Source organism: Abramis brama, assembly GCF_963993115.1.
Source record: "Abramis brama genome assembly, chromosome: 2".
NCBI lineage: Eukaryota > Metazoa > Chordata > Actinopteri > Cypriniformes > Leuciscidae > Abramis > Abramis brama.
Window position 1 is genome coordinate 8587847 of NC_139964.1, and position 60948 is coordinate 8648794.

The 60948-nt window shown below is 36.7% G+C and overlaps 1 protein-coding gene across 16 annotated transcripts; it reads right to left on the reverse strand.

Moving 5' to 3' along the window:
• Window positions 1-1455: 1455 nt before the first annotated feature.
• Window positions 1456-54135, reverse strand: LOC311077590 (protein NLRC3-like). Of its 16 annotated transcripts, XM_084106134.1 has the most exons (16): window positions 53979-54135; window positions 52245-52384; window positions 49305-49452; window positions 41018-41863; window positions 33622-33839; window positions 33261-33274; window positions 32750-32851; window positions 24284-24400; window positions 23344-23460; window positions 16688-16804; window positions 13625-13747; window positions 11494-13383; window positions 11168-11341; window positions 10904-11071; window positions 4884-4930; window positions 1456-2533 (listed from the first exon to the last, which is right to left on the reverse strand). In XM_084106134.1, the coding sequence occupies exons 7-16, from the start codon at window positions 32797-32799 to the stop codon at window positions 2004-2006; spliced, it is 3333 nt and encodes a 1110-aa protein (XP_083962260.1). In that variant the 5' UTR covers window positions 32800-32851; window positions 33261-33274; window positions 33622-33839; window positions 41018-41863; window positions 49305-49452; window positions 52245-52384; window positions 53979-54135; the 3' UTR covers window positions 1456-2003. The 16 variants fall into 16 exon arrangements, with proteins under 16 accessions (XP_083962260.1, XP_083962254.1, XP_083962258.1 ...); XM_084106128.1 differs by lacking the exon at window positions 33261-33274 and having other exon boundaries at window positions 33622-33743; XM_084106132.1 differs by having other exon boundaries at window positions 33261-33743.
• Window positions 54136-60948: the final 6813 nt, after the last annotated feature.

The window sequence follows — 60948 nt, forward strand, 5'->3', positions numbered from 1 at the left end:
TTCTGTAAAACAGTGACGCTGTAGTAAGTAGTCTTACTCTTAATCTAAATGACATTGCAATCTAATTACCTTCCCCATGATATAATAAAGTAAAAAATGCAGTTAATTGAAATATAACATTAAAAAACAGACTGTTTAAAGGTTCCATTTAAAATACTGACCCCAAACTTTTGAACGGTAGAATATAGTAGAGCTCGTGGATAATGAATAATATCCACTTTAATAACCACTTATATATACACATATACACACACATTTGCTTTTACTTACAGAAGACACTGTGACACTCAATTGTGTAATTCTGCAAGACACATCACATGACAAAACCACATCATCTGCAAAGAGGAACTGACAGTCAGTGACTCCCGGTGTGAATGCACTCATTGATTAACATGCACGCTGAAAAAAATATGCGTGAAACGCCCGTAATTCACGAGGTTTCCTACATGTGCGTTCCGTGTTTTTTGACTGTGAGGAATTACTACATCAAAATGTAGATCTCTGTGCAGGTAGACTATCTGAATGAATGAACGCGTGCCTTAGGTTGCCTACCCCTGATCCAGAGTTTGTGATTAACTCGAGTGTGTTCGCCTGAAAATGTGTCACGTGGAGCGAACAGCCAATCACACGGAACATGGAGAGCGTCAGTTTGATTCACTTAACTTCTCAAATAAAGATGAAAAATATCCTGAATTGAAACACCTCTGCTGCGGCGAGGGTTTGAGATGGCAGCTGAAAGAAAATATCTGACTATATCAATGCATGTGAATCAACTGAATTTAAATAAGAGCTCAAAAGAATACACGTTCGATTAATCAGTTTAAAAGCTTAATATTAAAGCTTATATGTATAAATATAATTATATATATATATATATATATATATATATATATATATATATATATATTATGTGCATTATACATAATTATAAATATAATAAATAATAAACATGGTGGGTGTAATGCATTAATAAGGAATTAATTACTGTAATTTAATTACTGCAACCTAATGAAGACAGTCATATTCATCAATAATATTATTTTATTTTTAGCCATAGCAATAAGTGGTGATTTTTTTTTTTTTGTCCAAACAAGGAAAACAATTTCTGAACTAACAGTTTGTGACAATCCAGCATGATGAAACTGAGTTACCCTCTTTTGATAAAACATTTGCATTTAATTAATAAAATATAAAACATCTCAATTACCTCAAATGGATTAACATAATCTCTCCTGTCTAGCATAGAGTTTAAGAAGCATTATTCTGTAAGTTCATCATGTGTGTGCCTTCACTAAATATTCTGAAGTAATTCATTCATCTTAGTGTAACCAGTGGATCATGACGCCAAGCGTGACTGATGTTGCTGGAGTTCACGAAACCAGTTAGATGAAACCACAACTTCTGCGTTTTGTAGATATTGAGTAACACTGGACACTCAAACACAGGGCAACAGGCTTTCGTTCATCTGGATCTTTATTTTCACTTCTGATAAACACACATGAATCGCTCTTAAATGTCCTGTCTCTCCCATGCAATCATGGTGCAAAAGAGTCCAAAAAGGAAAAAAAACAAACACAAATGAAGTGAAAAAAGATTGCTTTACACAAGAAAACTGTATAAAACAGAAAACATACTTGATACAAACAAACAAACAAGCATCCTCTATGGGTCAAACTCACATGTTCTGTCTCGGGTAAATCTTATCACCATTAGATAAAAAAAAAAAAAAAAAAAAAAAACTAATACAAAAATAATATTGATGTGGTAACTGTGCCTTTATAGCTTACAATGTGACTTTAAATCTCGTAATTGCAACTATTTCTCATAACTGTAACTTTATATCTCACACTGCAAATTTATATTACAATATGACTTGTTTTTTGCAAAGCAACCTCATACATTGTGACTATAGCTCTGCAGCTCTGCTCTCCCTTGTGTCTGCAGCTCTATTTCTGACAATTGTAATATTCATTGATTTCACAATTGTTTCTCGCAGGAGGTTGTTAAATCTGACACAGAGACACTGAAGATCCGGGATAAATCCCAAACCCAGCATAGAGGGGTTCAGTGAATGTGGTGTTGAATGTGTGTAAGTGTGTGAGTGTGTGTGTGTCAGAGACGCTGTAGTAGGACAGAGTGCCGGCAGACCAGTCCAGATAGATACCTACTCTATTAGAGCGGGCTGAAGGGCCAGATACTTCAGCGCTTTTATTATTGTGCCAGACTGTGTAATTCATATTAGAACAGTACATACTCCAGGACTTATCATTCAGTCCAAACCAACAGTCAGTCCCACGTTTCCTGTCGATTCCTTTATATGCCACTGCTACATGACCCGAGCCACTCCATTTAATCTCCCAGTAACAGCGTCCAGTCAGACTCTCTTTACACAGAACATGCTCATGGTGCTCAAATCTCTCTGGATGATCAGGATACGGCTGTTTCTCTTTCACACATGTTGCCTTTCTGTTGTTCTCAGACAGAATGACTTGAGAGTGTGCTGTGTTTGGATCCAGTGTGAGATTACAGGCATCTGAACACAACAAGAGAGATCAGCACATCTTTGACATTGTTAAATATGCACAGGTGTGTGTGTGTGTGTGTGTGTGTGTGTGTGTGTGTGTGTGTGTGTGTGTGTGTGTGTGTGTGTGTGTGTGTGTGTTTGTATGTATGTGTACTCGGTAAACCCTACGTTATGAGGACAAAATGTCTCCACAGTGTAGATAATAACTGTAATTTTTGACTCTTTTTGGTCCCCATGAGGAAAACAGATTATAACTTTAGGGGTAAGGTTAGTGTAAAGAATAGAATATACAAAGTTCTGTCATGAAACTCTAGATGGCGCAGGCTGATAGGTCTTTAACTCAATCTGCTTGTAATCACACCATTCTCTGTAGGGCACAGCTGATTGGTCCCTGCTGTATCAGTAGCCAATGAGCTCGCTGCTCAACCTTCAAATACTTGCTCAGCATTTGCTGTAGCTTTCAGAAACCCCCCACCTTCCCCAGCTCCACCTGTGTAGATCTGCTATGGTTTATTTCATGTATGCTGTATTGTATAGCACCAGCTTGTCTACTTGCTCACAGCAGTGTGTTGTGTATGTATTGGCAATAGCAAGTCTCTGTGCATGCTCTACAGCAGAAGCAGTGTAGCAGATCTATTCTGCTAAGGCCAAACATATTAACATTGTCATATCCATTACCATACCAAACACTCTGTCATGACAGAAATACATTTGTTACAGTATGAACATCACTACACCTATGTCATTTCCTCATAATGATGGGAATACCAGTGTGTAGGGCTGGGCATTGACACACATTTCAAGATTTTATTTCAATTCACAAGCTTGCATTTTGATTTGATTTCAATTCGATTCTAAATCAATTAATTTAATCAATTAATCGTACATTAAATAGTTACTGAAGAACAGGATAAGTAGAAATACAATGAATATAAATTATAGTGCATATATTAGGTTCATATTTCTAGCTGACTAGCTAGTTTTTGGACATTGAATCGCTTTTCTGTGGTAAATGTAACATAACGTGACACTGTATACAAGCTGTTTTATTGCCATCTTTCCATAGTTGAAATACTGATCGAGCGATTACACGGATTGCGGTAAGGTGCATCTTTCAATATATCTTCTGATGTTTATTCATGTTTATTATATGCTTTAACTAGCAATAATGGGGAAGAGATGATCGTTTCACGTGCGCCTCGCCTGAACTGAAGGTGCTATGTGATCTGACGCACCACATTAAAGAGCGCCGAAACAGTATTTATTGTTTTGAATTTCGTAATAAAAATGATGGGATTTGAAAGCAGAGATGTTGTTTCATTAAAGAAGTTGCACAGCAAAAAGCTTATTGCAATTTATTAGATGGGACGTGCGCTACAAAGTTTTGTTCATTCATCAGCTGAAAACAGCAGAATAATAATAATAATAATTCCTTACATTTATATAGCGCTTTTCTCTGCACTCAAAGCGCTTTACATAGAAGGGGGAATCTCCTCAACCACCACCAATGTGCAGCATCCACCTGGATGATGCGACGGCAGCCATATTGCGCCAGTACGCCCACCACACACCAGCTTACTGGTGGAGAGGAGACAGTGATGAAGCCAATCAGTATATGGGGATGATTAGGAGGCCATGATGGACAGAGGCCAAGGGGCAAATTTGGCCAGGATGCCGGGGTTACACCCCTACTCTTTTTCGAAGGACATCCTGGGATTTTTAATGACCACAGAGAGTCAGGACCTCGGTTTAACGTCTCATCCGAAGGACGGGACGTTAAACCCTATTCAAACAGGACTAGTTTTCTAAACGGCGTTTGAGTAACAATTCTTATCACTCGATGTCTGTGATTTCATGTACTGATTTAGATGGGACTAACATCTATATGTATATTACAGAGCTGGAACTGTGTGTTTTCTAGATGTGGCCGTTACAAAGGTCATGTCCTGAGCGTGCGTCACGCATATGTCTCTTAAATTATTAATTGTTTATATGATTTTAATTTATTATAAAAAAACAAACAAAAAAACATTTAAGTAAACTTCATGAGTTTATAGCAGTGGCTGTTTAAATTAATAATTGAGCAGAGAAATCTAGACAAGTATCTTACTCTTACAGTCTAAAACACTAGGTCATTTGCACTGCGATTTTCACAATTTCACATCTGTGAAACAAATTCACTAACAACCCTATTAAAACTATTCTTGTTCAAATAGAGCTATTGACTGAGAGATTATTGTTAAGAATCGATAATGGTTCTTCAAAATGACAATCGATTTAAATCGAGGAATTTATATTTTTTACCCAGCCCTACCAGTGTGTGTGTGTGTGTGTGTGTGTGTGTGTGTGTAGGACCTACATTTTGCCAGTCCTGGTGCGATCCTGAAATATCCACCATGGTCCAAACTATACAGAGACAAAAACATACACAATAAATAAATAAATAAATAAATACATAATATGTGGGAAGATTCATAAAATTGCAAATAAAATTTGAGTTTTGTGGCTTTTATTATGAGTTTACTACATTACATTATTTATATCATTTACTCTCCCTCATGTCATTCCAAACCCATCAAACCCATCAGATTATTTCAACACACAAATTAAGATATTGTTAATTAAACCCAAGAGATTGCTGTCCCTAAAATTAATACAAATGAATCAAGCGGTTGAATCCAAATTGTCACATCCTCCAGCTGAAATGCATATGAGCTCTTCCAGAGGACACTCGTTTTGTCTCTGTGTCACTATTAAGGACTACATTTCCCACGATCCTTTGCCTGGACTCATTATGGCTTCATTCAGTACACCTGTGTATAGTTACCTTGTTTGCACTGGCTTATGGTGTCTTCCTGTGCATTCTTTGTGTAGTTATGCTAGAATGTTACCACTGTGTAGTGATGGGAAGCCAAGGCTTTCTGAAGCATTTGAGGCTTTCATCAAATTGTGCCGAAAAAGGTTCATTACTTGTAGCTTTTAACACAATGCGCATTAGTGACATCTGGTGGTCAGACTTGTCTTCTCCAACATATCTAACTTATCACCGCAGAGCAGAAAAAGCATGTGACCAAACAAAGCTTTGGAAGTCCGTGACATACAAGTGTGGGATCAATACAGTTCTATCTAATCTCATAGAAATGGTTGAGACCACAACTCATGTCATGTGTAGCCTGATCAATGGATTCACATTTTGATCAATAATATAAAATATACAAGTAGGCGATGTGATTATAATTATATTAATTGAAAAAATATTTTGGGTGTTCTGTTTTTAATATATATATATATATATATATATATATATATAGGGAAGTGTAGGGTTAAATTGTTTAAATAATGTCTCCTCCATAATCATTTCACTTTTTATGCATCAGATGAGCTTGCGATTCTCGCGAAGCTCCATTTTTTTCAAACCAGCTGTTCCGACCTTTCGACACTGCATGACGTTCGAAGCTTCAAACATCATCAATCACGTGGTATTGTCATTTCGATACAAGCATCGGTACAGTGTGTGATACAATATTGCTTTGAAAACTGCATCGGAGTGCCGGAGCCCCGGTATCAACCACTGTGTGTCTGAGCGCCTGTATTCTTGTCCCGGATCCTGTGTTCTTGTCGTCTGCCTGGTTGTTTGTATTTTACCCTGTCTGGATAATCTTGATCTCGGTATGTTTGTACCCTTGCTTGCTTTTTTTTTCATAACTCTTTGGACTACCTTCAATTAAGACTACATTTGGATCTTCAGCCAAGTCTCAGGAGTGTTTTTAACATGGTACACACTACTTCTAAAGGCAAGCTCAAACTACAGGACTGTAAAACTACCTGAATTGCTGTGGTGCTCTCACTACAGAACAAAGTTCCTTGCCATCTGTCTTCTTGTCATAGCAGTGCTCATACACACAACGCAGCACAGGTGAATAAACCTCAAGTCCTTTGGTCAAGCTCTTGTTGGCCAGAGGATTGGTCGTATACCTTTTGTCTTTGGCAAAACCTTTCTGCAACAGCAAATCCAAATCATTTGGATCCATCACATTTTTGCTCCCCCAAAAAGTGGCAATTTTAACATGCTATAAAAATGATCTGTAAGGCATTTTGAGCTAAAACTTCACATACACACTCCGGGGACATCAAGCTTATTTTACATATCTTAAAAATTAGTATAATAGGTCCCCTTTAAGCTTTACTGAGTTTAAGAGCTACATTAATTTTAGCATTACATGCTATGTGTATTCCTTCTAGACAAAAAAATGTATTAGTCCTAATATTAGGAGCAACATGTCCCTAATTTTTAAGAGTTGCTTAGGAGCAACAATTAGCCTTAAGGTTTTATTGTGAATACAGCCCCTGATTTTGCATCTGTCATGTGAACCACTGCAGCACACACCAGTGTGCTCCAGACCAAAGACATGATAACACAGAGTGAATCATATGTCCAGGTCAGCACAGACAACAAAACATTGCAATCAAACTGACACACAAACAAACACAAACATTGCAAAAAAAGACCACAACAAAAGTTTTAAATAAGTACTGCAAATTGTTACAGCAAGGTGTTACCCTTTATGTTACCCTTTAACACTAGGCTCTCTCGAATCCTAGTAGGAATTTAAAAATATATGGGTTGTAATAATTCGTTTTGGTCCCACTTTATATTAAGTGGCGTTAAGTACTATGTACTTACATCAAAAAATAAGTACAATGTACTTATTGTGTTCATGTTGTATTGTAAAACACTTTTGCTGCTATTGAGGTGTGATACGGGTAAGGTTAGGGACAGGTGAGGTGGATTGGGTAGGGTTAAGGTGTAAGGGGTGGGTCAACTGTGTAATTACAAATGTAATTACATAAATTAATTACAGCTGTAATTACATGCAGGAATTTTTAAAATGTAAGTACAATGTAAAAACATGTAGTTACACAATAAGTACATTGTATCAAATTATTAATTTCAATGTAAGTACATGTAACTACATAGTACTTAAAGCCACTTAATATAAAGTGGGACCTTAGTTTTTTCTTAAAGCTAATTTGGTATTAAAGTAACAGTTCTCTATGTTTACACCCTCAAAATTTGATAATACAACTGTTCACTGTTTTCTCTTATGTGAGATTTGTGGATTCTGCTGTATTACATCAGATAAAGCCAGTTAAAAAGTAATGAGACCATACAAATATTATTTCTTAACCCTCTGAGGTCGACAAACGCGCCGACGCGTTTTGCCGGATTTTCTCCACATTGTAGCACTATAAACTTAAATTACTCCATCATTTATGGTCATACAGAAAAAAGAAATATAAAAAAAGAATCTGTGATATTTCTCCTTTTGTATGTGTCCACTTACAATCAAATCAAAACATTGTGCTTTTGTAAAATAAAGAAAATAAACAGGGTGTGCGTTCTGCCTCTCTGTCGCGGTGAACTTTTTTTTCTTGAGCACGTCTATAAACTGAAACAAAACTCAGCGAATACTTGTCACACATTTATGAGCCATATACCTTTATAAACATTTAAGTGTGTACTTTTAAATGATCGGATTCAAAACGAAAACAAATATTCTCTGTTTAAGTAATTTGTATAAAACCAACAAGATGTCCAGCTTCTCAAACGCTTGCTCATTACAGTTAATTTGGCCACGCCTACTCGCGCAAAAGATATTCACATGCAAATCTCCACATGGAACGCGAACGCGCTCGTTACCTCAACAACAAAACACTTCACTTCACTTTTCGTCGAGTTTGAAAGACGTGCCTGAGCTTACATTGGATTTAGGCTACCTCAGAAGAAGAAGAACGCGATTTGAAGACAAGAAAGATAAGGTAAGAAATTCTTACATAGCCTAGTTTGTTATTGTTGCATAAATGTCACGTTGCAGCTGAACTGTTGCTAGATATATGGGGAATATTATAATATTTAGACCCGTGTTTACTGTGTTTGTGGATATCTGCTCAAACATAGATATGTTTATGGTAACCATAATGTTTTATATTTGAGAGTGATCGCGTTTGAATGTATCATATTTTGCAAGCGATCGCGTTTGAATGTATCATATTTTGCAAGCGATCGCGTTTGAATGTATCATATGTGTTTACTGTGTTTGTGGATATCTGCTCAAACATAGATATGTTTATGGTAACCATAATGTTTTATATTTGAGAGTGATCGCGTTTGAATGTATCATATTTTGCAAGCGATCGCGTTTGAATGCATCATATTTTGCAAGCGATCGCGTTTGAATGTATCATATTTTGGATGAAAGCAAAACGCACCAAACGGCTTCATGTTTTTATTATTATCTCATTTCATATCATCATAACGGATGGAAACATTTGAAGTAACATGATAATCAATATATTTTTCTCTAGCTTCTTTTGGAAGATTTATAGGCTGCTATAGGTTATTTATTGTTATTATTATTTTATCCGCACTGCGCATATACCTTATGCCTACAAGGCACAACAAACCTGGTGTTCATTATATTATATATCGTTGGAAACGTGTGTGTGTGTGTGTATTCTGTGAATTTTAAAAAGGAATTTTAAAAAGCAATTTTAACCAGAAAAATCTAATATTTATTTCCAAAATCATGCAGGCCTTTCTCTTGATATCAGTATGTTCACTTTTTTTTTTTTCAGGTCCCAGATGCCACTGAGGACTTCAACATTCACATGAGTCTCAGTACGTGAACATGGTAAAGTGAAAATCTTGGAAATGAAAGGTATGTACAATGTTTTTAGGAATGGCACAAAGGTCTCTGTCTTTGAAGTGCTTTTTTGGCATTTGTTGTGTATCTTTGGATTATGTTGTGTTGTAAATAAATCCAAACAATTTAAAAGCCATTATTTTTTAAATCTCCTCATTTACAGTATTGTGCAAGGTTGCTCAGAATGATAGGGGCCTGATAGCTCCTAATAGGGCCGTTAGGGGAGGTTCTTTGTCTTTCTCAGGTGAGAAAAGCTTACATATTAATGAGCTCTCGCATAAGGCTTTTTCACACAAAACACGTCGTAAAATTTTTAAATCAATATATTGTCTTATCTGAATGAGCAGTCAGGGTGATTTTCACATAGTTTTGCAGCAAATATTCTAGGCTACGTCATACAATTTTCAAAAGTCTTGTGAAGAAATAATCAGTATGGGTTTCATGGCCTTATTTCAGTGAGAATTTTTTTTTGTATTTTCAAAAACCACGCATAAATGTCATTATCTCAAAACTACAAACTTTTACATACATGCTGCTGATATATTATTGTAGCAGAGTTTGTGCTGAATACAGTGTAATTAGACTTTAGCCATGAAAATGTCACAAGTAACAGAAATAACCAGAAATGTCAGAGCATGTCAGAACACCTCCAGGGCCCAGAAAACAGCTCAGACCTCAGAGGGTTAAAGGTGCTCTAAGCGATGCCACGCGTTTTTTAGGCAAAAACATTTTTTTGCCACATACAGCAAACATCTCCTCACTATCCGCTAGCTGCCTGTTCCCTGGACACACTGTAAAAAAACGCGGTCTCTGTAGACACCACAGGCTCCACAAACAGCAAGAAAAACAAACTGGGCTCACCCGTACCATGAAACACAGCAAAAAGTGCTCCAGCCAATCACCGACAAGATGTATTTGAGGGTGGGGAGAACTCCGCCGGCAGAAGGGCTTCCAGTCCGACATTCAGTTGCTCTGTTTTTGAAGAACAGGTAAATCCATCTTTCTTTCTAAACTGACGTTCATGTTCGCCAAACCAACACAAGGATGTAATTAGCTAGAACTATGCAGTCAGCGTTAACTTTGGTGAATACAACATATAACTTGTATGTTTCTAGCGATCAATCTCTATTATAAATGATCAAGCAAATTCACAGTAGGGCGACAATTTGTGTGAATGATTGTTTTCATCCACTGTTTGTTATGAATTTGAAATGTTCATTTATAGGCTGTTGATAACTTTGACTAAATTTGTTTACGACGCCGCCGTTGTTTATGCACACTGGGAAACGTGAAGCTAACATTATCTTGTTATTATTGCGTCCTTGTATGGGAGCTATCGTTATAACCTCAGGTGGCGAAACGATTTTAAAATAGTGTTTCTCTTTTTCTGCAATATATAAAACCCTTTATCTAACTTGGCGATATTACACATTGAATGAAGTATCCGTAAAACTGAACTTTGTTTGTGCTAGTGACTACTTTGACTTTCCTTTATGCCGGAAGGGAGGGGAGGAGGGAGGGTCTAGCTAGCCTCCGTTTTGTTTGACAACAATTCGAATGCCAACAAGAAGTTACGACTCCTGGCATCACTTAGAGCACCTTTAACAAAAGATCCCTCTTAGGTGACCCCTAATCACATTTAGACACACGTATGAGTGATAACGTCTAAACATACTTGAAAAACTGTAGAGAGCAGTCCTTCAGTTTGTCGTTGAGCAGCTGGACTCCTGATTTTCCTGGGTGATTGTAGCTCAGATCCAGCTCTCTCAGGTGTGAGGGGTTTAAACTCAGAGCTGAAGACACGTAACCACAGCCTTCCTCTGTCACCATACAGCCAGACAACCTACAGACACACACACAGTCAGACAGATCATTAACAAACACACATCAACATTATGACCGGCTGACTGTAGATTATCCCTTATATGCTCAAACACACCTCAGTATCTCCAGCTGACAGTTTGAACTCTTTAGTCCATCAGAGAGCAGCTTCACTCCTGAATCCTGCAGGTCATTGTTACTCAGATCCAGCTCTCTGAGGGCGGAGTTTGAGGATTGTAGAGCTGATGATATCATTTCACAGCACTGACCAGTGAGATTACAGCAGGCAAGACTGAAAAAGATTCAAACAAATTCAAACAAAATTAAATTCTTTACCTCATTCTTCAACTGTATTTCAATTATATAATTATTTATTTGTAAAAGACATTTAAATTAAATGATTAAGACACAATTTAAGATATTACAACACAATTAAACACGCACAGAGCTTTTCTGCAGTTGATCACAGCTGGTATCAGTCTTCTTCTCCCCTCATCAGATGTGTTGTATTTCTTGAGGTCCAGCTCATCCAGCACCTCATCTGACATCTGAAGCATGTAGGCGATTGTTGAGCACTGAGCAGGAGAGAGTTTCTTCTCTGAGTGTTTCTCTGATTTCACAAACTCCTGAATCTCCCAGGACAGAGTCTGATCTTTGACTTCCAGCAGACAGAGGAACAGATTGATAGATCTTTCAGCGGAGAGTCCTTGTCCATCTTTGATCTTCTCTTTAATGTACTGTGTGGTTCTCCTGATGCTCTCTGAGTAGTTCTCTGTGTGTGTCAGTAGATCCTGTAAGAGTCTCTGATTGGACTCCAGTGAGACGCCCAGCAGGAACCGCAGGAACAGATCCAGCTGTCCATTCTCACTCTTAAGAGCTTTATCTGTTGCATCTCTTTGCAGGATATGCATCACATCACAAAACTGCAGCGTGTCAAAAATTCTGATTGCATAATGATAAAATGCATAGAAAGCAGCAAGAAACTCCTGAACGCTCAGGTGAATGAAGCTGTAGACTTTCCTCTGATGAATCACAGATTCCTCCTTAAAGATCTCAGCGCAAATCCCAGAATACACCGAGGCGTCAGTGACGTCTATGCCGCTCTCTCTCAGGTCCTCCTCATAGAACATCACATTGCCCTTCATCAGCTGATGGAAAGCCACTTCAGCAAGTTTCACAATCACTTCTCTGTTGGACTGCAGGAGTTTCTCTGGATCTCTCTCTTCATACTTCTGATTCCTCATGTTGATCAGAATCAGCAGGAAGTGGATGTACATTTCAGTCAGAGTGTGAGGGATTTCTGCACTCAGATCTTCTTCCAGGAGCTTTTGAAGCACAGTGGACGAGATCCAGCAGAAGACGGGTATGTGACACATGATTTGGAGGCTTCTTGCTCTTCTGATGTGTGAGATGATTCTGCTGGCTTGATGGTCGTCACTGATTCTCTTCCTGAAATATTCCTCCTTCTGAAGCTCATTGAATCCCTGAATCTCTGTCAGACGGTTGATGTATTTGGAGGGGATCTGATTGGCTGCTGCTGGTCTGGAGGTGATCCAGATGTGAGCAGAGGGAAGAAGCTCTCCTTTAATGAGGTTTGACATCAACACACCCACTGATGAAGTCTCAGTCACATCAGAAACTTTCTGAGCGTCTGAAAACAACAGTGTGATTCTGCTTTCATCCAGACCATCAAAGATGAACACAACTTTACACTCCTCATAAATCTTTGAGTCCAGATCTTGAAGTTCAGGATGAAAGTCCAGCAGAAGTCTGTGAAGACTGTACTGATGATCTCGGATCAAGTTCAGCTCTCTAAATGGAAGCACAAACAAGAAATCTACATCCTGATTGGCTTTCCCCTCAGCCCAGTCCAGAATGAACTTCTGCACAGAGACGGTTTTCCCGATTCCAGCGATGCCTTTAGTAAGAACAATCTTGATTTGGTCTTTCTCCTCACATCCTGGTTTAGGTGAGGCATTAAATATGTCATTACAGTAGATTGCAGTGTCTTGTGAGTGTTGTGTTCTGGCTGTTTTCTCCATCTCCAAAACCTCATGTTCTTCATTTACTCCTTTACTCTCTCCCTCTATGATGTAGAGCTGTGTGTAGATCCTGTTCAGGAGCGTTTCATTCTCTTGGAGTTTGTTTCCCTCAAATAATCTCTCATACTTGTTCTTCATGCTGGTTTTGTGCTGGTCTTTAACTCTCTGCAGGTCTCCAGTCTCCAGTGTGTGTGTCTGCAGGGCTGCTTCAGTTTTGTACTGCCTGATGTGAGTGTGACAGTTGGCTGTAGATGACGGTACAGATCTGATCAGCTCATGTACCTTTCCCTTGCTGAAATAGAAAATAACATAGCAGCAAAAAGGAATATAGCAGTGACACAAGGACAGCTGACGACATCAGAAATATATTGGTTATTAGAAATAAGTTTTACACCCCTCATCAAGTAGCTCCCCTGTACAGTGTACATGTTAGATATTTTGGAGTACAGTTGGTGCTCTTTCATTTAGTTTATTAAATCATTATTAATCTGATATGCAGTATAGTAAATTAGCGAGTAAATGTTTATACTAACAGAGGATCAGAACACACTGGTTCATCACTCAATCTAGGGGGTTGCTTCATAGATCTGCTACTCTTCACAGACACACCACTGGGTTCTGGAGACTCAGAACTCTGACTCTTCTTCCAGCTGATTCTGACAAAAGACAAACAAAACAGCATTTTAGACAATATTTAAATTTGTTAGTTCAAAAATAAAAATTCTGTCATTCCAAAAATATATAACTTTCATGAATCTTTAAAACACAAATCAAGATATTTTTAATAAAACTGAGAAAGTCCATACCACCAATTTTTTTTAAAGATCCAATAGGGTCTCACTAAAGGATAAATTAAATTTGTTCATCATATAAAGTGATTGTATTAAATCACTCGATTCATTCATTTGTTTTATGATGCCATTATGACCATTTTGGATCTTCAATATTTTGTTGGCATGAACTTTCAGCAGAAGGGACAGAAATCTCCCAGGTTTCATTAAAAGTAGGCTGGTTGATAAAATGATAAAATTATTGAGATATAATTTTCCTTGATAAAACAATATCAAGAGTTTGATAAATGTTCGATAATGTTTATGCGCCAAAAGCGGAACAAAACTCATTTGATCAACGCACCACACGGACAATTTATCCACTCTGCTCAAAGTCCAAACGGCAGCTAGATCAGATGTGTTTACTTGCTGAATGGTCTCGGTCACACAATCACTAAACAGCGCTGTGAGATCCAGTGAGAAGCGCTTTAATTCAGTGAAGAACACAAATGTCTCTGTGATTTAAACTGGTTTAAAGCCAGATGAAACCGCGCTGACAAGCAGGAAACACTGCACAACAATGCAGTCAGAAAGCTTTTCAATCTACAAATCACATCATTTACCATGGATTTACTGTAGTAACACTAACTGCACCATGGAATTGTGGCAGAAATGTGGGATATTCAGATAGAATTTTATCATATTACTATGTAGACATGTATTACATATAATTACAGTATTGTTTGTGATGAAGCTATAGTGTTTGTGAATTTATACTAAATGTATTTAGGCTACTATTTTTCATATAAAATACCATAGAAACCATATAGTTACATTCTACCATGGTATTGAGGTGCTGTATGCATGATTTTAACTGTGTTAACTAAATATATGATATTATGGATGACCAATGGTTAATTTTAATAAAACTCAAATAGAATAGTTATAATTTTACCATATAAAAATGAGGTTGTTACAATTTTTACAGATGTGTCTGTTTTTGTTAATGTACATTTTTACGTGCTCATAGGATATGGTGTTCTGTTGTTGTTGTTTTAAGGTCATCATTGTGACGTTTACACCTGAATGGGCGTCCCTACTATAAAAGTCTGACGCAGACTGGAAGCGGGAGAGAGAGAAGGAGGGAGCTGATTCTTTTGTTTTGTCACGCTGGGTTGTTGGTGTCTCTCTTTTTTTATTCTTTGTTATCCCTCTTCAATTTTTGAGTTAACAGTTTGTTTTCTCACGGTGGTTTGTTGTTTTTGTATTGTCTTACAGCCAACCAGGTAGTAGTGACCAGGGAAGTATGTCACGTGATTTCCATTTCGTAACATCTAGGGAAGTGCGTTGTTAAGACACTAGGTAAGGAGCGGGTGCCACTATTGTATGTTTTGAGTTTTCTTAAGTAGTATAGATAAGGCAGGGCGTGTTGAACACCGGAGACTTGTTTTTTTTTCTTTTCTTTTAAACTTCATATTAGTAGTTTATTGGGAAGGGGATGTAGATTTAGGTCAGGTTCCTACTCCCTGTGTACGGTATTTGTGGTTCTCTCTCTTTTGAGCACTTTGTTGTGAATAAATATATTCCTTTTCTCAAGTTAAACTCCCTTTGTTATTGTGTTCTTTAGCACTGCAGCGCCTTAATCACCTTACCAGATATTAAACAATCCGGTTATTAAAGGTGCTCTAAGCGATGTCACGTGTTTTTTAGGCCAAAACATTTTTTGTCACATACAGCAAACTTCTCCTCACCATCCGCTAGCTGCCTGTCCCCTGAACACACTGTAAAAAAACGGGGTCTCTGTAGACACAAACGGCAAGAAAAACAAACTGGGCTCACCCGCACCACGAAACATAAACTGTTCCAGCCAATAACCGACAAGAAGGATTTGGGGTGTAGTTTGGAGGGTTAGTGTGCGGATGAGGAAGAGGGAGGGTCGAGCTAGCCTCCGTTTTGCTTGACAATACTTTAAAAGTCAACAAGAAGTGACGTCACCCAACATCACTTAAAGCACCTTTAATACATTTATTTTATGTTGTGTTCCCTCATGCCCTAACAAACATAAATTTATATCTGCATCTTAACTTAAGCTACTGCAGCTTCTACTACTTTCAACTCACTGTCAAATGTGGATTCCCAAGAGACAATACTAAAACAAAAAAAGAGTAGGTTAAATTCACAATTAACAATCTGGTTTCCACAACTTTCACTTAGGATAAAAAATCTGCCTTTAAACTTGAAAGAAATAAGGATTTGACATTTAACGTGATAATTATCGATATTGACCGATATTAAATTTTTTATTGTGATAAGTTTTTATGGCCATATCGCCCAGCCCTAATTAAAAGTTTCTTAATTTGTGTTTCAGAGATGAATGAAAGTCTTACAGTTTTGTAGCAAAATGGGGGGGAATAAATGACTTAATTTTATTTTTGGGTGGAACTGTACATTTTAGGCCCATTCACAAAAAGAGCAATGACTATAATGATAACTACATTAGCATCTTCATCAAAAGACTATAATGTTTTGTTTATTTCCAACGCTTGCTAAAGTTTCGTCATCTACTGCTTTAAACGCACAAGCTCTTTAAAACCAATGGATTTTGATTGGCAAAAAGGACTGTGGCAGTGATACAAGGACTAACAACCATAAAGAATATAGATTATAAATAAGTTTGGCACCCCTCTTCAAGTTCCTCCCCTGTACAATGCATATGTTAGGCCTACATATTTTGGAGTACATTTAGTGCTATTTCATTTAGTTTATTATATAATTATTAATCTGAGATGCATTACAGTAAATTAGCGAGTAAATGTTTATACTAACAGAGGATCAGAAGACACTGGTTCATCACTCAGTCTAGGGGGTTGGTTCATGGATGTGCTACTCTTCATAGACACACCGCTGGGTTCTGGAGACTCTGGTCTCTGTCTCTTCCTCCTGCTGATGCAGAAAACAGAATTTTAGACAATAATTAAACGGGTTAGTTCAAAAATATACATTATGTCGTTCTAAACATGTATATCTGCATCTTAACTTAAGCTACTGCAGCTACTGTATTCCCAAGAGACAAAACTAAAACAAAAAAAGAGTAGGTTAAATTCACAATTAACAATCTGGTTTCTACAACTTTCACTTAGGATAAAAAAGCTGCCTTTAAACTTGAAAGAAATAAGGATTTGACATTTATCGTTATAATTATCGATATTGACCGATATTAACATTTTTATTGTGATAAGTTTTTATGGCCATATCGCCCAGCCCTTATTAAAAGTTTCTTAATTTGTGACTTCCGGTATAGCCATGAAGGCGTGAGGTCGAAGGAAGAAGGGCTCCCGACCTACATTTTCAAACTAAACTTGTTACACGCCATTTAGCGTCAGTCATTTTTGATATACGCGTTAGAACATTGCTTGGTGAATTATGAGTCACACTAAGCAGAAGCAACCGCCCCCCTCAGCCCCACCGACCACGAGAGCTAATGCTAGCATTGCCGGTAAGTTAGCAACCATGGCCGCTACCTCTAATCTCGAAAAACAGGCCATGACGGAAACTTCTGAATCTGTCTCCATGGACCAGTTGATCTCTGAATTAACTAAACAGCGCATCAGTATCAGGGAAGACATTTCTGACTTGATTCGGGAATCTATTGGTCCTTTACAAAGCTCTGTAAATGCACTGAGAGAGACTGTGGATGGCTTTCAAAGCCGTTTGGTCGCGACAGAATCCCTGGTTGGGGAGAATTTTGAAAAACTGACAGTGGCCGAAAACACAATAAAAACTTTGCAAGCGCAGAACACATCTCTCATTGACCGCATTGAAGATTTGGAGAATAGATCGCGAAGGGCTAACCTGAGGATTGTGAACATTCCAGAAGGGAGCGAAAACGGTCAAGATCCTGTTACGTTCATTTCTGAGATGCTGCTAGAGGTGACGGGCACGGAGGTCTTCGACAAGCCACCAGCACTTGAGAGGGCGCATCGATCACCCGGTCAAAAGCCAGCTGATGGCCGTAAACCACGTCCATTTGTGGTGTGCTTTCACAGGTTCCAAGAAAAGGAGCAATTACTGCGATGGTCAAGGCGGCATGAGGCGAAATACAAGGGGAATCCAGTCAGAATCTACCCAGATCTCAGCGCTAAGCTGTCAAGGAAACGCGCGTCTTTCAACGGCATTAAGCAATCACTCTATCAGAAGAGCATTCGATTTCAATTGCTCTACCCGGCTCGTCTGAGAGTGACTTTTAATGAAGAAACTTTCATATTCAACACACCGGAGGAGGCGAAACAGTTCTACGATCAACGCATCAATGTTTAGGATTTCCTGGATTTTTTATTTAATTATTTTTTTACGCTCAAGGTCTCCCTTTTGAGCGAAGGATGACGGATAATTATTTGATTTTTCTTGAGACGGTTGAAAAAGGTATAAATACTTTAATTTTTTTTTTGTGACTTTGAAAATAGTTTGTTGTTCTAAACCTAACTCAAACAAGCTGATGGTTTTGTGACATAGACATACTCCACCGAGTTAAGTTAAAAGCGTTTTAACCACTGATAATGCTTCATACGGGTAACGGTCGGGTTGCTCCCTAGAGGTTGGAATGGTTTTAAGTCAGTTGAGGGACTACTGGGGGTTTGATAATAGGGGCCTGCAATTTGTCTTTGTTCTTGAGACAAATATAGGAAAAGTTCAGTTTCGTCTGGGTTGGGATGGTAACCGCCAAGGTTTTTTTTTTTTTTTTTTTTTTTTTTTTTTTTCTCTTTACTTGCCTGGCATGCAATGGAGACGTGGTCTTATTCATTATTCTTTTATAACCTAATGATTGATTAATGTGTGATTCAAATAGTACAGGAGGGTCTACCATTCGGTTCACTAGCTGGAATGTTAAAGGTATGAATGGGCCAAATAAAAGAGCTCGTATCTTTGCTCATCTTAAAAAATTAAAAACTGAAATAGCATTCCTGCAAGAAACACATTTACAGATATCAGATCATATGAGACTCAAAAAACCATGGATTGGGCAAGTCTTTCATTCCCACTTCAACAGTAAAGCAAGAGGAACAGCGATTTTAATACATAAGAAAGTACAGTTTTACCCTTCCAAATGTGTTTCAGATCCTCAGGGTCGATTTGTTATTGTGACAGGTGATTTGTTTCACACCCCTGTTGCCCTGGTATGTGTCTATGCCCCCAATTGGGACGATGTTAATTTCACTCATAAAATTATCTCACTTTTACCCAACTTAAACTCACATCGATTAATTTTTGGCGGGGATCTGAATTGTGTTATTAACCCAATTCTAGATCGTTCGAATCCGAAAACCATGCTCCAGTCTAAAATGTCCCAAGCTCTCTCTACGTTCATGGCACAAACGGGCTGTCTGGATCCGTGGAGATTTTTATTCCCGCAAAAGAAAGAATTCTCTTATTTTTCCCCTGTCCATTCTTCATACTCAAGAATAGATTATTTTTTTATAGATAAAACAATACTTCCTTTAGTGGAAAATACTCAATATTCAGCAATTATAATATCAGATCACGCACCATTACTTCTTGACCTTCGTTTTATTCAGCATTTTACACAGCGCCCTACTTGGCGACTAAACTCTACTCTGTTGGCAGATAAAAATTTCCACAAACATATATCAGTGGCGATAGATAACTTCTTGCTCACAAATGATTCAGAAATGGTATCACCACTGACTTTATGGGAGACATTTAAAGTTGTCATCAGAGGTGAAATTATATCTTATTCTGTATCCAGTAATAAAAAGAGAAATGCAAAACTACAACAACTAATTGATTCGATAGAAAAATTAGATCAACAACTCTCTCTATCCCCTTCTGATGAACTGCTTAAAAAGAGAGTGGAAATTAAAGCACAATATGATCAGATATCAATTGAAAAGACTCAACAAAATCTGCTTTGGTCTAAAGGGAATTTTTATGAACATGGGGAAAAAGCGGGCCGTTTATTATCACATCAGATAAAGTGTCAATCAGCTTCCAGGTTAATTCCACAGATTCGCAACGCATCACAACAACTGACAGTGGATCCTAAAGAAATTAATGAAACTTTTAAAACATTTTATTCAAATTTATATACTTCAGAATTTCGTGGGGATTTATCAGGCATGTCAACCTTTTTGAATGACCTGAATATCCAGACTATTAATCCAGATCATAAAGATAGATTAGAACAACCAATTGAGCTGCAAGAGATTTTAGATTCTATTAAAGCAATGCAAAATGGCAAAACCCCCGGCCCCGACGGTTATCCTGTCGAATTTTATAAAGCTTTTGCTCCCAAATTAGCTCCGCTTCTTCTGAGAATGTTTGAGAATTCTCTAAACAATACAGAATTGCCACCGTCTCTCACAGAGGCATTTCTTACACTCATTTTGAAGCCTGGAAAAGATCCACTAGAGTGCAATTCCTACAGGCCAATCTCTTTGCTGAATGTTGATGTTAAAATTCTTGCCAAATTGTTGGCCTCTAGAATAGATACTGTTATACCAGAAATAATATCCCCAGATCAGACAGGCTTTATTAAGGGTCGCCACTCATTTACCAACTTAAGGAGGCTTCTTGGTATTTTGTATTCTCCTGCATCCAGGGAGGTCCCAGAGGTGGTGGTATCCCTGGATGCGGAGAAGGCATTTGATAGAGTAGAGTGGAGCTATCTATTCGCAGTATTGGAGAAATTTGGTTTTGGTCCAAAATTCATATCCTGGGTCCAATTGTTGTATTCTAATCCTAAAGTATCTGTTATAACAAACAAAATACGTTCACAATTTTTTCCAATACTAAGGGGTACGAGACAGGGTTGCCCTTTAAGCCCTCTTCTTTTTGCATTAGCAATAGAGCCACTTTCCATTATGCTTAAATCCTTGCAGTCTATACAGGGCATTGATCGAATGGGGATGGAGCACAGGGTTTCTTTATATGCGGATGACCTTCTGTTATACATTTCAAATCCAGTTGAAAACGTCCCAAAAATAGTGCGGAAACTATCCATTTTTGGCAGTTTTTCAGGATACAAACTTAACCTTTCTAAAAGTGAATGTTTCCTGATTAACCCTCTTGCTTTACAAATTAATGCGTCATCCCTCCCATTTCGCATCTCTCAATCTGGTTTTAAATATTTAGGAGTTCATATTACTCGTACTTTCTCAGGTTTATATGCAAAAAATTTTTTACCACTCCTTAGTAATATTAAGTCTGATCTTCAGAGATGGGATGCATTGCACTTGTCTCTAGCAGGCAGAGTAAATTGTATAAAAATGAATATCTTACCTAGATTTTTGTACTTATTTCAGTCACTTCCAGTTTTTCTGCCAAAAACATTCTTCCGTTCTGTAAATAAACCCATACTATCATTCTTGTGGGGGGGAAGGAACCCTAGAATTCGTAAGGAGCTCCTTGAAAGGCAAAGGACCCAGGGAGGCTTAGCTCTACCTAATTTTATGGGCTATTACTGGGCTGCAAATCTTCAAAAAATTATTTGTTGGTATACGTCCCCTGAGGTTGATTGGTGTAAGGCGGAGGCAAATACTTGTATTTCTACATCGCTTTCTGCTCTAATAACAACGAAGCTACCATTCTCTCCCTCTAAATACTCATCGAGCCCAGTTGTACGTTCTACACTTAAAATATGGTCACAGTTTAGACAAAGGCATAAACTCAGTAACTCTTCTATGCTAAGCCCTCTCTGTAATAATCATTTGTTTCCTGCTGGTAAAATAGATTTAACGTATGCACAATGGCAGAGGGTAGGCTTGGCCAGGTGTAGTGATTTTTATATAAACAGCACATTTGCCAGTTTTAATGACCTCTCAGAGAAATTCCAGCTGTCACAGTCCAACCTATTCCGTTACTTTCAAGTCCGACACTTTGTTCAAGCTCAGAGCTCAACTTTTCCTGACTTGCCACCTACTTCACTATTGGATAAAATTTTACAATCTCCTACTTTTCTTAAAAGTCAAATTGCAGCAATATATAAGATGGTTATGTCCTCAAATGATGTTTTAATTGACAGAACAAGAGGTGAGTGGGTAAAGGACATAGGGAGTGAAATACCTGACGAAATTTGGGATGAGGCTCTTAGTAGAGTAAATGGATCAACCTCGTGTGCACGCCTTAGCCTTATACAACTTAAAGTCCTTCATCGTGCCTACTACACAAAATATAGACTTTCAAAAATTTACCCAAATGTTAATGATTTGTGTGATCGATGTAAAGGTGACAAAGTAGACTTTTTTCATATGTTTTGGGCTTGTGAAAAGCTGAGTGACTATTGGACATTCATATTTAAAACTTTAAATGAGGCCTTTAATTTGGATGTAAAACCCAGTTTTGAAATTGCTATTTTTGGAGTACCAGAACATGGAGTATCACTGACAAATAAATTAAAAAATGTTATTGCTTTTGCCACCTTACTGGCGAGGAGAAGAATACTATTGGAGTGGAAGTCTACAAGCCCGCCTAAAGCCTCAATGTGGTTATGTGATCTAGTGTCATACTTAAAATTAGAAAAAATTAAATATTTAATGAAAGGATCTGTCCAAACTTTTTATAAGACTTGGCAACCCATGATTACACATTTTGAGAAGATGAAGACTCTCACACTTATTGATCAATGTTAAATATTAATAACCAATTGGAGTTTTGCTTTATAATTGTGTACGGACCACGAATATGTTAGGAAATTGTATTATTGGCTATGTATTTGTATTTTTTTTATTTTTTTTTATTATTATTATTATTTTTTTTTTTTATTTTTTTTTATTATTATTATTTTTTTTTTATTTTTTTATTATTGATGTTATGAGTATTATTATTGTCTTAACCTTTATGTAATGTATGGTTAATTATTTTGGCGGAAAGGGTTATAAAGGGGGGAAAAGCTATAACTTAAATTGTATGAAACTTTCTGTTAATTCTTTAAAAAGTTTATAAATAAATGATGAAAAAAAAAAAAAAAAGTTTCTTAATTTGTGTTTCAGAGATGAACGATAGTCTTACATTTTTGTAGCAATGGGGGGGGGGGGGGGGGGGGTGAGTAAATGACTTAATTTTAATTTTATTTTTGGGTGGAACTGTACATTTTAAGCCCATTCACAAAAAGAGCAATGACTATAATGATAACTACATTAGCATCTTCATCAAAAGACTATAATGTTCTGTTTATTTCCAACGCTTGCTAAAGTTTCGTCATCTACTGCTTTAAACGCACAAGCTCTTTAAAACCAATGGATTTTGATTGCCAAAAAGGACTGTAGCAGTGATACAAGGACTAACAACCATAAAGAATATAGATTATAAATAAGTTTGGCACCCCTCTTCAAGTTGCTCCCCTGTGCAATGCATATGTTAGGCCTACATATTTTGGAGTACATTTAGTGCTATTTCATTTAGTTTATTATATAATTATTAATCTGAGATGCATTACAGTAAATTAGTGAGTAAATGTTTATACTAACAGAGGATCAGAAGACACTGGTTCATCACTCAGTCTAGGGGGTTGGTTCATGGATGTGCTACTCTTCATAGACACACCGCTGGGTTCTGGAGACTCTGGTCTCTGTCTCTTCCTCCTGCTGATGCAGAAAACAGAATTTTAGACAATAATTAAACGGGTTAGTTCAAAAATATACATTATGTCGTTCTAAACATGTATATCTGCATCTTAACTTAAGCTACTGCAGCTACTGTATTCCCAAGAGACAAAACTAAAACAAAAAAAGAGTAGGTTAAATTCACAATTAACAATCTGGTTTCTACAACTTTCACTTAGGATAAAAAAGCTGCCTTTAAACTTGAAAGAAATAAGGATTTGACATTTATCGTTATAATTATCGATATTGACCGATATTAACATTTTTATTGTGATAAGTTTTTATGGCCATATCGCCCAGCCCTTATTAAAAGTTTCTTAATTTGTGTTTCAGAGATGAACGATAGTCTTACATTTTTGTAGCAATATGGGGGGGGGGGGGGGGGGGTGAGTAAATGACTTAATTTTATTTTTGGGTGGAACTGTACATTTTAAGCCGATTCACAAAAAGAGCAATGACTATAATGATAACTACATTAGCATCTTCATCAAAAGAATATAATGTTTTGTTTATTTCCAACGCTTGCTAAAGTTTCGTCATCTACTGCTTTAAACGCACAAGCTCTTTAAAACCAATGGATTTTGATTGCCAAAAAGGACTGTGGCAGTGATACAAGGACTAACAACCATAAAGAATATAGATTATAAATAAGTTTGGCACCCCTCTTCAAGTTGCTCCCCTGTGCAATGCATATGTTAGGCCTACATATTTTGGAGTACATTTAGTGCTATTTCATTTAGTTTATTATATAATTATTAATCTGAGATGCATTACAGTAAATTAGTGAGTAAATGTTTATACTAACAGAGGATCAGAAGACACTGGTTCATCACTCAGTCTAAAGGGTTGGTTCATGGATGTGCTACTCTTCACAGACACACCGCTGGGTTCTGGAGACTCAGAACTCTGTCTCTTCCTCCAGCTGATGCAGAAAACAGAATTTTAGACAATAATTAAACGGGTTAGTTCAAAAATATACATTCTGTCATTCTAAACATGTATATCTGCATCTTAACTTAAGCTACTGCAGCTACTACCACTGTAAAACCTGATGAGTTAGTTCAACTCAAACCGTTTGAGGAAACCAATTGCCTTAAATCATTTAAGTTTATTAACTCAAACAATTTAAGCATAAAAAAATATTTGATTTGTGTCCAAGTAACTCAATAAATTATTGTTATGATAACTTGGGTAAATAAAGTTAATAGTACTAAGTCCATTCAATTAATATAACTCAAAACTATGAAGTACACTGTAAACCCAAGTACATTAATTCATACAATTAACTTAAAACTTTCATTTAATCTCAATGTGAACACTTTTATTAGTATAAACTTAGTTAGCTTTTAAAAGCTAATCTGATAACATACTAATTTGCTAACATATTAGCAATTGTATGTTATACAGAATCACTTGCTGTATGAACGCAACAATATAAAGGGATTATTTGCTCTCAAATCAAGCTGCATGCACCACTTGTCACCATGATGGTAACTATCCTACACGGTAAAATTAAAATTTTCTTTAATTTTAAATTGTACTCAAAACACTGTAAAATTACAAATAATATCTGTAAAATAAAAATTCAGCTGTTATTTTAGGTATTGTGACATTAATGACAAATTCCAGTAATTCACATTTTTTATACAGAAAATGTATTGTATTTTTCATACCGTATTTTTTCTTTTATTACATAAAAATGTATGTAAAATTACAAATATAATCTGTAATTAAACAGCAACAGAACAGTTAAATGATAAAATGGTCAAATGACTGTCAGCTCCCCAAAAAACTGTAAAACATCCTAAATTAAATAAACTGAAAAACACTGTTATTTTACAGGTATTTCCTGAATAATCATGATCAAATACTTTCATTGTAAAACCAAAAAAAACCAAAAAAAAAACAAACATAAAATTAAAGTAAAATATTCTAATTTAAATAAAGTGTAAAAAACTTTAAAAGAAATTTGATGTCACCATGATTGAGATCAGTGTCTGCTTTAGTTTGGCTCATAACCCTTGCGTTTTTAACTTTAGTTTTCTTTGGCTGCTTTAACTGTGTATTTAATACACATTTATTACAGCAATAAATGCAGGAGAAAATATCAGATGATCTTGATCATTTAAAGGTGCCGTAGAATGGATTATTTTATTATTTTAGAATGTTTCCTGGGGTGCCCTTATAATGTTAGTATGTTTTTTAGATCAAAATTTGTTATAATTTAGAAATAAAAGGCATATTTCCTAGCCTGATTTCATACCCTGATTTGAACACTCTGTTTGAAGGGGCGTGTCTGCTGTGAGACTTCAGTGTTGTTGCCCACTGCTGTGATTGGCTGACATGCTTGCATATGAAATATCTGGCATTACATGTAGAGCTATCTGGAAAACTTTTATTATTACAGCTTTTATACGTTTTTACTATTAACGAATCATGAGAAGTTTTTTAAGTATTTAGATCTATTCCAGCATTGAGCAGATGACAGCCTGTTGATCGCGTGAATGAAGATCTTATCACTGCAACGCGATTTACTGATGCATAAACAGTGTTGAACGACTTTGAGAGAAAGATTATCTGTCTGAACTTGAACAATTACACATCAGAAATTCACATAACCCACTGGTTCTCCAGAGGCTCGGATGAAGGAGCTAAAAAAATACTTTTGTGTTCATTAACACTGAGCAACTGCCATGCTTCGTTCGCTCGTTTGCAAGCCACGATGTCTCTCGAGGAAAAAACAATATCGCGCTGGATCTAGATAACACAGTGTAAATTATTGTTAATAAAATCACTACTTACCGCTTGCGGGAATATAACGTTAGTTGAAATTGCCCCCTTCGTCAGTATGAGATGCTGAGAGAAGCCTGGCTGCTTGATATTGTTCCAGGTTAGAAAAACAGTCCGTGGTGAAATGGGCAGAGCAACTAACAACTTCGAATTAAACTGTAGCGGTATCCGATTATAGATAGATTATAGATAGATCTGCCATTTGATGATTCGGCTGCGCAGTTCCGCCTGGCACTGAGCATGGGCTGGCATATGCAAATTTTTAGAGGCGTACATATTAATGATCCCGACTGTTGCGTCACAGTCGGTGTTATGTGGAGATTAGCCTGTTTTTCAGGGGTGTTTTTCAAAAACGAGATTTAAATAAGAAAGAGAAAAAGGTGTTTGAGACTCACTGTATGTCATGTCCATGTACTGAACTCTTGTTATTTAACTATGCCAAGATAAATTCAATTTCACATTCTAGGGCACCTTTAATGGTGATGTAATAGTCATCATCTGATGACCTGATTCACTGATATGTCAGTCAAATCTCTGAATATAATAGCTTAGATTACATAATATATAGATGGAATTTAGTTTTATACAAAGTCTATAATTTTTCACATGACCCTTGAAATATTGTGGCACCAGTATTATAACAATCTGAAATTTAAAAAAATATATATTATACAGAAAAAGTTTTGAGCTGGCTCATTTTTATTGTAGTTTAGAGACATCAAGAATCAACAAATGAATCTCAACAATGGTGACAACCAACAAAGCCTTTTTGTGACTTTATAGTAATTCAGAGTTGATCAGATTTTTTTTTTCATTGTCACCATTGTTGCGATTCATTCGCCGATTCTTGATGTCTGAGTGAGTCTATATGATCCTGTCAAAACATTTTCTGTATAATGACTTCATAAAATCTGAGTATCACAGCACTGCAGGATCATCTATAGCAGTTTTATCATGCAAAATTAACAACTAATATTTATCGACTTAATCAGATATTACACTTCAGATGGTATTAGTGAAGCAGGACACTACATGATGACTATTATCACTAAATAGTGACCAACATCATCTGATCTGAAATTCTCTTGGATTCCTACCATAATAAATATGCATCAGAGACACACAGTTAAAGCAGCCAAAGATAAACTCAAGTTAAAATCTAAAAGGTCAAGAGCCCAACTAAAGCAAACACTGATCTCCATCATGGTGACATCAAACTTTATTCTTTTCAATAAAACTTCAACTTCTAAACCTCTGTTAATTCTCAATAAGAATGTTAGTATGAAAGAAATAAAGTCTGGATTGTAATAAATGAAGATGCTGAGATCCTGAGAGATCTGGTAGTGTTTAATGTTCTGTTGGGGTTTAAAGTGTTTCTGTATGGTGTGTTTCGTGTGTCACCATTGTGTTGAAGAGTAGAGCCTGAGCTTCAGTCCAGGATGAGCAGAGAAAGACTGATGATATGCTGCATGTTGCTTTATTTAACTGACAGTAACTGTGTAGTTTCTGATGCAGTGATGTATAGTCACAGCAAATCATGCATGTAATTAACTGCATGTTTTCCAGAAAAAAAATCAGAAAAAGAAAGTGAAATAACTGTGTTTTAACTGTGTGTTTCTGTTAAAAAAGATTAATGAAGATTTCTGTAAAAGTATTTTGCACTTATTTAAATTAGGATCTTTTACATTAATTTGACAGTTTTTGTATGGCAGCCATTGCTGACAGTCATTTGACTGTTTTTTATGGGATTTTTTTACAGTTAAGGTGTTTGATCGTAATAATTCAGGAAATAGCTGTAAAATAACAGTGTTTTTCTGTAAAACATTTAAGGAAAATTTCTGTAAAAGTTTTTTGCACTTCATTTAAATAAGGATATTTTACTTTATTTTTACGGTTTTTGTTTGGCAGCCGTAGCTGACAGTCATTTACCGTTTTTTTAAGATTTTATTTTTTACAGTGTAAAGCCAACATTAACCCTCTGGGGACCACAAACGCGCCCGCGCGTTTTGCTCGTTTTTTTTTTTTAGCAATGAAAATAAACACTAAATGCTCTGTTAATTTTGATCTTTCATTTTCGTGTAATACATCAATCGATCCTGTTCAGTTTCTATTTTTTTTCTGTATACTCACAATAAAAATAAAGTGTTTTGCTTTTTGACAAATAAAGAAAAATTAACATGATGCGATTTCTGCCTTCTCTCTGTCAGTAAACTCCCATTTGAAACGCGTTCGAAAATGATCTATAACTCCGCGAAAATTCAGTCAAACAGGCAAACAGACCCACGGGCATAAAGCTTGAGATCGCATCTTTTAAATGAAGTCATTTATATAAAAAACAAATATTCTCAGCTTCTGTAATCTGTATAAAAAGAGAGCGACTCCTGTCGAGCTCATTAGGAGCTCATTCACAGTAATGTGACCACTCCCCGGAGAGCGCGTGCTATTCAAACGCAAATTCTGAGAACTATTTCAGAGCTGTGAAACGCCCACATCAGCTGTAAACAAAGCGCGTCGCGACTCCTCGCGAGTGAGACATTATAGCCTACCTTATGGAGAAAATATTCCTCAGAACAGTGCTGATGAGGAGCAATATCTCCTGAAATGAGGAGCAGATTCCGCTGAGGAGTGAGGTAGGCTGTTTTCTTTTCTCACGTGTGGAATAACGTTATGGAATAACGTTAGTGTAGGCCTATGTAAACCGCAAAAAGATGAATCGCATTTCTATAATATGACTCGCCTTTCTGTGAGATGAATGAAGGGGACATATTTGTAAAGACTGTTTAGCCTAAATATGAATCGCGCGTCTGTGTGTGAAAGAATAAACTGCTTTGCTATAGCCTACTGAGATGAGTAAAAATCGACTGCGGAATATGTTGAAATAAAATGTATTTGTATAAGCAACGTATTAAACTGCAAAAAAAATACTATTTTTGTCAAAAATAAATTCATAGACTAAGATGTTAGATGTTCCAATGTTGGCTATATTCAAACTAATGAATACATATGATAAAATGTAGGCCTATAATCTTTTTTTTTTTTTTTTTACAAAGAAAGAGTACACTTGAAATATTGTTGAAATTGTAATTATTGTTGTAATTGTAACATTTTGAATAAAATAGCAAAACATATTTACAAGAGAGATGTAAGCGAAATCTTAAATGGTCAATATAAGTCTTCTTCTAAATACATCTTTTGTCCTTGCATTGTGGCTCAGTCAGTTTCACACCTGAGTGAATGGCTCATTATACAGAGTGGGTGGGACATTCATAATCTAAGGTGTAAACTACTCCTCCCCCTCGCATATTGGCTTTCCAAGCAAAACCTGTTTTACACCATTTAAATCAATGTATTTTTTTTTGTGAACGATAAAGCAAGACAATTTTTACATCATTTTGAAGCTAGAACTCAAAGGGACAACATCAATTAGTCAAAAGTCTTGTGGACACATATTTAATATGTGTTTTGTGGTCTTAATTCAGCAACTTTCATTTTAATTTTTTTCAATAACCACGCATAAACATTATTCTCTTAAAAATACAAACATCTACATACACGTTGCTCGCATATTATGGTAGCCCTGTTTGTGCTATATAGAGTGAATTTACACCTTTGCCATTAACATGTTTATAAATAACTGAAAAAAGCACAAATGTCAAGGCATGTCAGAACATCTCAAGGACCCCAAAAACAGCTTGGTCCCCAGAGGGTTAACAGAAATTCTTCTAAATTAGCATAACAAAACATTAATCACTACTAAATCTCACACTTAACATTAATCTTACACACACACACACAAAAATAAACCCCATTATATTACACTTAATTTTAGCATTTACTCTCCCTTAGGGCTGGGCGATATATCGCACGATATTGTTATGCGCATCTCATCAGTAAAGCCGGTTCCTTGATTAGTAGTAAATCGCCATCACCTGCTTTCAGATGGAGCGGCATTTACTACAAAGAGCCGTAGTTAACTGACAAGCTGAGCCAAATCACATCAATTTCGCGGACGTATCGCCAGCGATAAGTAATGCGATATGGCTCAGCTTGTCAGTTAACTACGGCTCTTTGTACACAGCAAAAACTCCAGTGTTAAATTAACACTCCTGGGAGTGTATATGAGTCCACACTCAAGAGTGTTTAAGTTAATGAGATAATTTAGTGATTAATTTAGTGATGATTGAACATTATTGAAGACACCTGATGTTAACAAGCAGAATAACTGAAGGAGAAAATCACAAATTCTAAGCCACCGTTATGGCGGTCAATGTTTGCTTTAGTTGGGCTCTTGAGCCTTATCTTATTAATTTTAGATGTTGTTTGGCTGTTGTATCTGAGTTATAACTGCCAGATGAATGAAGAAAAAAAGTGATCTGATGGTGTTGGTTATATTATGACATTCATCATTTGAACTTAATCACTGAACTCTTTAAGATCCTTCTTTCTGACTTCGATTTATGTTGTTGGTTACAGCATAACTGTGATTCTGCATAAATGCCCAGAATTTTTTATATAATATAAAGGATTTCTTAAAAGTTGTTTAAAAAAAAATCTTTCTTTTAGGCACACACAGACATCAAGATTCAGTCTATGCATCTCAACAATGGTGCCGAGCAGAATATTCAATTAGGAAAAGTAAATTACATAGACAATTCAGATCATAATTTATTCATACCGCAATGCATGATGGGAGACATTAATGAGTTGTGATTGGTGGCAGCCACTGCAACATGCTTTATTACTGTCACCATTGTTGAGATTCACAGGCTGATTATTGATGTCTGTGTTTCTAAATGAGTTTAGTTGAAAGTCTTTTGATCAGAACAATGTTTATTAAATATTTTGGATTATAAGTAAAGTACTGATAATCATATGCTGAAGAACCACAAAGCTGCTGCTAACAAGTTAAACCAAACTATCTCAATAAGTTTCATTTTTCAGATCACAGCATGATTATGTCAAAACATAACAAACACTATCAGATCATACTTTACCTTGTTCATTGAACTGTTATAAATCAATAACAGCAAACAAACAACAATAAAATTTAAAGTAAACATATAAGGTTCAAGAGCCCAACTAAAGCAAACACCCATCACCATAATGGTAACTTACAATTTGTGATTTTCTCCTTCAGTGATTCTGCTTGTTAACATCAGGTGTCTTCAATAATGTTCAATCATCACTAAATTAATCACTTAATTATCTCATTAACTTCAACACTCTTGAGTGTTCATATACACTCCCAGGAGTGTTAAATTAACACTGGAGTTTTTGCTGTGTACAAAGAGCCGTAGTTAACTGACAAGCTGAGCCATATCGCATTAATTATCGCTGGCGATACGTCCGCGATATTGATGCAATATGGCTCAGCTTGTCAGTTAACTACGGCTCTTTGTAGTAAATGCCGCTCCATCTGAAAACAGGTGATGGTGATTTACTACTAATCAAGGAACCGGCTTTACTGATGAGATGCGCATAACAATATCGTGCGATATATCGCCCAGCCCTACTCTCCCTTTCGAGTGCCATCGGCAAAGCATGCTGGGAAATAGACATCCCAGCCATTTCAGTTAAACTTAAGTTTGTCTAAATTAAAATAAATAATTTCATAAAACTCAAAACAATGAAAAAGTTCAGTTTACTTAAAATATATCAGTTCTGTGAACTTGAAAGAAAAAGAAAGTGCTAAATACTCATAAAAATTAATTTGACTGAACTAATTAGTTTAATTTAAGTTTTTCCTACTCAAACCAATTAATTATTTTGAGCGTTAGGGTTTGTCAAATGTGGATTCCCAAGAGACAAAACTAAAACAAAAAAAAGAGTAGGTTAAATTCACAATTAACAATCTACAACTTTCACTTAGGATAAAAAATCTGCCTTTAAACTTGAAAGAAATAAGGATTTGACATTTATCGTGATAATTATCGATATTGACCGATATTAACATTTTTATCGTTATAAGTTTTTATGGCCATATCGCCCAGCCCTAATTAAAAGTTTCTTAATTTGTGTTTCAGGGATGAATGAAAGTCTTACAGTTTTGTAGCAAAATGGGGGGGAATAAATGACTTCATTTTATTTTTGGGTAGAACTGTACATTTTAGGCCCATTCACAAAAAGAGCAATGACTATAATGATAACTACATTAGCATCTTCATCAAAAGACTATAATGTTTTGTTTATTTCCAACGCTTGCTAAAGTTTCGTCATCTACTGCTTTAAACGCACAAGCTCTTTAAAACCAATGGATTTTGATTGGCAAAAAGGACTGTGGCAGTGATACAAGGACTAACAACCATAAAGAATATAGATTATAAATAAGTTTGGCACCCCTCTTCAAGTTCCTCCCTTGTGCAATGCATATGTTAGGCCTACATATTTTGGAGTACATTTAGTGATATTTCATTTAGTTTATTATATAATTATTAATCTGAGATGCAGTAGAGTAAATTAGCGAGTAAATGTTTATACTAACAGAGGATCAGAAGACACTGGTTCATCACTCAGTCTAGGGGGTGGCTCCATGGATCTGGTACTCTTCACAGACAGGTACTCTGGTCTCTGACTCTTCCTCCTGCTGATGCAGAAAACAGAATTTTAGACAATAATTAAACGGTTAGTTCAAAAATATATATTCTGTCGTTATATATATGTACTAATTTCATTCATCTTTGAAACACAAGTTAAGATATTTGTAATGAAATCTGAAAGATTGCTGTCCTTTTGCTGAAAGTCCATGCCACCAAAATTTTAAAGATCCGTTAAGGGTCTTCCTAAAGGCTAAATTAAATATTTTCATCATACAAAGTGATTATATCTCTTCACAAGACTAAACCACTTGATGGATTCGTTTTGCAATACATTTATGAGCCATTTGGATCTTCACATTTTTGATGCTGTGGAGTTTCAGCAGAAGGGCACAAGTCTCTCAGGTTTCATTAAAAATTATCTTAATTTGTTATTCGAATATGAACAAAAAGTCTTACAGGTTTGGAGCAGCCTGAAGGGAGAGAAAAATGACAATTTTCATTTTTGGGTAAAGTATAAATATAAGGCCATTTAACAAGAAGAACAATTATGATAACAACATTATCAGACTGTAAATGTTTGTTTATTTATCATCTGCCACTTTAAATGCACAAGCGGCAGTCAATGATTTTATTGTTGATCATCTTTCTGAAAGTTATTTCAATAAAAAAAATATTTGTGGTGTGGACTTCACTATTCTCATCAAATTCAAACAATTATTTATCATTAGTTATTATTAAAATGCAGCCTTCAGGAATGCACTATCAGTCAATGTGGATTAAAAACATCTAACGTCTGCAAAAATAGCTAATGTGTTACCTGAGGTCAGAGGTCATTATCGCATCATTGGACGCAGAGGGACGAATCTTCGTGGGTTGATTGTCGCTTGATCCAGCAGGTGAAGAACTCATTTTAGAGGCAGTGTTCTCCTACTCACATTACTGTGTTGAGAGACTGATTTCAGACCTTACAGTACAGTACAGTTGTGTAGTTCAATGATCCAGTTCAATGATAAAAATGCTTTAACCCCCTGTAGACTGGAGAACAGACACATTAAAATATACCCTTAATCCACTGTAACTGCATGAACTACACATATAGAGTACTATTGTTCAATTGGGGTATTACACCTTAAGTCCAGAGCAATACAAATAGTAGAATAAATGCAGAAATTAAATACAATACAGCATAAGTGCACTGAAAAAAATGACTGCAATTAATTAAACTGTCTAAATAACTGATATTTTTCACAGTAAACAGAACTGCAGTTGCAAGCAGCTTTGCAATGCTTCTGATCAGGGTTTGTTTGATGGTTGGTTTCATTTTCAATCTTGTGACGTCTCTAATATTTTTCAGTTAATTTTTCAGTTCAAACATCAATTTCATAACATTTGCTGATGTTCAGTTATTTTCGTTTTATTCGGGTACATTCATGTAGCCTCAGATTTAATTCTGAATACAATCCCAGATAGCAAGCACATTTGGGCCGATTCCGACTGAAATGCGCTACTGTCGGCATTGGTGAAAAGATAATGGGCCAGAGTCATGCCGACTGTGTACACAACACTTCTGGCTGACATACAGCGTTTTATGAATGGGCCAGTGTCAGCTTAAAGCAATTTTACTCGTGCTGGCTCACATGCGACTTTTTATGAAGGGCCAGTGTCGGCTAAAAGCAGTTGTACTCGCGCTATAACTTACTCGGTATAACGTAGCTGTGTGTATTTACCATCGGCCCGAGTTCATTTTGTCACAAGCGGGCCACTTGAAAAAAGGTTTTGGCGGTTCATTTAAATCCTGAGGAAGATCCTGCAGGATGCAGACGCAGACCAACATTTTCGAGAGGAATCATTCATCTGAAAAAACGAGTAAGTAATTTAATTAATTTGTTGTTATAGTGCTGTTTGATGTATTAATTGTCAAGATAAATATATATATATTCTAACGTTAGATCAGATGTTTACGATGATAATACGTTACTTCAGAATATCCATTCGGCCCCGGAGAGAGTGTTGATGAGCTACGGTCTCTTTTTAGGATAAATTTGTTTTTTATTAGAAAAACTGCTGTGCTGTATCCAGTGCACTGGATTTTGGCTAATGAAATGATATTGAGTTATATTCCTGTGCTCAAATTTAGTCAATTCGTCTTTTTCAACGAGCGATTAGTTCATAGGAGTCGAATCATAGGAGTCGGAGTTACGCTTTCGGCACGATAGTTCTCTATACAAGCGACTCTTTCTGATTTGATTCACTAACCTCTCAAAAAAGTCATTTATTTGTGAATCGAACTACACTGACCACAGTGTACTACACCCGCGGAGATCTAAACAATCTGAAATAAAAAATAAGATTTATTTGGTTTTAACACTCCTGTGGGGAACTCCGAAACTGAAAAGCGTTATAGATACATAAGAGAATCTGCAAAATAAGTGCAGCTTCTTAATTCATTGTCTTTGGCACGTCTTGTGTTCTTGAATGTAGCGTAATCTGCTTTATTTTATTATGCGTAATCTGCTTTAGAGCAGGTGCATTTTAGAGTTAAAGAAAAATTTAAAGCGTATCACTGTGTAATGTTATTAAAATGGTAGTTCTTAACATTTTACTCTAGAGGAGATGTTAACTTACAATGATTATGAGCGAACATCTGAACGCACTGTTTGTAATCTGACACCAACACTTTTTACAGATATTTTGGTAACACTACAATGGTTTCATTCGTTAATGTAGGTTTAACTATTACATTAGCTAAGAATGCACAATACTTAAGCATTTATTAATCTTAGTTCATTTTCATTTGCTAATGCATTATTAAAATCAAAAGTTGTATTTGTTAACATTAGTTAATGCACTAAACAAATTTTTATTAAATTTTTATTGTATTTTTATTAACTAATGTTAACAAAGATTAATAAATACTGTAACAAATGTATTGTTCATTGCATTGGTAAAGTTAGTTAACACATTAACTACACTGTTAGACCTTACCGGTTTTTTTTACAGTAAAATACTGGCAACACAGTTGCCAGTAAAATACTGTTAATTGTACAGTTCTTTACTGTAATCTAGTTTGTTTCTGTAAAAATGCACTAAAACTCAAGTTAACTAATTTCACTTGCAGAAACCGACTGCCTTAAATTGACCAACTGTCATTTAAATGTATTAACTAAAATTTATAATGCATTAATAATGTGAGCAAAGCATTACTGTGAACTTCTTTCATTTGAGACCACTAAAAAACTATTGTACATAAAAAGATTTCCACTGGATCAGCAACTACACAGTCACTGCCTGTTAAATAAAGCAACATGCAGCATATCATCAATGTTTGTAGATCTTCTCCTGGACTGAAGCACAGGCTCTACTCTTCAGCACAATGGTGACCCAAAAAATACATTTTACAGTAAACTACTGGCAACAGTGTTGCCAGTATAAACCTGTTTTATAACTTACAGTTTATTACTGTTAAAATACATTTTGTGGGTGTGTCTTTTTTATCTTACACAGTTAACCCTTTCAACCCCTCAGGGAAATCCACACTACGAGTAAAAAGTAACGATGCAGTGAGATAATTAAGGGAATATGTAAGTGATTGTAAGCAGAATCACTGAAGAAAAGAGAAACACAAGAACAGAAAATAGAGAAACACAATAACTACGACTGACTTCCAGCCATTACACATTATTACACTTATTATTAACCAGTATGACTTTATTTCTGTCATACAGAAGTTGTTATTGAGATGTTTAATTGAAAATGTTTGGTTTGAAGTTACCGTTATAGAGATCAGTGCTTGCTTTAGTTGGGATGCAGATGCTAAAACATTAGTTTTTCTTTTGCTGCTTGAGCTGTGTTTTTGCAAGTCACACTTGTGCACACAGTTTATGAATGACTGCAGTTATAATGATTATGATGACAAAATCATCATATTGCCTGTTCATTCACTAAGGAATTCATTCTCACTTATTCAGAGTTTAATCCTCAAGTAAAGTGTTACATTACCACCACTGTGAAAACGCAGCAATAAGATACAATGACTCTTTTTTTTTAACACATGATGCATAACCAGAGAAACAGAGCTACACTGTGTTTTAGAAACACCGAGATATCACAATTTAGCACATGAATCTCAACAATGGTGGCAATATTTATTTTTTATTATTATTATTATTCATGCAGCAGTGCATGCTGGGAGTTTTATATTATCCTGGAACCCAGCATGCATTGCGACATGAAACTTTTCACCATTGTTGAGATTCATATGCTGATTGTTGATGTCTGTGTGTGTCTCAGTCAAGCAGGAGTAAAATAAAATTGAATGCACTATATGATTACAATATTCTTCAGAAGACCTGATTACAGAAATATTGATTTCATTTTGTAGATTCACAGATATATGCTAAATATGAGATAACTATAATTTCAATGACTATATACAGAAAAAATCTGAAAATCAGGCATGTCCAGGATGATTGTGACATCATCACAAAAAAATAAAAACACCTGATCATTTTCCTCTTGACTTTTTCTTGCCATAACAAATGTGTTTTATAAACTCACCGTTACAGCAGTCAGAGAGAGATGAATGGTAAGAAGTCCAGGGACAAGAGACCAACTAAAGCAAATACTGATCTCCATCATGGTGACAACAAATTTTATTAATAACTAAATCTCTGTTAATTCTCAACAAGAACTTTTGTACATGTATGAAAGAAATAATCGTAAACTGGTTTGTAAACTGGTTTCACACTCAGTGTTGCTGGAAGTCAGTTGTAGTTTTTGTGTTTCTCTTTTTTCTGTTCTTGTTTCTCTGTCCTTCAGTGATTCTGCTTATCAGGTGTTCATCAGTTTCTCAATTCACTCACTTCTTTTCATTCAAGTGGACTATATTAGTGAACTAATGTAGGGAATAGTGAATGAGGGTATAGGGTGTGATTGGGAAAACAGCCTCTGAGTGTCGACTTTGAGCACTGTTAATTTACAGTATATTCCTGTAGGCTACTTTTATTTTCTACGGTATATACTGTTTTAATGGAAAATGGTATTATATTGTCAGAATTTTACAGCAAGGGTTAACAGTGTAGCCTAATTTTAACAGTTGAGACCCTTAATGTAAAGTGTTACCTATATTTGAAACTGCTGTGTGAACTCTGGCAACAACATTTGTTAAACCTATGTGCTTAAACTAATGCTTAAGATTTAATATTGACCTCACAATATCTTCTTCAATCTATTTAAAAACACACACCTCTTTAACCTAGCATAAACATAACACACTCTCACATTTCTAAAATTCACATCTGTTAAAGTAGTGTTAGGCTGCATAAATTCGGTCAACCAGAACCGGAAACACTTCCCATAACACTGAATGTACTTGTTACATCGTAAGAAGAATGGCATCTACGCTAATGTTAGTCTCTCTGTCTCAGTCTTATCCCAAGGTTACTGTATTCAGCCAGATCTAGTCCATATTCAGACCAGATGATGGACCTGCACCCTCAGATGACCACAACAGCCCTGCCAGACGAGAACATCCCAACTAGGCGAGACCTAGAAACAAACTCTGTGAAGACCCCTTTGACACAACAGTTCTCGGCACAGTCATCGGATCAGATCCACGAGAACCAGACCAGTCCTCCGCACAGACCCAATGGCCAGCTTCACTAATACCACATTCGTTAAGATAAAAGATCATAACAGGTCTCAATAAATAGCCTAGATTCATCGTCGATGGCTGCGCCATTTTGTTCAGAGCTGTTTGTTTAAACCGTCGAAACATAAGAAACTCTAAACCAAATAGCAGCTCACTTTGACTAGATGGTTACATGAAGAATAAGTTCTGAACTTACCACAAAATATGCTGCCGTTTACATAAAACGGTGTTTAAAACAAAACTCTGGTGTTAACAGATTCAAAAGCTTCCGAATGGCGTTGTAATTTTCTCTTTTACTTTCGTTTTTAACTCCAAACACATGTAAAAATGGCGGTTGGCACACAACGAAATGGTGCATTACCGCCACCAACTGGTATGGAGTGTGGATATGAATGACTACTAATTTTATTCCAAACAAAATAAAACAATACCGAATCAACAAAACAAAACAAAATCAACAAAACAAAACACAATCAACAAAAAAAATTAAAAAAATTAACACTCAAATCCTCTCAATTATATTGATTATTCTAAGATAATGAAAAACGATTCCATAGCACTTATCTCTTGAAATTTTTCTAAGAATTTCTATTAAATCAAAATGTATTCTTTTCATTCTAAGGTTTTGGATCATTTCCCACCTTTTTCCCTCATATTTCTTACAGTGTACCATGACGTGTTCTATCAGAGCATCATCAAATTCTCAGGTTCTTATTCTTATTCTTCTTGTTTTAATGGCGATTAACTCCTTAGAAGCATTTATCCTCGCTACTGTCTGTGTAATACTATAACACCATCTTCATGTGTTACTACTGTCCCATCTAATTTGCCACTTATTAATTAAATTTTTCTTAAAAAAATCGAGCTTCTTTTTTCCCTATAGGTACTAGGCTACTTTAACATCCACCTCTCTCTTGTCTAGTGCTTTTTTATTTATTTTACTAGTTTATCCAAGAGGTCCTCTGCAGCCTGTAGCACGATGATGCTGGATCAGATCCAACACGTACTGGGCGCTGTTATGCGCATGCGCGGTGGTGTGCTTTTGTGACGTCATATATGCTTGCGCACTAGTAGATTGTGATTGGTGTTGTCAACTGGAGTGCATTCCCCAGTGACTACAAGGAGATGTATCGAGTGCCATATAAACAGACCAGTTGCCTTTGTTGTGGGGACTTATTTAAAGACTTCCCGCCAGGCTATATTGGAGATATACTGAGGTTGCTGCTCAGCAGACTGCTTCATCTGTGACGGCAATCACTATAGCCCCAAGGACAACTATTTATAAAGTTAAAGTAACCCATGGAACAGGCAAAAAATCCAAAAACCAAGAGACACAACTTTGCAGTGAGTGAATGAGTGAACATGGTATAAATAGGCTGATACTAACAGGGTAATGAAACACAGGTGAATGCAATCAGTGATGATGAGTCCGGGCAGTGAGTTCTGGGAAATGTAGTTTGTGAGGGAGTGATAATAGTCTGGTGTGGAGTGCCCTCTGGTGGCTCTCAAGGGCACTCCAGCTGGTGACCGTTACACTATAAGCAGGTTTTGAAAATTTTGGATAAAAGGTCTAATTTATTTCATCATTGTAAAATTTTAACTAAATATGCGTTTTTTAAATTATGAAAAATATGATTAAATTTGCGGATATTTTACTTGAGTATTCAATTTTGCATGGTATGGCCCCACCTTAATGAGTTCATTAGACAAAATCATAGGCCTAACACCTCTAGTAGAGCTACCACTAGAGGGGACTGTATAATACCATATTAGAAGGAGTGCTTTTTGGCACTCAGCTTTTTCTAATAGAGCTACACATGCCTGGAATTCTGTACCTGCAAAATTAAGAAATATTACATATTTTACTTATTTTTCTGCATCCATAAAACAGTGGTTATTGGATAATCAATTATGTGTTCATAATTTGGAGTAGTGCCTTGTGTTTATCTCCTTATATCTAAAGTCATACTGTGTTTGCATTAATATGCTTTGATTATGGTTTTGCTTGTTGGAATGTGTTTTTATATGTTTTATGGACTTGTGGATTTTGCCATCAACCTGAGAGGGACTACAGATGAAAAATAGCCTGTATGGCTAAATCTGGCACATTTACATGATGGACTTGAGTGCTCATGTTGATTAATGTGCATTGCCCCTTTTAAAATAAATAAATTCAAATTCAAACTGAGTAAATTATACCAAGTTATACCATGGTCTGGGTGAATACTCGATTCTGATTGGCTGCAGGGTGTCCGTTAAAAAGTGATAATGTACACCTAAATAAACCGTCAGGCGTAACCAAGGAAACCAAGTTATTGTTTGTAACTTGTAACTTTAGATTTCGATTGTAAAACTAATTAAAATAGAAACTAATGTTTTAAAAATGTGTTATTTGGCAAGTGACCATGGTATAAGCGGGTTAATGCCCTTCGAGGTGTCCATTATCAGGTTTTAATGGACTTCGGCGGAGGCAACCCTTACATAAATTACTTGACACAACAACATAAACTATGATTCTATTTAGAAAGGATTTTTCTTTGTAACTTATATATTAAACACTCACAGAGCTTTAGTGCAGTTGATCACAGCTGGTATCAGTCTTCTTCTACCCTCATCTGATGTGTTGTATTTTTTGAGGTCCAGCTCATCCAGCACCTCCTCTGACATCTGAAGCATGTAGGCGATTGTTGAGCAGTGAGCAGGAGAGAGTTTCTTCTCTGAGTGTTTGTCTGATTTCACAAACTCCTGAATCTCCCTGGACAGAGTCTGATCTTTGACTTCCAGCAGACAGAGGAACAGATTGATGGATCTTTCAGTGGAGGATGCTCTCTGAGTTGTTCTCTGAGTGTGTCAGTAGATCCTGTAAGAGTCTCTGATTGGACTCCAGTGAGACGCCCAGCAGGAACCGCAGGAAAAGATCCAGGTGTCCATTCTCACTCTTAAGAGCTTTATCTACTGCTCTTTTAAGCAAATTTTGTACTGAAGCAAAATTCTTCAGTCTCTCCATGGTAATGCTCACATGGTAGTAAAATGCATAGAAAGCAGCAAGAAACTCCTGGACGCTCAGATGAACAAAGCTGTAGACTTTCCTCTGATGAATCACAGATTCCTCCTTAAAGATCTCAGCGCAAATCCCAGAATACACTGAGGCGTCAGTGATGTCTATGCCGCTCTCTCTCAGGTCCTCCTCATAGAACATCACATTGCCCTTCATCAGCTGTTTGAAAGCTACTTTAGCAAGTTTCACAATCACTTCTCTGTTGGGCTGCAGGAGTTTCTCTGGATCTCTCTCTTCATACTTCTGATTCCTCATGTTGATCTGAATCAGCAGGAAGTGGATGTACATTTCAGTCAGAATTTGAGGGATTTCTGCACTCAGATCTTCTTCCAGGAGCTTTTGAAAAAAATCCTGTTATGAATGGAAACAGTTGTGAGTCGTTTTATATGCTTGACAGACAGACAGACGCTGAAAAAAAAAAAATCAACATGTTATATCACCCCGGCGCACTAGGGGGCTCAATTTCGCTATAACCGAATGGGTGACATTTGCTTGTTGTAACTCTTCAAAATTAAACTTAATTTATTTATTTTTTTCAACACTGAATCTAATACTCAAATATTTAACTATTGTAAATATTATACAAAATGTGTATTGGTCAATCTCAGGCAACTTTATTTAATTTTTTTACAAGGTTTCTAAGCAGAAGATAGACGCATGTTTTCTCAGTCCTGTTAACGAAACTCGTGTGCCATTTAAAAAGCATGTTTAAAAGCATGTCAGTTAATTCCTTTGTTTTCCCCACAAGAAAGTGTTTATTTTAAATAAATTGTTGGTTATATATTCAAATAACTGATATTTGTAACAAAAAAATCACTATATATTAAGGCAAAGTGTATTTTAATAAAAAACACAAAGCCATTTTTTCATTTTAAAGAAGACCGAAGACTCAAGTATATATGTTTTTTTATAATTTAATTTATTAAACAATTGTATAAATGATGGACCAAACAAAACTGATAAAAGCTGTGGTTTAACTTTATTTTTTAGAAAATAAATAAATAAATAGTAACAGGAATGAACACTTGGTAACAGGAATGAACTATTTCATAACAGGAATGAGGAACAGGTAACAGGAATGAGTGTCCATATGTGTGTGCACGAGAGAGAGTGTACATGACTGTGTGTGCATAAGATTTCTATGTTGAAGTGATGTACTATATGCTAGTAGTACTTCACAGCAAAGGAGGTGGAAAGAGAAAGAAGGAGAGAGAGAAGAAGAGAGAGGGAGGGAGTAAGAAGTAACAAAGAGTTACAAAGAGTAACAAAAAGTAACAAAAAAGGGAGAAAAGAGAGGGTTGCGGGTGTGTTTCGCTCCTTCCATTGCAATATGCCATAGGTGGGTGTTTCTGGCACCTGCATAGTATGGGTTTTCTCCGTCTTCTACAAAATATAAGGAAGACAAAGACAAAACGTGCAAGTCACTTTGTGGTGGACTGGCTTCCTGGAAGTACGGTGTTCACATTGTAAAACTAATGCTAATGTCTACAATATAAGTAATTGCAACCTTAAAACTCATAATTCAGGTGAATAGTATTATATCAACTAATATTTATAGTATTAAATCAACACTCCTGAGAATAGAGAAGACTCTATTCACTCCTGTTACTTTAACTTAATCCTGTTATTTTTCATATAAGTAACAGGACTGAAAGTAACAGGATTGAGTTTTTAAGCAAAAAGTTATCAAATACATGACATATGGCCACATAGCATACATGCTAATAGCATGAGGACACTGAGCAAATTCTAGTAACTTAACAAAAGTTCATATTTTTAAAATAAACAAATAAATTCTAAGAAATCATTTAGGTAACAGGATAGTATGTTGAGATTGACCTTCTCAGTCATAGTTACAATTTCATCAAATATACAGAAATTAAAATGAGAGGACTTACTTATGGTCTTCCCATTCCCACATAGCAACATTGTGTCGGCCCAGATCCGGCCCACATCTGGCACACGTGGAAAGATGATCTGGCCCACATGCAGCGTGGATCTACGGCACTTGAGTGGCCCACTCCTGTTTGCCAGATCTGGGCCACAAGCAGGCCATAGCAATGCCACATGTCAGCCAAGAGCAAAGAAATAAACCAGAACTGGACCTTATCTGAGCCACAAAGTCTGTGTATATTAAATATGAAGTCATCTCAGCCTTAATAAGCCTGTTAACAAGCAGAATCACTGAAGGAAAGAAGAGAACAGAAAAAGAGACGAGCAGAAACACAAGATCTATAACTGACTTCAGACACAGCCTTAGAGGAAATCAACAGAAGAGAAAAGAAGACATTAAATCTGTGAAGATCTCAGCAGAGGAGGATTAAACAACTCCACAAACAGCATTACCAGCTTCACTTATTACTAACCAGACTGACTTTATTTCTGTCAGACGTCTACAGAAGTTTTTATTGAGAATTAACAGAGTTTAACTCTAATGTGTTTCATTTGAAGTCACCATAACAGTGAATAGTGCTTCCATTAGTTGGGCTCTTAACTCTTCTTATATCTTTTGTCTTCTTTGGCCACTGTGACAGTGTGTTTGTCAAACACATTTACAGCAGCAAAGAAAGCTAAAGTGAAATGAGATTAGGTGATGATGGTTACCTGTTGATGGTTTTATAATCATCATGAAATAACCTGCTTCACTGCTGTCTTTGAAATCTAAAAATTATGTTGTTCAACTAATATATTCACATTACATACATCTGCATACATACGTAACATCTGCAGCGTGAGATCCAACAATATTATTACAATCAGTTAGCAGACTTTAACAAACATGAGCATAAAACATTACTGTTCGATGACAAACACAGACATCAATAATCAACGTATGAATCTCAACAATGGTGACAATCAAAAGTACCTTGCTGCAATGCATGCTGGGTACCATCATAGTACAAAACTCCCAGCATGCATTGCAACATGAATAAATTATGCAGCTGAATTGTCCTATAATTTTGTTTGATTCTAAATATTTGCTTTTATTTTTTTGCTGTTTTTTTTGTTGTGACATTTAGTAGCTTTTCAGTGATGTTCTGAATTATTCTGTTTATTTAAAAAAAAATATTGTCACCATTGTTGAGATTCATGTGCTGATTTCTCATATCGCTGTGTGTCACCATTGCTTCATTTTTTGTGCTCATGTTTGTTAAAGTCTTCTAACTGATTGTTATAATATTGCTAAATCTCACGCTGCAGTAACAGGGTTTGTGATGAGAATATATTAATGGAACAAAACAATTGTTAGATTCCAAAGACATCAGTGAAAAAGGTTATTTCATGATGATTATAAAACCATCAACAGGTAACCATCATCACCTGATCTCATTTCACTTTAGCTTTCTTTGCTGCTGCAAATGTGTTTGACAAACACACTGTCACAGTGGCCAAAGAAGACAAAGGATATAATACGAGTTAAGAGCCCAACTAATGGAAGCACTCATCACTGTTATGGTGACTTCAAATGAAACACATTAGAGTTAAACCTCTGTTAATTCTCAATAAAAACTTCTGTAGACGTCTGACAGAAATAAAGTGAGTCTGGTTAGTAATAAGTGAAGCTGGTAATGCTGTTTGTGGAGTTGTTTAATCCTCCTCTGCTGAGATCTTCACAGATTTAATGTCTTCTTTTCTCTTCAGTTGATTTCATCTGAGGCTGTGGCTGAAGTCAGTTGTAGTTCTTGTGTTTCTGCTCGTCTCTTTTTTCTGTTCTCTTCTTTCTTTCAGTGATTCTTTTTGTTAACTTATTAAGGCTGAGATGACTTCATATTTAATATACACAGACTTTGTGGCTCAGATAAGGTCCAGTTCTGGTTTATTTATTTGCTCTTGGCTGACATGTGGCATTGCTATGGCCTGCTTGTGGCCCAGATCTGGCAAACAGGAGTGGGCCACTCAAGTGCCGTAGATCCACGCTGCATGTGGGCCAGATCATCTTTCCACGTGTGCCAGATGTGGGCCGGATCTGGGCCGACACAATGTTGCTATGTGGGTTGCCTTTAGAAGATCAAGATGATGCAACTTCCTGTTGAAAATGTGTCTTGTGGAATATTCCAAGTTTTTCAGAGGGGGGAATGTGTTAGGGTAACAGGACTGAGTGAAAACCCGGGGACATGACTAAAATGTGTATTTTATCTAAAATATTAGATAAAAAATGTTTTCTCATAATAACAAACACACATTTTAAATAGATTGGATATAAAGTCACACAACAATCCCCACAACTTAAGATTTATGAAGGATTTTAATCATTATATTTCATGGCAAAGTTTAGAGACAGAGAGTGGGACATGCAGAAAATGTGGGGTTTTTTTCACATTTTTTTGTGTTCTATGTAGTTTTTATTAATGTTTTTAATTATAAATTTAAAAATTTGTAGTTAGCTTAATATGCAGGACATTTTGCTTAATAATAAAATGTATTTTAGAGTTAATTTTTATGTAATTTTATACATATGATGTTCTGGGGACAGAAATGTCACCCATTCGGTGGAATGGCTCATGTAGTTTTAACTCCGGGGCGCTAGGGGGCACAATTTCGCCATAACAGGATGTAGTTTTAACTCCGGGACGCGATATTTTTTTTTCCCATGATGGTAGGGGAAGACCAGGCAGGTAATCTATCGACCGGAAGTTGAAGCCGGCCGCGTGCCGCCATCTTGTAGCAGAACTTCACTTGCGTTAGCATTCCATTGACTCCCATTCATTTTGGCGTCACTTTGACAGCGAATAACTTTACATCTGAGGCGTTTAAAGACTCCATTTGTCCATTATTTATTTCTAAAGAAACACGACAATGTATAAAGGGCTCCATTACCTTCTATGTTACATTATGGCCCTGTAGAAACAGTTTTTGTAAAAATAGGCTAACGATTGCGTCATAACCACTCGACTCTCTGTCATAGCATAATGCTTAAAACAGTGTTTAAAAACTAATGAATAAAATACATAGATTATGTTTTTTAAATAAAACAGTGTTTAAAACACTATACCCAAGAATGAATGATTAAAACAGTAATGTACATTTTAGTTACAGCAGGTATAAAAATAATTTGTGATATGATTTAAAACTTATATGGTTTAAAACAGCATAATAAATGTTGCAGATTTTTAAACATCACACTTTATGATAAAAATATCTGTATCACCAGATAAAATTACCAATAACATGTTTAAAATCATATTACTGCAGCATAAATTAATTATATAGAGAAAAAATATAAAAAAAAATTTTTTTTTTTTTTTTTTTTGATGACCCAGAGAGCTGAGATGGCGAGCTGAGATGAGCGAAAGTGTGTCCAAACTATATGATCCAGAGGGTGCCACCTGTATTTATTGGCCATAACAAATATTGGAGAAAAACGCTGTTGTGTCCAATAGAGGGCGCCATTGCATTATGAATTTTGGTACCTTATCTGTAACCTCAGTGTCTTATCAAAGCCTCATGGGCTGTATTTCATGCTAGACTCCCTACTGATGAGATAGCCGGTTCAACAGATTATAATTGAACAATAAATGATTAGCAAAACACACTACCCTTTGTTTTTTGAGAGGCATTATTGCCTTTGTTTATTTTAACTAAACATACAAATGTGTGTGACACACACACACACACACACACACACACACACAGTCACGAGCGCGCTCCCCTGCTGGTTAACCCTTTGATCTCCTTTGATCTCTGTTGATCCCTTTGATCATATGCCAAAAGGGGCGGGCACCTGACACCGGAAAGGGCGGGGCACCTGTCAATCAATCATTTTTGACAGGTGGTGGATCATAAGGACTACTCACACTTAAAACCTTCTTCTTCAAAAGACGACATCATGCCACCTCGGCTCTTTAAGCAGATCGTGGATAAAGTGAATCTTAATATCTTGAACTTAATCAACAAATGCCTTAGCCAGGGCATCTGTCCAACTGATTTTAAACATGCTGTTGTGTCTCCTTTGTTAAAACGGCCAAACCTCCCTATGGGCGACCCAAATAATTTTAGGCCGATTTCAAATCTGCCATTTTTAGCAAAGGTGCTAGAAAGAGTTGTTTTTAAGCAACTTCAAGACCACCTGTGGTCGAACTCCATAACTGAGGTGTTTCAATCTGGTTTTAAGTCAAGGCATAGCACTGAGACAGCACTGGTGAAGGTGCTTAATGATATTTTCTTGACTTTGGACAAAGGGGAAAACTCTGTATTGATGATTCTTGATCTCAGTGCTGCGTTTGATATGGTGGACCACAATATTTTGCTGTTGCGTCTGGAATCTTGGGTTAGCCTAAAGGGGAATGTCCTTAAGTGGTTTAATTCGTATCTTGCTGAAAAATCTGTTTCTGTTATTGTGTGGGGTTCCCCAGGGTTCGATTTTAGCTCCTATTTTATTCTCTCTATATATGCTACCTCTTGGTTCTATTTTTCGGAAACACAATATGTCTTTTCACTGCTACGCGGATGACGTACAGATTTATTTTTCGGTAAAACAGTCAAACAGTAATACTTTCGGTAACCTATTAGCTTGTATTCAGGAGGTGAAAGACTGGGTGGCAGCTTATTTTTTAAAACTAAATGAAGAGATAACTGAGGTTATAGTTTTCGGCCCCAATTCCCACTTAGTGTCTGAGCGACTAAAAGATTGGCAGTTGCAATCTCTGAAAAGGTTAAAAGCCTTGGTTTTATCTTGGACTCTGAGCTAAAACTGGATAAACAAATCAATTCTGTGGTTAAATCTAGTTTTTTTCACTTAAAGCTCTTAGCAAAAACCAAACCATTTTTATCTCCAACAGATTTTGAGAGAGCTATTTCTGTGGTCGTTTTCTCTAGAATGGATTATTGTAATTCACTGTATGCTGGGATTGATAAAAAAGCTCTGGCAAAACAATGTTGTTGCAAAACATACAAAATGCTGCAGCCAGATTGATTAAGTCAGCGAAGAGAACGGATCATGTTACACCTTTATTGAAATCCTTAAATTGGCTGCCAGTCGAGTATAGAGTGCATTACAAGATCATTGTTCTGGTTTTTAAAGCACTACATAATTTGGCACCACCATACCTTTCTGAGTTGTTGTCTGTATACATTCCGTCCAGGTCATTGAGATCGGAAAATTTAAATCTCCTTGTGACTGTAAGAACAAATTTTAAACGTAAAGGTGAAAGAGCGTTTTCTCGAGTCGGTCCTATACTGTGGAATAACCTCCCGCACTCTGTCAGATCAGCAAAGTCGTTGGTTGTGTTTAAGTCGTTGTTAAAAACCCATTTATTAGATGTAGCAGTCGGAAGTGGCAAGGCCCTTTGTGTGAAAGTGATACAGTATGCAGCTGTCCCCTGTCTTATGTTTACATTCCATTGCTTGTTTGTATGTCATTTGTAGTTAAGTGTTTTATCCTACTGTTTGTGAAGCACCTTGGGCAACGCCTGTTGTATTATGTGTGCTATATAAATAATAATAAAAAAAAAAAAAAAAAAAATAATAATAATAATAATAATAATAATAATAATAATAATAATATATATATATATATATATATATATATATATATATATATATATATATATATATATATATATATATATATATATATATATAGCCATACATGCTCAAAGCAAAATATATTGAAAATAATAAGCACTAGTTTCCCATATATGGAAATGTGTTATGTAATATATCGCATTATATTTTGCAGTATATCTCCATATATTTTTGTATATCACCACTCACACATTTCAGGCTTCTGGGATCCAAAGTAAATCACTTTGAATAAAAGTATCTGGCAATGCTAAAATGGCCTGTGTCTTACCTGGGGTCAGAGGTCACTGTTGCATCACTGAATTCAGGAGGATTTGTCCTCTTGGATTGATCACTCTTCACAGACTCACAGCTTGATGCAGGAGATGGAGAACTCGTTTCAGAGGCAGTGTCCTCATCTTCTGAGACTGATTTCAGACCTTTTATGTGGAAACTCAGAGTTAAATTCTGTAGTGCAATTATACAATACATTTAAGTAAAAAGTAAAAAGCTACAACATTAGTACAGTCTTAATCTACATGACATTGCAATCTAACTATTTTCCACATATTATAATAACATGCAAAAATATATCAATGTAACATAAAAAAAATAATGGTCAAAAGGGATTCAAAAGTGGTATACTCATAATAATAGTTACAACCAACTATCTAGAACCGTATCCTCCTGTTAAACACATTTATGCTGAAGTGGTTCTTCGTGTTTGGGATCAGGGTTCTTTATTCCCACATATTTGTTTTTTAATTCTGTCAAAAATTACTTGGTAAGTAATCTTTAAGTAATCTTCTTTTTAACCTTCCTTATACCTTTGAGAAAGGCACCGTCCGTTTATAATAGTGTCACATTTAAAGTCCAAAGATTATGAAGGCAGGTTAAGAGTTTCAAAATAGCAACAAGGTTTATTAACAGAAGTGAACAACTCGAGACAGAGAGCAGAGTAAACACCAACACTACTGGACAAAGAATGAGTGAAGGTGAGGAACTTAAGGAGTTAGTTTACCCAAAAATGAAAAATCTGTCATCAATTACTTATCCTCGTGCTGTTCCAAACCTTTAAGACCTTTGTTCATCTTCAGAATACAAAATAAGATATTATCTCAAATTAAGATAGTCCTCAAGAAACCTCAATTTTATGAAGCGACATGAGTGATTTGTTTGCGAAAAAATAACATTTTACTAATTTATTTACAAAATACACAGCAAAAACTCCAGTGTTAAATGAACTCTCCTGGGAGTTTATATGACTCCAGACTCAAGAGTGTTAAAGTGTTAAAATATGAGTGTTAAATTAACACTCAAGAGTGTTAAAGTTAATGAGCTAATTAAGTGATTGATTGAGTGATGATTGACCAATATTAAAGACACCTGATGTGAACAAGCAGAATCACCAAAGGAGAAAATCTAATTTTTTAAAGGGGTCATATAAGGGGACACATTTCAGTACAATCAACTTGTAAAAGTACATGTACCATTATATGACCCCTTTAAGACACCGTTATGGTGATCAGTGTTTGCTTTAGTTGGGCTCTTGACCCTTAAATCATTAACTTTAGATTTTGTTTGGCTGTTGTATCTGAGTTATCAGATGAAGAGAAAAGTTGATCAGGTGGCGTTGGTTATATTTTGACATAATCATCATTTGACCTGAATCACAAATCTCAATTTTAACCGTCCACACAGAAGAAAATGAAGAGTTGAATAAAGTCGTTATTTTTGTTTTGTTTTTGTGCACAAAAAGTATTCTCGTCGCTTGATAAACAGGTTGAGCCACTGTAGTCACTTGGACTATTTTAACAATGTCTTTACTAACTTTCTGGGATGGCTATAGTGATTACCTAGCAGCCTATGGAGGAGTGAGACAGCTCTCAGATTTCATCAAAAATATCTTAATTTGTGTTCTGAAGATGAACGAAAGTCTTACAGGATTGTAACAACATGAGGATGAGTAATTACTGACAGAATTTTCATTTTTGGGTGAACTAACCCATTAGGTTAAAAGTTTATTTGTTTATATTTGTTTAAGTAAAAGCAATTATGTTTATGATGGCCAAAATAATCTGTTATGAATGGACAGTGCCTTTCACAACGGTGTAAGAAAATTTGAAATCACAGCATATGGCTTTAATGTTTTTGTGACTGGGCATGTTTATCCAAAACCCTAATAATTAAAATGTTTGTTGTTTACTTGCTTGATGAAGAAGATGATAGAAGTGTATTTTATTGAACAGACTTGGACACGCATGTTCTGTTAAAGGTTCATTAAAGGGTTAAAGGGGCATTAAAAGGTTCTGTACAAGGTTTAAACCTATTGACATATTTAGAAAATAATACATATTCCTAAATAACCTTTAAATTACCATATTTTTGAGATTATGAGATATATTTGTATGTGTTCATTATACAGTAATATGGAGAAGGTCAACGTTCTAAAAATAATTAAGATGTACTTTGATGTAGCTGTATTGTATCATTGTACTACAGAAAACTGTTTTAAAAATTACTGTTTCATCACAAAAGGTCTGAAATTTGTTTTGAGAAATGAGAGTAGGAGAAAACTAAAATGAGTTTCCATACTGAAATACACACAGATTGGAGTGTCTTGTGAGTGTTGTGTTCTGGGTCGTTTTCTCCATCTGTAAAACCTCATGTTCTTCATTCACTCCTTCTCTCTCTCCCTCTATGATGTAGAGATGTGTGTAGATACTGTTTATCAGGATTCGATTCTCTTGGAGTTTATGTCCCTCAAAAATTAGCTATACTGTTTTAGAGGATTAGCTATACACATTAAATTTACATTTATTCATTTTAGACACTTATCCAAAGCCATTTACAAATTCAGAAATTATCCTAAGGAGGCAGTAGCGATTCCCAAATTGAATGCATGGCCATTTAGTTTTATTTAAAACTAATATCATGGATGAAAAATAAATAAAGGGAATCAGGCATTAGAACAACACCTTGGTGAGTAAATAATGAATTAAATTTTTTATATTGGGTGAACTCTCTTCAATGTACTATATTTCCTCTTGAGTAAATAAAAAGAATATCAAAATATAACAAAATATCAAAAATAGCATTTTTTTTTGGTAAGAAAGTTCAGGAAAGTGATTCTTTGCTTATCTGTAATGTAACATTAGGTGTCACTCATTCACTGCTTCTGGAAAGCCACTTTGAATAAAAATGTCTGCTAAATGCAAAAATAGAGTCTTACATTCGTAATGGATTGATCACTCTTCATAGACATGGAGCTGGATCCAGAAGATGGCAAACTCATTTTAAAGGCACCGTCCTCCCACTTCCTTTTCTCAAAAAGTAGAGTGATTGATTTCAGATCTTTTATTTGAACCAGAGCTAAAAAAAATAATAATAATAATAAAATAAATAATACAATGATGCTGTACTGAAGTCAAAATTATTTAATTTATAGTATTTTTTGGACACTGCAGTACATATACATTAAACTCTTAATCTTATAAGACATTGCAATCTATTTGCCTTACACATTATGTAAAATAATTGTAGTATAAACCAAAGATGCTGGTTTAAAAGTTCTATTTAGAGACCATATCCTCTTGAAAAACTTGCTGAAATGGTTATGTGAGGGGTCAGGGTTCCTTATTCATCCCAACTTGTTTTGTGGCCTTCTTAAACAATTGCTTTTACTTAAAGATGCTGTCTGTAAGAATGACAAAATAGGTACTGCAGTCCAAATTCAAAATATTGGAGATTGTTGTTTCCCCCGTCCCCTCCTCCTCAGACTCAGCGCTCACACGGTTGCCAGTTTGAGGACACGCAACAGGATGTGTTTGCAATACGCTGTGTTTCCTGCCAACTGGAATCCCGGGGTGTCGAAATACTATTGGGTGAACTGGCATTGGGCGAGATCACACAGACCAAAACAAAAACTGACAACACGGAACGTGTAAAATAATAAGTAAAATAACTGTCTGTAAAAGTGTTTTTCAGAGAAACGAGTATGTGAACTTAGTATATTTCCTAAATATCTGCAAACATATTACGGTATTTTTACGCTTTATTAGAGTAAAAAAGTTACATACAGCACCTTTAAATGGAAGACATTGTGACTTTGACCTCAGCTGTGTATTTCTGCTTATACAGACAATCACATGCACAAACCACAACTGCAAAGAGGAACTGAAACAACAAAATGCTCAAAGCAAATGATTTGTAGAGGAACTGACACAACAAAAGGCTAAAATCACATGATTTGTAGAGAGGAACTGACACTGTCACACAAAAATGGACACATAAAAATGGGTATTGAAAACATAATAGAGGATTGTGCAGATATTTAATTGAAAATTGGCATGGTTTTAACATGATTTACATCTATTTTGAGTTTTTATTCATTTTCAATATTCAACAGTATGTTTTTTTTTTTTTTTATGTATACCCCTACTGAGGCTACATATTATAAATCCAGGTAGACTGAGACATTAAAAAAACATTATTATTTCTTATTATGGCATCGTTTAAAGTAATACACAGACATTAAAGATCATGGTTCTTTATTTAACCTTATAAAGGGTTCAATTTAACACCAATAGTTCTGCTATTGTTACAAAGAACTGTAATAGGTACCATTTAGGACTATTTTTCTAAACATTAAGAAAGCTTAAGCTAAAGTTCAACTCAAAGTTTAACTTGATGTCACATGATCTAGAAATATTTGTATATAAAAAATTATACATATTTTTTTTTTTCATTATTTTTTTTTATATTATTATTATATATAATGATCTGAGGAAATATCAAAAGTAATTTTACTTTAGTCATCCATGTTTTTGCCTTTGGACAGAGCTTTTCACTGTCAAAATATAATGATCCATATTTGAAATCCCATGTGAGGAAAATAAAAAAAATCAAACAGCAGCTCATTTTTATATGACAACATGTTTACATGAAGAATAAGTTCTGAACTTACCACAGAATCTACAGCCGTTTAAAAATGAATCCAGTGTGACAGGTTTAAAGCCTCAAAACAGAATAACTTTTCTTTTCTTTCACTTTTATTTCTAGGGAGAAATCCAATCACAGATTGATACTGTCTGAAGGGGAAGCAACATGAACTGTCACGGTTTGGGTTCCCTTTCAAGGCGATCACTTCGACATTACGTCATGTGACGTATATGGGAACTCCTCCCCTCCTCCACTTCTGCTGAAATCTTATGGGCTAACGCCAGCTGAACCAGCTGGCCATTTGACCCAATATGCAAATACTGACAAGCCCGCTGGCAATTACGTCAGAATCTCTTTCTTCACGCTCAAATCGAAGTGTGCTACTCATCATATTAACTACTTCGCCATTGTTGAAGGTGCAACCAGAAGATACTCACCTGTCTTCAGCATCCGATGGCATCAACTTGCAACCTGTGTTTGGGCCCTATTGGGCCGCCTGACACCCATCTGTTCTGCGTTGCCTGCCTGGGCTTGGCCCACGCCGAGACGGCCCTAACAGATGACCTCTTGTGCGCCCACTGTGTGAAAATGTCAGTGCGTGCCCTCAAAGAAAGAAGGGAAGTGGCTCGAGCAGCTGCGGGAATTGGGCCCACTGCCGCCAACGAGCCGCTGGTGGGCCCTTCCACCCCCAGGGATAGGGAGCTCGACGCTGTCCGCTTCCCGGACGCAAGCTTCTGCCCCCCTCGCGACGTCACGGACTTCGTCTCCTTCGGGGCTGGTAGGGAGGATGACTCCATGTCTCTGTCGGCGTCGGAGAAGGACTGGGGGTCCGAGCTGCCCCCCCTGGCAGACACGTGGTTCCTCCAATCGAGCCAATCGTCAGGCCACGTCAAAGAGGGGGACCCCGTTTTTCCCGGACGTACACGAACACGTGGTGAGATCGTGGGCTGCGCCCCAGTCGGCGAGCACCCACTCTGCCACTCTGGCCATGTTTGCACACGTCGACGAGGCAGAAGCCCACGTTTACATGCGCATGCCCCCCGCCAAGGAGACCGTCACCACCCACCTGTGCCCGTCGACTTCTGCATTGGGTTTGGATCGCAGCCTGCCGTCCAAGCCATGTAGATTCACGGCCCACCAGACTGATAGGCAGTCTCAGCTCTCCATGCCATGGCCATCTTACAGGTGTTCCAGGCCAAGCTGCTTAAGTCCCTGGATGGCGTCGCTTCTGAAGACGCTGACGTCATCTGGGATCTCCGCTCAGCAACCGACCTCGCGCTAGCGGCCACCAAACGCTCCGCGCAGGCTGTTGGACGCTCCATGGGATTCCTGGTGGTCCTTCAAAGGCACCTGTGGCTGACACTTTCGGATGTTAAGGACACGGACCGGAAAAACGCTGCTCAGTGCGCCGATCACTCCAGCCGGCCTCTTTGGTGACGCCGTGGAGACAGTCACGGAGCGCTATTCAGAAACTCAGAAACGCGCCAAAGCAGTGAGTCATGTCATTCCGTGCCGGGCGCCACCTGCTCAACCTCGTTCCCACTCTTCATCGGCCTCTCGCCAACTTCAGGGCCCGGCTAGACAGCCCGCGGTGCCCCGCACCGAATACTGGCGCCGGCCGGAGCAGACAGTGGTCGGGACCTAAGAGGAGGGAACAGGGTCAGAGAAGGAGCCCACGCCGAGGGAAGGTCAACGCGTCCCCCTCTACATCCAAGCCGTCTTCCTGACGGGAGCGGGCAAGAGGGAGAAAGAGCGCGAGGGAGGACCCGCCCCCAAGCGCCGTGTTCTCATGCATCAAGTCCCTCATGTTTCATCGAGCGACGAATGCATGTCAGTTGTGAATGTTGTTTACTCTGTTCAAATAAAAACAAAATGTATCCCTTCACAAAAAGAGCTTTTTCTTCCTCTTGTGCCTCACTCTGTGTCACCCGCCCTGCCTCAGTACAGCGCAGAGTAACAGTTGGTAACTATAATGGCATCTCGTGGGCGCGAGATTGCCAACACCACACACAGCCCGCCGCGAGCCACACTCCCGCCAGAGCTATCAGCCTTGCGGGGGTGGGGCCCCGGCCTAAGCATTCACTATTCAGCATCACAACGGTTTAAGGAAATATGATTAAATACTGCATTTGAACCTGATAGACCACAACAAAGTGGTAAGAGTAATGTGCAAAATGTGATTTAAACATTTAACCCTTTGATCATTAGGCTCAGGTTTAAATCAGTCTGCCTTTCAATGTAAAATGTAGAGATGCACTGATTGATCGGCTGGTGACCGGAATTGGCCGATTTTCACGTGATCGGCCATGCCCGGCGACCGGCCGGTCAGTCTGACATGTGCCGATTTTATGCTGGTCAAATGCTCTCGGGCACCGCATGATTAACATCGCGCAACATCAGCATTACACGTGCACACGGAACGCACATGTAGGAAACCTTATGAATTACAGCCGTTTCACACCGCAAATGTCAGTGGTGCGTGAGCTGTGCATATGTTTTTCAGCGTGCATGTTAATCAATGAGTGCATTCACACCGGCAGCAGGAGCAGTGCGTGAGCGTCAAGCAGGAGCGTCGCGTGAGCAGCAGTGAAGCGCGGGTTTCGGCACGGGTCTATTTTTGCTACGCTGCTCACGCTCAATTAAAATGAAAGCACACTTTTGATGGACAAACTAAAAATGATTTCACACAAAAAGTGTTCAAAATGCACAGAATAAGTATGTCTAGTGTGTTTTAACAAGAACTCCAGTAAGTCAGAAAAGAAAACGAAGACTCAAAAATATTTGTAAAAGATTTAACCATTTAAACTTGTTTTCATTATTCAGTTTTGGTTGCAAGTATGGTTATGATTATAAAAAATAAATGAAGTAAACTAGCCAGAAATTATAGAAATATCTTTATACTGCAAGGCTAGCTATATATATATATATATATATATATATATATATATATATATATATATATCTGTGTCTGTGTGTGTGTGTGTGTGTGTGTATTTCCCACACCAGGAGTAATTTATATAGTTCTATTTTATAGCAATTATCTGTTCAAAAAATTATCTATGTTCTATGCAAAATGTAAAATGTTCTATTAAAGAAAAGATGGAAAATAAATATTTGTGTGTGCTGTAAAGTGGTTAGAAAAAATGAAATCACAATCGGCTAAAATCGGTATCGGCAGGTCAAACCCAATGAGAAATCGGAAATCGGAATCGGCCTAGAAAATTGTAATCGGTACATCTCTAAAATGCCACATTTCAAAAATTAAAAATAAAATGTGTCTTAATATATTTAATGTCTTGATTTGAGCAATGTTGATATATGTTATCTTTTTCTTAAGTGTCTTAAGTAAATTTTTATGGATTCTGCTACATTTAGTCAGAAAAAGCAAGGTTAAAAAATTCATGATACACAAGAACATAAAAACAATTTCTTAACAAAAGATTAGATGACCCCATCACACACTGCCCCACATACTTGAGTATCTGCAGTTTGTAGTTTTGCAGCTGGACTCCTGAATCTCCTGGGTGATTGTAGCTCAGATACAGCTCTTTCAGGTGTGAGGTGCCACATAAACACAGCCTTCCTCTGTCACCATACAGCCTGACAACCTACAGAGACAGAAGGGTGTGTGTGTGTGTGTGTGTGTGTGTGTGTGTGTGTTAGGGCTGGGCGATATATCGCATGACATTGTTAGGCGCATCTCGTCAGTAAAGCCGGTTCCTTGATTAGTAGTAAATCGCCATCACCTGCTTTCAGATGGAGCGGCATTTACTACACAGCAAAAACTCCAGTGTTAAATTAACACTCCTGGGAGTGTATATGAGTCCACACTCAAGAGTGTAAAGTGTTAAAATATGAGTGTTAAATTAACACTCAAGAGTGTTAAAGTTAATGAGATAATTAAGTGATTAATTTAGTGATGATTGAGCATTATTGAAGACAAGCAGAATCACTGAAGGAGAAAATCACAAATTGTAAGCCACCATTATGGCGATCAGTGTTTGCTTTAGTTGGACTCTTGACCCTTATACATTCACTTTAAATTTTGTTTGTCTGCTGTTATTGATAAGTCTGGGTACCGAGTACGATACTTTTAAGGTACCGACCGAATTGCTTCGATTCTATTGAGTATCGAAAAATGACTTGTTGTTCGGTACCAGATTTCGATACCTAAGGGGTTAACTCGTCAACGTCAGTGAGCCAATAAGCACAGGGATGTCCCGATACCACTTTTTCACTTCCGATAAGATACCGAAGCCGCAGCTTTGGCTATTTGCCGGTACCGTTATCAATCCGATATTTTTATTTAATAATAATAATAATAAAATATATGGAAGCACTTTGCTCAATTAGTCACATAAAAACATCTCACTCAAATGGAGAACAAATACTTCTCCAGTATATAGCCCACAACAACAGTTGATAATGAAAGACTGCCACCCTTTATTCAAAAGGCCTTGAGATATGTTTGGTAATTGTACCTGAATGAATTTAAAATTAATTTGCTATATTTCAGATCAATATATTTGTTTCCTTAAAATTTTAATTAACACTAACTTTATTCTCATCTGAATTATAAATTATTTATTTCTGTATAAAATAATACTGCTTTTAAAAACACATTTGATTTTCTTTTTTAATCAATGTAGAATGTGTAACTTAAAAATAAACAGATTAATGCTCTGTTTTAGGACAAGAAATGAAAACCAATGCAATGCAATATGATGAATGTCCAAAAGATGAGATAATTTTGGCTTTTAAACAGTGTGTGTGTGTGTGATTTTGGTTGGGTGACAGTTGTAGGTTACAGTTTGACAAAAGCACAATGTTGTGTTTTACACAAATATATGTAGGCTAACCACTTTGCAGTTTTAATGATGTCCTTGTCCTGTATGAACAAAATGACGGAGTATGTTTTTATGCTTCCACTGTTCGATCGCGCCTGTGCCTCTCTCTCTCTGACACACACACACACACACACACATTCCAGCATTGCAATCTTGACATTGCAGCCTGTTCATTATGTTGCGTTCACACCAAACGCGAATAGAGCGTCAAATTCACGTCTATTGCGTTTAGTTCGACTATTGAACATTTTGAATCCATTCGCGCGTCCAAAGCGAATAGGACGCGCGTATAAAGCGAGCATTTGAAGCGAAATAGACGGAGTATGCTTAGTTCAGAGCTAAGGCGGTGTCCCTAAAGAACCCGCATATGTCTATGCGCGTATCTAACAGTAAGATACTTTAATTAATGTGCACGCGAATTTTATACTTTTTTTATACTATTTTTATACTGTGTATTCTCCGTGTAAATCCATGCACTGAACCGTGATGCACGTACCGTTTCGGTTCAATACGAATACATGTACCATTCCACCTCTAATAGGTATCGTATCGGATCATATTTTTTCTCCCCTCCGATCTCCGATCTCGCGTTCTGGGCCAGTATCAGCACGATACCGATGACGTGGATCGGATGGGGACATCCCTACTAAAAACAATAGTTTACGCGGTTATGCCCAGAGATGTGGCTCATGTGAAGTGTGTAAGCGTCCCAACCCCCTAATATGAGGCGCTGTCTAGGGCTTAAATCAAACTTCCTTCACGCACACATATACTAAGTAGTCACATACATGTATACTGCTGAATGCTCAAACAAATACATATGAAATGCACAACGACACACCTAAAGTTGCGCACGCAAATACACGCAAACTCTACACACACGAGACGCGCGGAACTCTCCGAGCGAGCACACACACACACACACAAACTCGCGCACATACTCAATGAGACGCGAGCACACACACACAAACTCTCCGCGCACAGTCATATGAGACGCGAGCACACACACACACACAATACCCTAAAGATGTGGAAAAGTCGATCAAAAGTGTGGCTACATTTCTCCAGGCTCGATGCCAACAGCGCGCGATGCAGTTTTTGCGGTAAAATAGTTGCTGCAAAGACCGGTACCACGACAAATATGATGAAGACCTTGACAGTGCACAGAGTAAACATAAGAGCAGAAAGTTGCTCTGTCTTCGACTGGTAAATGAAGAGATACCTTGTTGATCACTCTTACAGTGTTTATATTGCAATAATGACCTACTGAATGTACACTACCGTTCAAAAATGTGTTGGTAAGTAAGAATTTTTTTTTTAAGTAAGGATGCATTAACCCTCTGGGGTCTAAGGTGTTTTTGGGGTCCTTGAGATGTTCTGACATGCCCTGACATTTGTGCTTTTTTCAGTTGCTTATAAACATATCAATGGCAAAGGTGTAATTACACTATTTAGCACAAACAGGGCTACCATAATATGTGAGCAACATGTATGTACATGTTTGTATTTTTGAGAAAACAATGTTTATGCATGGTTATTGAAAAAACTAAAAATGAAAATGTCTGAAATAAGGCCACAAAACACATACTAAATATGTGTCAATAAGACTTCTGAATAATGCATTTTGTCGCCTAGAGTTTTTTTCCTCAAAATGATGTGAAAATCATCCTTCCTAATCATTCACATAAAACAATACATTGATTTAAATTTTGTACGACACTTTTTGTTTGGAAAGGCAATATGCGGGTGGGCGTGATTCACACCTGAGGAGACAATGGGCCCCCGCATAATGAGGCTGCATACTTAATGAGCCTTTCATTCAGGTGTGTGACTGAGCCACAAGAAAGAATGGACAATATATATATATAACTGGTTCACAGTTGTTGTTTTTTCCACAAATTGTGCTTGCAAATTTTTTTTTTTTTTTTGTGCTATTTTATTAAAAAGGTTATACAATTACAACAACAATTAAAATTGTAAAAATATTTCCAGTGTAATCTTTCTTTGTAAAAACTAAAGTATACATTTTATCATACGTAATTCAAATCATATGAGCAGAAATTGGCAACATTATAAGCTTATTTGATGTGGCAGTATTTTACAGTAAAAACTTTATAATCTATCCGATTTTTACTCATCTCAGTATAG

Coding starts and splice junctions, on each gene's coding strand:
- LOC311077590 (XM_084106127.1), bottom strand. CDS start 41,130: ATGCTTCAGATGTCAGAGGAGGTGCTGGATGAGCTGGACCTCAAAAAA. Junction 13,748..16,687: donor CCAGTGTCTTCTGATCCTCT/GTTAGTATAAAC, acceptor GTCTTTTGTCAG/AATCAGCTGGAAGAAGAGTC. Junction 11,342..11,493: donor ATCAACTGCAGAAAAGCTCT/GTGCGTGTTTAA, acceptor AATCTTTTTCAG/TCTTGCCTGCTGTAATCTCA.